Source organism: Bos javanicus, chromosome 13 (genome assembly GCF_032452875.1).
Source record: "Bos javanicus breed banteng chromosome 13, ARS-OSU_banteng_1.0, whole genome shotgun sequence".
Classification (NCBI taxonomy): domain Eukaryota; kingdom Metazoa; phylum Chordata; class Mammalia; order Artiodactyla; family Bovidae; genus Bos; species Bos javanicus.
In genome coordinates this window covers 60,148,327-60,219,915 of record NC_083880.1, presented here as the reverse complement: position 1 = coordinate 60,219,915, position 71,589 = coordinate 60,148,327, and the positions used below count along the sequence as shown (strand labels likewise).

Sequence of the window (71,589 nt, the reverse complement as noted above, 5' to 3'; positions counted from 1 at the left end):
TAGCCTCATGAATCATGCAAGGCCAGCTCTTCTCCACTCTATTCATAGAGGCAGTCACGAAGTCCCATCCGAGGTCAAGGAGCAGGGCAACAGACTACCTCTTAATGGAGAGTGGCCAGGTTTTGGAAGAGCATGTGGGATGGGAGATGTGGCCTTTTTTGGAAAAATATAATCTGCCACAGAAGGGCAGGACGAGAAAATGCCATTTAAGTGTTTAGTGCAGAAGTGCTTAATCGTTGGTAGCTGTTATTACTGCCCCTGCTTTTATGGGAAAGATCCAGCATCTCTTTGCACCAAAGTGTCCTCCAGACCTTCTGATGGCTAAAGGTATAGGAGGAAGTGAGATTATTTCCATTGGGAGTGCCAGAGAAATTGGCCCAGAAATACTCTGGGATTTGTCCAAAGTCACCCACCGTATCAGCACCCAGGCCAGTGCCCACCAGACAAGCTTCACATGGCTGCCTCTGCTGTTAGCAACAATTGCCTCTCCCCAGAGTCTCCATCTGGGCCTTGGTTTCCCCTCTGAACGACGGCAGTGTGCGGGCTCTGCCACCCCAGAGGGGACCAGGATGGAGTACATGCACCGCGTGGCTGTGCCGCTCAGGCTGGGCCACCATCCATATCCGTCCTTTCTCAGGCCTGGGGAGCCCCACTGCCTCTGAGCCCACGCCTGGCACTCACTGCAGGACTTGAAGAGTGAGGCTGCCAGGTCGGAGGGCAGATCTATTTTGGAACCTGGCATCCCCGGGAGGCCCAGGGGAGCCTGTGACCCAGAGAACCAACAGGCCCCTCTGTATTTTGTTTGTTTTTATTAAACAAGCACAGCATGTCCCTCGCAGAAGAATCAGAAGATACATACTAGCCAGAAGGGAAAAAAATACATGGTGCCTGAGCTCTCCCAAGCCAGGGGCAAAAACCATAGCGAACATTTTGGAGTATCTTTCCCTCAACCATTCTACAAATAGATGCATATATTTTGGGGTGGTTTTGTAGGAAAAAAAAACGAAACCATAAACAAACCTCCCCCAAACCTCAAAGCAACATTTTCTAAGTCATTTTTAATTTCATTTTACTTACACTGGATTTATTTTTTTGACACAGGAACTTAAAAAAATGCACAAGGTAATATAATACCACCCCCTATACCCATCACTCCAAATGGGCATCTGTCAACATTTTGCAAGTTTTCCCAGATTTTTTAAAGACATGAAATACTATTACAGGTTAAGTCGGCCTCCCCGACATCTTCCTCCAGTCTTGTTTTCTCTCCTCCAGGCCCACAGGTCCATATGCACGTATCCGTAAATAGTGATACAATTTTTGTGTTTTCAAAACTCAAACGTATGCTATTAAACTGTAAGCAGTGTCCTGCGGGCACACTGTGTTTTCCAGATCTACACAAATATCACATATAGATCCTGTGACTGGAGTCCTCGTCTTTCCATGGCTGTGCAGCTGTGCAGCATGTAATCACACTACTTTCCATTTATTCAGCCTCCGTGGATGGACATGGGGTGAATGCAATTCTTCAGTAGTTCCTAACCAGGCTTCTGTGGCTCTTACACACTAGCCCTTGTGCCATGAGCAAGTGCTTATGTAGGGTATTAATGGAGGGGTGCTCCTTCTGGGACATGGGGGACATGTGTGGCCAGTCTGGGTAGATTTCCAGTCTGTGCTTCCAAGTGGAGTGGCTGCACAAGTTTCCATTCTCTACACTCCTGCCATCCCTTGGTACTGTCACACTTTACTTCTGTAGCAATCTGATGGCTATGAAATGGTATATGTAATTTCATAGCCCGCACTTCCTATGTATTTAATGCTCTAGGCGTGCTGCAGTCCACGGGGTTGCAGAGAGTCAGAGACGACTGAGTGACTGAACTGAACTGAAGTATTATGAAGTACTTTCTACAGCAGAAGAAAGTTCTCAAAGCACATGTTTAATGGTGACATGAGCCTCCACTTGTACAGCCAAGGTTTTCTTAATTCATTCCCTATTGTTGGATACTGGGTTTTGTTTTGGGGCAGACTGCAATACTGACCACAGATCTCCACCCCTGTAAGCATGGTTCTTTGCAATGTGTCTTTCCAGCTCCTCCCTTTAAGAGATGGAGCCTATGTCTCCACCCCTTGAAGCTGGCCTTGGCCATGTGACTTGCTTTGGCCAGAGCAACACTTTCAAACGTGAGGCTTGAAAGAGGTTGTGCCCTGGGGCCGTCTCTCTTGCTCACCTGGAACCCTGGAACCGTGGTGTGAGCAAGCCCCAGCTAGCCTACTGGATGATGAGAGACATGTGGTCAGGTCATCCTATCACCCCAGCTGACATTAAACTGAGCTCCAGATGACTGAGGACATTTCTGACCACCCAGACCTAGCTAAAGACATTCTAGACCACACAGTCCAGACCAGAAAAATTGTCCAGGTGACTCACAGAACGATGACGATAGTAGATATTTGTTTTGTTAAGCCACTAAATTTGGGAGAGTCAGACACGACTGAAGCAATTTAGCACACATTAGCACAAGAGCTGATGTGGCTCCAGTCAGCTCTTCCTTTTGTTCAGCTCATTGAGGCTGTGTATCATAGGCAAGTTGCTGAGTCTCAGTACCTCCTCAGTAGAACGGGGGATAATACCTATCCCCCAAGTCACTATGAGGATAAATAAGATGGCACATGTGTCACCCAGCGAGGCATTGGTACCCGGCAGGTCCTCTTTCAGGTTCCGGTAGCCTTAGACTTGCATATTTTCTCATGTCCCCTTGGTTCTCCCTGCTTCCGCTCTTTATCCAAAGCTTCTGCATTCTTCCAGGTTTTCTGGAGGATATCACCATTTAAATGTAAAAGCAAACGTGAGAATTTAAGTATTTAATGTTCACTTAAGTTAACCTCCCATCCCTACCACTACATCTCCGGGTCTCGCCTCCCCTCAAGACACTCCTCTTGAAGTTAGGCATGGCCATGTGACTTGCTTTGACCACTGGACACTTTAAAGAATCTTCGTGTGATTCTCTGCTTCCTTTCCTTACCGCAGAGAACCTGAAACCCTGTGTTGAGACAGCAGTAGCATCGAATGGTCAAAATTTTTGGTTCCAGTGAGGTTCCCATGAACTCACCTGATGATTCCCACTGGGGACAAGAAGGATGAGAAAGAAGAAAGAAACCATTGTTGTATTGTGCTGTTTGTTAGGTCAGCATAACAAATGCTATTTTGGTCTGACCTGAGTCCCTCGAAATATATATTGAAGTCTTAACCCTCCCAAATGTGAGCTTATTTGGAAAAAGGGATCATTGAGGATGTAATTAGTTATGATAAGATCATAGTGGAGTAGAACGGGTCCTTAATCCAATATGCCTGGTGTCCTCTTAAGAAGATGATGTGAAGATACTGTTACCAAATGGAATTCAGGTCCGCTCACTCCCCAGGCAGCAAAGTCAGTCTACTGACACTAGGTTCTACTAGGAAAGTATGCTGTTTATTGCAGGGCACAAAGCAAGGAGACTGGGCAGTGCATGCTCAAAAGGCCCGAAATCTCTACTGGCTCTCAGGGAAGGTTTTTAAAGGCAGCATTTGGGGTGAGGGTTGCAGCTCATGTATTTTCTTCTGATTGGTTGGTGGTGAAGTAACAGGGTCATGTTTCAGGAATCTTAACCATCAATCTTCTGGTTCCAACCAGTCTGGGGTCTCCCTGCTTGTGGTCAGTGTATAGTCACCATCTTCCACTTGTTATTGTATATCCCTTGGGGAATATGTAATTGTTATGTATATCCCTTGGGGAGGAACTAGGACCTTGCTTTATCATTGCACCATTGTTCACATTATCATCAGTTTTCTTGTTTGCCTACTTTTCCTTTGTTTCTATGTTCCCTCACTTTCCTAATTAGTAACTGTATGAGTCTGCTCTTTGGAACTCAGGGAAGGCCTAGGAGACTAAAACTTTTTCTCTACAAGTAAGAAACGGGGGACACTGAGGGGCTTTTGTACCTGGGAAGATCCCACAGGGTCCTACTCAGTTCCACTACCAGGGCAGAATACTTGTGGAGTAAGGCAGCTGCAAGCCAAGGAACTCCAAGGATTGGTGGCTATCACTGGAAGCCAGAGGCTGGGAAGGACCCACACATTTCTCTGAGGAAACATGGTCCTGCTGACACCTTGATTTCTAGCTTCCAGAGCTGTGAGAGAATGCATTTCTGTGTTTAAAACCTTGTGGTTTGCTGTACTTTGTTACGGCAGCCCCTGGAAATGAATCCACCAACATACTGCGGCTAATGTAACAGTCAGTGAAGGTTCCCTCTGGTAGTCATCATAGTGTCTGTTCAGTGAGATTTTCTGTGTACCAGGCACAGGGCTCAATGCTTCACATACAGTATTCATTCATTCACTTTTGTATTATTTATATTTTTATTTATTTATCTTTTGCATACTGTGCCCAGCACTTCTCTCTAGGCAGTGGGGAAGCACTGTGAACAAAATGGCCCCTCCTCAAGAGCTGGCTGACTAGACGGGTTGATGCTGAGTAGGGTAACTAAGTGGATGTGTGTGTGGATTTTCTGAGGAAGTGGCATATGTAGAGATGGGAAGGAGACCCCACTGGTCCAGCTTTTGGGATTTAGTGGGCCCTTGCCTGAACTCTTCTTCCACAAGGGGAATAGGAAGCCTTAGCAAGTTCATGGGCTGAAAACCAAGGAGCTATTAAAAGTGAGGTTGCTGGAAAGATCCATGACACATTAATTTACAAAAGCAACCTAAGCCAAGATTTCTAAGGACGCTAAAAGCATGACTCATAAGAGAAAAGTTTGATAAATTGATAAAACTGTGGTATTGGCACAAAAAACAGAGGTATACCTCAAAGACTGATAAACTGAAAGTCATCAAAGTTAATTGTTTTTATGCTTCTAAGACACAATGAAAATAATGAGAAATCAAGTCACGGACTACGACAAAATATGTGCAAAATATATATCTGAGAAATATCCGAGTATAGAAAAAAGTCTCAAAACTTAAGAACAAGAAAACAAACAACCCCTCACAAACATGGCCAAAGTTTTGAACAAATTCTCAATGAAAGAAAAGATACAAATGGTAAATACTCACATGAAAAGGTCTTCAGAAGCATTAGTCATTAAGTGTTAGTCACTCAGTCATGTCCAACTCTCTGTGATCCCATGGATTCTAGCCACGCCCCCCCCCAACCCCCAATGGTAAAGAATCTGCCTGGCTCCTCTGTCCATTGGATTCTCCAGGCAAGAATCCTGGAACGGGTTGCCATTTTCTTCTCCAGGGGCTCTTCCCCACCCAGGGATTGAATCTGAGTCTCCTGCATTGCAGGCAGATTCTTTACCGTCTGAGCCACAGGGAGGAACCCCATTAGTCCTTAAGGTAATGCAAATTAAAGCCACAGTGAGAGACTACCACATATTTCACCTAATGACTCCAGTCAAAGAGACTGAACATGTGGAGCAAATGGTGCTCCCGTTCATTTCTGGTGGGAAGGCAAAATGGTACGGCCACTTTGGAAAACAATTTGGCAGTTTTTTTTTTTTTTTTAAGTTAAACATATACTTACCATAAAATTCAGCAATTCTCCTATTAGGTATTTATCCAAAGGAAATGAAAACATATGCCCACAAATATGTATACATATGTTCCTATAAATAGCATTATCCAAAATTAAAAATTGCCCTCAAGTGAAAATTACCCCCAAATGAAAACAACCAAATGTCCCATTTTGTGACTGGATAAATAAATTGTGGTATGCGCACGCCATGGAGTACTACTTAGCCATGAAAAGGAATGAACCATGTAGAACAACAAAGATGAATCTCAAAAGCATTATCCTAAGTAAAAGAAGACAAAACCACAAAAGAATTCATACTGAGTGATTCTATCCATACAGAACCCTAACAAAGACAGAGCTCATCTATAGTGACAGGAAGCAGGTCAGTGGGTGCCTGGGCTGGGGACTGAAAGGTAGAGATTGACTGGAGAAGAACATAACAAAGGAACATTTGAGGGTTATGGGGGTGCTCTATTCTGGATCAGAGTGGTAGGCACACAGATGTATGAATTTTTAAAATATAATGAACTATAAACATAAATGCACGACTTTTATGGTATGTAAATTATACCTTAATGAAGCTGATTAAAACAGTAACAGGTAGTGTCAGGAAGAAGAAGCATGGCTCTTGGGGATCATTAAGGTGTTGGACTACCAAGGAGAAGGCACTGTGCCTCATCAGCAAATGAGAATCACCACCCACCTCATTGTGCGATCGCCTGTGAGGACAGGAAATGAGGCAGAAAACAATACTGAAAGATCATAGTAAGTGATGGTGATGACTGTTACTCCTAATAAACATAAGGGTGGGCTTCCCTAGTGGATCAGATGGTAAAGAATCTGCCCCCAGTGCAAGAGACCCCGGTTTGATCCCTGGGTCGGGAAGATTCCCTGGAGAAGTAAATGGCTACCCACTCCAGAATCCTTGCCTGGAGAATTCCATGAAGTGGGTTACAGTCTCTGGGGTCACAAAGAGTCAGACATGACTGAGCGACTAACACTTTCACTTTATTTTCAACATAAGGATGAGTGAAGGTATTCCCCACATCTACTAAGAATTCATCCATCCATGCCTCCATTCATTTACACATCCATCTGATACATATCTATCGAGCAATTGCTACACATGCAGAACTGTGCTTGGCCCTGTGGATTCAAGAACAAATGAGAAGAAATGTGATCCTTGTTGGTTCATATTTTAGTGCAAGAAAGTGATGTCAAGCAAAAAATAGAAAATTAATCCATTTGTGACAAATGCTGGAAAGGAGGCGGCTCCAGGGAACCCTGAATCAGTGTAATAGGGTCTCAACCTAGTCAGGGTTAGGAAATGCTGCTTTGGTAAAGAAGTATTTGAGCTGGGTTGGAGGGGTGGTCAGGGGTGGTTGGGCACCTTCCAGCAGAAGGCAGAGTAGGGGCTAAGGCTCAACACAAGAAAGAAAGTGTGAAGAAGGAAGGCCTGCTTCGTATGTGTATCAGGAAGACCTGGGCTTCAAATGGGAGTGGAATGGTCCCTCTGTCACTTCATTTTCCCACAGGGCTGGGATCTGGACAGGCAGGGAGGCTGCCTCCAGTTTTCTGTCCAGTAACTTCCCCATCCATCCCCACCTACTGCAAGAGCAGGGGGAATCAGATTCAAGAAGGTATTCGGGGTGCTGGGGACCTCAGGGAGGCCTGACAGGGTATGGGATGGGTTCAGATCTGGACCAGGAACATAGACTGGTGTGGGAGTGTGAGAGCTGGTGGCATGACCTCCCCTGGGATGCTTCAGGTAGGGAAGAAATGCATCTGCCAGAGAGAAGAGAGTGTGGCACGAAGCCATCATTTTGAGCTCAGCTTTATAGACAAGCCTTCCTTGGGCACCCTATCAAACAAACTCTTTATCCCTTTCCCCACTGGAGTTTCTTCATGGTACTCGAACCATCTGACATCATGTTTTAAGTTTATTTGTCTGTTGTCTGTCTCCTCCATTATAATGTGGGTTCCCAATAGCATGGACTGTGTCTAAGGCATTCACCTCTGTCTCCCCACCATACACCTGGCACACAGTAGGAGCTCAGTAAACATTCGTTGAGTGGATAAGTGAAATATTGCAGTCTCCAGGCATTTCCTGAGTATCATCGATAGCCTCTGGGCTGTGGATATGAAAATAAATCAGACACAGTCCTTGGCCTCAAGGGGCACTTGGAGGAAAAGGAAAAAGTTGGACAAATGCCACTGCAAAACACAGCTAGAAAATTCATCTTCAGTTTCTGCAAACTGAATGATAGGAGGGAGGAAGGCAGTTACTATGGGCTGAGGCCCACCTGTGACAGAACCTCTCGCATACCATGTTTGGCTTAATTCACACAGTAGCCTGTTTCACAGTGTAAGCACTGGGAATCCATACCAGTGAAATGATTTGGCCAAAATCAAACTCAAGGCAGAGCCAGCATTGGAAACTGGGTAGCCTGACTATAAACTCTGAATACTATTTCATCTACCAATGAGGCCTTTCTTGCAGAACAGAAAAAAAGATCTGTATCCAGGTCAAGAAGCAACAGCTAGAACTGGACGTGGAACAAAAGACTGGTTCCAAATCGGGAAAGGAGTATGTCAAAGCTGTATATTGTCACCCTGCTTATTTAACTTATATGCATAGTACATCATGAGAAATGCTGGGCTGGATAAAGCACAAGCTGGAATCAAGATTGGCAGGAGAAATATCGATAACCTCAGATATGCAGATGACTCCACCCTTATGGCAGAAAGTGAAGAGGAACTAAAGAGCCTCTTGATGAAAGTGAAAGACGAGAGTGAAAAAGTTGGCTTAAAACTCAACATTCAGAAAGCTAAGATCATGGCATCCAGTCCCATCACTTCATGGCGAATAGATGGGGAAACCATGGAAACAGTGACAGACTTTATTTTTGGGGGGCTCCAAAATCACTGCAGATGGTGACTGCAGCCATGAAATTAAAAGCCACTTGCTCCTTTGGAAGAAAAGTTATGACCAACCTAGACAGCATATTAAAAAGCAGAGACATTACTTTGCCAACAAAGATCTGTCTACTCAAAGCTATGGTTTTTCCAGTAGTCATGTATGGATGTGAGAGTTGGACTATAAAGAAAGCTGAGCGCCAGAGAATTGATGCTTTTGAACTGTGGTGTTGGAGAAGACTCTTGAAAGTCCCTTGGATTGCAAGGAAATCCAGCCAGTCCATCCTAAAGGAAATCAGTCCTGAATATTCATTGGAAAGACTGATGTTGAAGCTGAAACTCCAGTACTTTGGCCACCTGATGCAAAGAACTGACTCAAAAGATTGAAGGTGGGAGTGAAGGGGACAACAGAGGATGAGATGGTTGGATGGCATCACCGACTCTCTGGACATGAGTTTGAGTAAGCTTTGGGAGTTGGTGATGGACAGGGAAGCCTGGAGTGCTACAGTCCATGGAGTCGCAAAGAGTTGGACATGACTGAGTGACTGAACTGAACTGAACTGAAAAAGGCAGGCAAAGGATCGGGAAGATCCTCTGGAGAAGGAAATGGCAACCCAGTCCAATACTCTTGCCTGGAAAATTCCATGGACGGAGGAGCCTGGTAGGCTACAGTCCCTGGGGTAACAGAGTAAGACACGACTGAGCGACTTCACTCACTAGGTGGCGCTAGCAGTAAATAACCCGCCGGCCAATGACTTAAAAGACTCCAGTTCGGTCCCTGGGTTGGGAAGATCCCCTGGAGAAGGGTATGGTAACCCACTCCAGTACTCTTGCCTGGAGAATCCCGTGAACAGAGGAGATTGGCGGGCTACAGCCCTTAGGGTGGCAAAGAGTCGTATATGACTGAAGCGATGGAGCATGCACACACATACTGTTTTATATGAAAACAATTATATAGAAAATAAAGACTATTTGATTATATATTTTTATTTTTTAAATTTTAATAAAATTTAAAAATTAAATGAAATATAATAATATGTCATTGTTATTAATTTTTGCTTATGTAATGAGTATATTCACAAGGGGCAGTCTTCAGGCATGGTTGGATCTAGAATCTTGAACAGCATTACCAAAATTGACTCATCCATTCTCAGATGACCTCTCACATCATAATAGCAAGAAGGCAGGCTGTCTGCAATGCCAGCCCTCCCATTCCTTCCTCACGTCCCCGAAAAACCAAGCTTTGAGGGAAAGAATATCTAAAGACAGTCCTTGGATGTGGCTAATCAAGTGCCCATTCCTATCAGTTTCCTTCCACCATAAGAGCTGTGTAGCCAAATAGCCACCGATTCAGCCTCTTCTACAGCTGTGAGTGCACACGGCATAGTGCTGGTCAGTGAGACATAAGTCAAAGCCAGCTGGCAGGAAGAGAGTTCTTGCTACTTTGATAACAAGGGCAGCAGTGGCTGGAGCCGCCTTTCTTCACTTTGTCTTGTGTTGAACATATAAAAAATTAATAAACAGAAGCCTCAATTAAATAAGAGGCAAGAAACCAGAACAGGGAGGCCTCCCGGTCTGCGATGACAGCCGAGCAACAGGAAGAAGAAAGGCTTCCCTCCTGGCAAGGACCCACCCAATGAAAAGCCATTGGCTCGTTGTTTACTATAGCCCTCTAACTTCCAACTTTCATTTCTTCTCTCTGAAAGCATTCCCCTTTCCTTACCAAGCAGGGTCTTGCACATGGCTCAACCATGGTTACCAAACCCAAATCACAATCCTCTGTGGATCCTGAATAAACCCATCTTGCAGGAGAAATATCTGGCTGTCTATTTACTTCAGGTCAACAAACACAAGCATGATGCTTGGACCATGGACCATCTTGCAACCTTGAGGGAAACACCAAAAAAATCATCATGGTATTAGCCCTGACATTGCTAATCTGCTGAATTCTTACCTGCAGACTTCTTCCTAAGAGAGAAAAATAAGCCTCTGCTGTTTAAGCCACTGCATTATTCCCAGTTACTTAGAGCGGAAAGCATTCTTGACTGTTGTACCTCTCTGTCCAATCCTTGTGACATCTCTGGGAAGGCATCACACTGGCTCCGACGGGGTCCTGTCCCACTGCTGGACTGACTGTGGAGGCCCGCAGGGAAAGAATATGCCAGCTGACTGCCCTGGCGGCTGCCTTCACCACACAGGCTGATAGTGGGCAGGAATGGTTCCTCTGTGGGCAAGCGGAGGGCTGTCAGCAGAGGAGGGAGATGGTGGCTGCCCTCCCTACACCCCAAGATCCATGGAGACGATAGACACCTGCTAATGGCCCAAGTTTCCCTCCATCGTTTCCTGGAACATGGAGGGAGATATCAGCTCATTTATCCTCCAGACATTTCATTGGGGAGGTGGAGGGAGGATAATTCAGGGGAACTGTCCAGATAGGGGGTCTCCCTGGGAGTAAAGCACAAGCCTTAAGGACTGCATCAAACACCACGTTCACAGTGTCCTGTCTGCTCTCAGGACCAGGCTGTGACCATCCTGAACCCATCCTATTATATCCTCTGACTTTCAGACAGCCCTGAAAGTCCGGCTCTCATAGCCCCTGCTCTGCCTCTAACTGTGTGACCTGGGGCTGGTCTCTGCCTGTCTCTGGGCCTCCCTTCTCTCTTCTGTTTGAAGAGGGGGCTAGTCTGGCTCTACTCTTTCCTGGCTGTCTGTTCTTGGGTGAGTTATTTAACCCCCGGTGCCTCAGTCTCCTCATCTGTGCACTGGGGATGGCCAAGTCCCTGGGGTTATGGTGAGGATTAAATGTACGGTGACTGGCACTCAGTAACTGCTAGGAGTTAGTGTCATCTGACCATTCTATTGCTATTGTTATTGTTGCTGTAACCATTAATGTGGGCTCTTTCTGAGGCCCCTTCCAGCTTTCAGACTGACCCAGCTGTTGCCTGTGCCTCCTCCTCTCAGCCAGTGTCAAGGAACAGCGCTCACCTACCTCACGGATGCCCTGCGTGGAGTTGGGGTGGGGAAAGGGGCTTGACCTCCTCTCATGAAATGGACCCAGCCCCTTCCTTCCTGCTCCAGCCTTGCCCAGCTCCCTTCTGCTGGGACCCAAGATTGCTTCCAACTTGAGGAGCAGTCAGGAACACAAATCAGCCCTGAAGCCTAAAATTTTTGAGAGCCTGGAGGGAGCAAGGATGAGTAGGGAGGAAGTGAAGCCCAGTTCTGCCTCCAGGAGGACTGGTCTCGGCCCAGTGGACCAGGTGCTTCACATTCTTTGGGCTTCTCTGCCCACCCTTCCATCCCCTTTCCTGAGCGAATGCTCCTTCTCTACCCTAAGTCCTGCCTCAGTCCCACTGGAGAGCAGAAACTTGGGCTGGTCTCTTGATGCCCTGCTTGATTAAAATGCAGAAGGCACTTCTGTCCAAAAAATAAGGCTAGGGTCTAATGGCTCCCAGCCTTCTTGGCTAAGCAGCCACTGGCTTCTGGCTGCCCTCACCCAGCACTGGAAGGGGCTGATAGACAAGGGAGCAGAGGCCAGAGTGGGTCATGAGCTGGGCTTCGGACTCCTGGCCCAGTGCTCAGGCTGGGCGGGAGGTCTGTGAGCAGAGAGTTCTGAGTAGAGGGCTGTGAGCTGAGGAGTCCTGAGTGGAAGGTGAGGTGGGCAGCCCATGGGTCACCCCCCAAGCCTCAGTTTCTCCATCTGCAGAATGGGGATGATAATGTAAGATTTCTTGCTTAGAACCTTGCCTAGCCCTTGCAAGCAATGATAAATCCTCCCTAAGACTTCAGTTCTCAGACTCCCGCTGTCCCCTCCTCTTGACCGTCTTGTCACCTCCATCCATCCAGCTCTCAGTCAGGTACTTGGAGCCACAGTGCAGGAAGGGGCTGCCAAGGGCTCAGAACACCTCCGCCCATTTCAACTGAGCTCCATATGTGTTAGGGTCAGTGCTGCCTGCTGCTCTCTCTCTGAGAGATGATGATTCAGTGAAGGACATTCTGGAAGGGTATAAGAGTTAAAACCACGTCCCTCTGTCCACTTGCACACCCTTCCGCCCCCTTCACCATCCCCTCTGTGCACACAGACCAGCCCCCTCCACCCACCCACGGCCCTGCAGCCCCTTTGACCGCCACACAGAGGAGTGGGCATGGTGTCCTCGCAGTGCAGGGCCCCTGCGTCAGGCTTTTCCATCCTCACATAGTTCACCACAGTCTGGCTGGGCCTCGGTCCGTGGGGCCAGTGTCCCAGGCAGACCCCTGAGCTGCAGTCCAACACCTTCCATTTGTGACAGGGTGTAGGGTCAGCCCACATTTGTGCTTCTTCATCCACATGGGCACCAGTTTCTCAAAGGCTGATCCCTGGACCCGAGGCTGACATGCTCCTTACGTGCCAGGGTACCATCAAGGCCCGGCTCCCCAGCAGGCTGCTCTAGACTAGCATACTCCCTCCCCCAGTGGGTGCCTGTGGCTCCCACCCCTCCACCCTGGCAGGCCCCAGCCTCCCTGCCTCTCTGGTTTGCTTGCTGGCTTCAAGGTGACTGGAGTTCCAGCATCCTCTCCCTGCTGTGTGTTGATGCTCGTCTCTCAGTCAGCCATCACAGCTTGAGACCAGTGTTCATCACCATCTCAGGGGACACTGTCACAGGCACCCACAGGAATCAGAGGTCAGTGGGGAAGAGGTTTGGGTCTGCAGAAGTGGTGTGGGGAGCACTTTGGAGTAGAGGTTCTGGAGCCCAGAGGCCTGGGGTTCGAATCCTGGCTGACCCTTGCTGGCTGAGTGCCTTTGGAAAAATTATTCAACATCTCTGAGCTTCAGCTGGGTCATCAGAAAAGCCAAGTTAGTAGGAGCATCCAGCTCTGATGGTTGTTGTGAGGAGTTAGTACATACTTGGTGCTTACAACAACGCTGGGCATGTTAGCTGTTGACCTTTGAGCACCTAGAGTACAGGAATGAAATGTGGAGGGGTATCAGAGACAGGAACAGTGTGGAGAGCTCGAGAGTCCCGTGGACTGCAAGGAGATCCAACCAGTCAACCCTAAAGGAAATCAACACTGAATATTCATTGGGAGGACTGATGCTGAAGCTGAAGCTCCAATACTTTGGCCACTTGATAAAAAGAACCGACTCACTGGAAAAGACCCTGATGCTGGGGAAGATTGAGGGCAGGAGGAGAAGGGGGTGACAGGGGATGATATGGCTGGATGGCATCCCTGACTCAATAGACATGAGCTTGAGCAAACTCTGGGAGATGGTGAAGGACAGGGAAGCATGGTGTGCTGCATTCAGTGGGGTTGCAAAGAGTCGGACACCACTGAGCCACTGAACAACAGCTGTGTGTTGAATGCTGGTGTACTGGGATCTGTGTATGAACTGGCTTGTTTAATCCTTACAATGACAGGAACCCAAAGCTCTGAGAAGTAAAGGAATGTGCAGTCTGGAACTGGAAAGCCACCGCCTGCTGTTCCCTTTGTGCAGGTCCTAGTGAGGAGGGTGGCTGGTGTGAGGGTGGCCTGGCCCAGCTGGGAAATGGGATTCTAGGGCTGGAGCCCAGTTCAGAGCACAAGCCTTGATGAAGAACAGATGCACAGAGTCCGGGCCCTGCCCACCCTCCTCTGCAGCCCTGGATGGGGGTGGCGATGGCTTCCAGATGGGCTCGGCTCTTAGCGGTACCTTACTTGACTTTGTCTGGGTCCCTGCGGGGCCAGACTGCAGACCTCCTCCCTGGCTCTCAGCCCCGCTGGTCCTGGTAGATACCCAAGAGCGTACCTTGGTTTGGGCAAGGTGGCCTCAGGAATGTTGGTCCTGCCTAGAGCCTAGTTTCCCCCTCTGAGAAGCAGACATTGTCCCGCAATGAGCATTCTCCTTCTCTCTGGCCTGGCAGGGCCGTCGTGCGCCGGGAAGCTTGAGGAGCAGCATGAGAGTGTTTCCCAAGCGTGGGGGCCTGTGCACCAGGGGCAGAATCTTCCAGGCTACCCGCCACTGGAAAAGTAGGGACTTTGTGTTTGGCTTTCATTTTCTGAATGTATAATTCATATCCATAGTACAAGATCTTGAAGGTAAAAAAAGAAAGGGACATAGTGAAAAGTGAATTTCTTTCCCACCCCGTCCTCCAAACACCCAGACCCTCCTTCCTGAGGCAACCCTGTCACCAATTTCTTGTGAATCTGCCCAGAGATGTTTATGCACTTGTAAGGAAATACACAGGAATTTTTTTACCCAGTGATGGCAGACTCCACACACTATTCTGCACCATCCTTTTGTTGTCTAAAACTCCCTTTACACATCTTTCTATATGTTCCACGAAGAGTATCTCCTTCCTTTTGATGCCTGACCAAGGTGATAGTCAAAATATACTCGGTACAGACATTGACAAAGTAGAATGGATCCCAACAGTGCACAATCCCTGTGCAGAGCTGGCTGATGCCAGCTCTGTGTCTGCATAGTTTTGTCACTGCATGGATGTGTCAACATGTACTCAACCAGTCTTCAAGTGATGGGCACTTAAGTGGTTTCCAATATTTTCCGTTTTCAATCTAGGTTGCAACTGCACTGAGTATCTAATTTATACATTTGTGGGAAGGTATGAGTAGGATATTTTTCTAGAAGTGAAATTGCATTCTTCATCAATGTGTAAAATAAAATTATTTTAACCTACAAAGCATACACAAGAATTAACCTCACACCATATACAAGAATTAACTTGAAATGGGTCATAGATCTAAATGTCAAAGGTGAAAGTGAAGTCGCTCAGTCGTGTCCGACTCTGAGCGACCCCATGGACTACAGCCCACCAGGCCCTCCGTCCATTGGATTTTCCAGGCAAGAGTACTGGAGTGGGGTGCCATTGTCTTCTCCGTTAACAGCAGCTAGGCATATTATATTTACTTGGAGCTGGTATACTTGGTGACAGCCTTAGTGCCCTCAGGCACGGCGTGCTTGGCCAGCTCCCCAGGTAGCAGCAAGCGCATGGCGGTCTGGATCTCCTAAAATATCCAGATAAAAAGTAGGAGAAAATCTTTGTCAACTGGGGTTAGACAAACATTTTTTCAACAAGACACTAAAAGCATGAGTCAGAAAAGAAAAAAAAAATTATGTTTGACTTAATCTAAATTAGAAACTTCTTTTTTTCTAATGACACTGTTAATAAAGTGAAAATACAATCCACAGATTGGGAGAAAATATTTGCAAAAACTATATCTGATAAAAAAAAAACTTGTTATCTGGAATATATTGGACTGGCCAAAAAGTTTGTTTGGATTTTTCCTCAACATCATATGGAAAAACCCAAAAGAACTTTTTGGCCAACTCAATAAAAAAAAGAGCTTGCAAAATTCAGTAATGAGAAAACAAATAATCCAATAAAAATGGGCAAAAGATTTAGAAAGATACTTCACCAAAATGTAGATATTGATGGCAAATAAGCACATGAAAAGACACTCAATATTATCAATCATCAGTGAAACGCAAATGAAAGCCACAATGAGATACTGTGCTGTGTTGTTCTTAGTCACTCAATCATGTGTGACACTTTGTGACCCCATGGACTGTAGCCCACCAGGCTCCTCTGTCCATGGGGATTCTACAGGCAAGAATACAGGAGTGGGTTGCCATGCCCTTCTCCAGGGGATCCTCCCAACCCAGGGATCAAATCCAGGTCTTCCACATCGAGAACAGATTTTTTACAGTCTGAACCACCAGGGAAGCCCAAGAATACTGGAGTGGGTAGCCTATCTCTTCCCCAGGGGATCAATTCACCCAGGAATTGAACCCAGGTCTCCTGCACTGCAGCCGGATTCTTTACCGGCTGAGTTACCAGCTATTCTTAAAGAGATGGGAATAATAGACCACCTGACCTGCCTTATGAGAAATCTGTATGCAGGTTAGGAAGCAAATTAGAACTGGACATGGAACAACAGACTCGTTCCAAATAGAGAAAGGAGTACATCAAGGCTGTATATTGTCACCCTGCTTATTTAACTTATATGCAGAGTATATCATGAGAAACACTGGGCTGGATGAAGCGCAAGCTGGAATCAAGATTGCTGGCAGAAATATCAATAATCTCAGATATGCAGACGACATCACTCTTATGGCAGAAAGCAAAGAACGAAAGAACCTCTTGATGAAGGTGAAAGAGGAGAGTGGAAAAAGTTGGCTTAAAGCTTAACATTCAGAAAACCAAGATCATGGCATCTGGTCCCATCACTTCACAGCAAATAGATGGAGAAACAGTGGAAACAGTGACAGACTTTATTTTTGGGGGGCTTCCAAATCACTGCAGATGGTGACTGCAGCCATGAAATTAAAAGACACTTGCTCCTTGGAAGAAAAGTTATGACCAACCTAGACAGCATATTAAAAAGCAGAGACATTACTTTGCCAGCAAACATCTGTCTAGTCAAGGCTATGGTTTTTCCAGTAGTCATGTATAGATGTGAGAGTTGGACTATAAAGAAAGCTGAGCGCAGAAGAATTGATGCTTTTGAACTGTGGTGTTGGAGAAGACTCTTGGAAGTCCCTTGGACTGCAAGGAGGTTCAACCAGTCCATCCTAAAGGAAATCAATCCTGAATGTTCATTGGAAGGACTGATGCTGAAGCTGAAACACCAGTACTCTGGCCACCTGATGCAAAGAACTGACTCATTGGAAAAGACTGTGATGCTGGGAAAGATTGAAGGCAGGAGGAGAAGGGGGCGACAGAGGATGAGATGGTTGGATGGCATTACCGACTCTATGGACATGAGTTTGAATAAACTCTGGGAGTTGGTGATGGACAGGGAGGCCTGGCATGCTGCAGTCCATGGGGTAGCAAAAAGTCAGACACGACTGAGTGACTGAACTGAACTGAACTGAACCAGGGAAGTGAGATACCACTACACACCTATTAGCATGGCTGAAATTAAAAGTAACGCTGATGCAAGTGCTGATGAGGGTACAGAGCCACTGTAACTTGGGAAAACAATCTGGCAGTTTCTTATAAAATTAAACCTACAGTTACTATATGACCCAGCAATACTACTCCTTGATGTCTACCCAAGAGAAATTAAAATTGCGAAAAAACCAGACACAAACAGTTATAGCGGATTTTCTCATAATCACTCCAAACTGGAAACAACGTGGTCCTGCAACAGTGGTGGATGGATACAAGATGGAATACTACTCGGCAAAACAAAGGAATGGATCCTAGCAAAAATACAGATGAATCTCAAAGGCAAGATGTGAGGTGATAGAAATCAGACTCAAAAAGTTACATACTGTGTGATTTCACTTCCACCACCTTCTGGAAAAGGCAAACCAAATGGACAGAGAGCAGTCTGATTAGTGTTTGCCAGGGGCAGGTAGGGGAGGAGGGGTGGGTGGAGGAGATCAATTTAAAGGGGCAGGAAAGAACTTTCTAGGGTGATGAAGCTGTTCCAGATCATGTCTGTGGTGCTGACTGCGTGACTAGCTGTTTTATTTCCTGGAGTAAATTGTATTTCAACAAAACAGTAATAAATTCAATATTGAATATTTTAGAATGGGAAAATATTTAAGGAAACCATACGTTTATTTGTAAACTTAACTACTTCCAAATGCCCCACAGAGATAGAGATTGTGGCAGTGTGTTTGCCCTCCTAGAGTGAGTGAGGGCAGGGCTTTGAAGGGTAGCAGGGCTTCCCTGGTGGCTCAGACAGTAAAGAATCCGTCTGCAGTGTGAGAGGTCTGGGTTCAATCCCTGGGTTGGGAAGATCCCCTGGAGAAGGGCAACCCACTCACTCCAGTATTCTTGCCTGGAGAATCCCAATGGACAGAGGAGTCTGGTGAGCTACAGTCCATGGGGTCGCAAAGAGTCAGACATGACGGAATGACTAAGTACAGCACAGGGGGTAGGGAATGGGGGTGCTTCAGTGACCAGACCAGCCTGTGTTCTGGGGCTTTAGGGCCATGACTGGATGCGGATCTTCTGGGGCCTGTGGATGGCACAGGCAGTGCCTGCTGCTTGTCAGGTCACCCCAGACCTCACTCTTGCCCAGAGTTACTTTCATTCACTCATCCCTTCAGCAGTGCCCGGGTCCCACCCTTGTACCAGACTGGAAACGGGCTCTGGGGATTCAGAGCTGAGTCAGACCCAGGCCTGATCCTTTTGGGGCTCTCAGTTTTGGGGTGAGACAGACACATAGAGTCAGGACCTCACAGGGAAGTTAGTTGGTGCAGAGCAAACGGGAGAAGTACTTGTCCTGCCTGGGGGGCTATCGGGGAAGACTTCCAGGAGGAGGCAGGGTCAGAGCTGAAACCTCCAGGATGATGGAGTTAACCAGGTGAAGAGGAGGGTGAGAGGGCTCCAGGTGGAGAGCACAGCTGTGTGTAGGAGGTGAGGGGTAAGATGGGGTGGAGAGGGGAGTCACATAGTTCATACCTTCTGCAGCCACGGGTCGTTCACTCTCACTTGCAGTCGAGTTCCTCATTTCGGGAAGAGTGCCATGACCCGGCCTCTCAAAGTGGGCAAGATGATTCAAGAGAATGTGTAAGGTGACCGAAGCACAGTTAGGTCTGCACCATGGGGAAGAGGAGGAAGAAGGACATTTCGGGGCTTGAAGGGGAGTAGGGGGACGTCTGGTGGTAGCCTTTTGAAACTGGGTCAGAACCCAGGGGAGGGGGAAGATGTAAAAGGTCAAGAATGGGATAAGCAAGATCCTTTATATCTTGATAAAGGCTGTGAAGAAAAATTTCAAAGATACTAAGCAGAGAATGACTTGTAGGGAGGTGCATGCTATTCAGATAAGATTACAAAGGAAGGACTCACTGAAGAAGTGGCATTTGACCTGAGAGACTCAGAAGAAGAGATGGAGCCAGGCTTGTGAAATCTAGAGGGAGCGCATTCCAGGCAGAGAGGTTAGCAAATGCAAAGACCCTGGGGCCAGAATGAGACTGGTGTGTTTAAGAACAAAGGAAGCCAGCGTGGTTGAAACAGGCAAGGACAAGAGGACAGAAGCCAAGGTCAGAGGGGGCATGGGGGCCGATTAGATTGGGCCTTGTGGTCACCGTGAGCTTGTACCAGCCCTGACATAGTGCAAGGTGCCCTCCGGATCCTTGTTCCTGGTGGCTCCTGGCCCTCTGCTTCCTCCTCTGTTCTTGTCAAGGTCAGTGGGCAGGTTGGCCATCCCTAGATCCCTCCCAGTGCCCCTCCACCCACCCCGGCTCATCCAAGAGTAAGGCCCACCCTCCCTGAACCCCCTTCTCATAGGATCCTCAGTCCTCTTGTTTAATGCTGGGTTAACATTGCCATTGCTCTCTACCACATCCCCTGAGATCATCAAGGAATCAGCAACATTCATTGACTGAGTGGGTGATGAATGCATTGTTGCCATTGTTAGGGAGGTGGCCCAAGGTGAGTATTCCTCCTTCTACTTCCTGGGGGCCTGAGCCTCAATTGTATCACCTGTAAAATGCAAGGGAATGTAGTCAACAAGAGTGTGAACAGATGCATGTAAACCTCAGCAGAAACTGGAGAAATGTGGGTTATACAGTAAGAGGCACAACCCCTCTGCCTACGCCTACTGGACCGGTGGTTCAGATGGTAAAAATCTGCCTGCAGTGTGGGATCCCTGGGTCAGGAAGATCCCTTGGAGAAGGAAATGGCTACCCACTCCAGTATTCTTGCCTGGAGAACTCCATGCACAGCCAGGCTACCATCCACGGAGTTACAAAGAGTCGCACATGACTGAATGGCAAAAACACATACACAGTGGACTGGCGAAAATTAGGAAGCCAGGAGCTACCAAGTATTAGCAAGGATGTGGGAGATGGGAGCTCTTCATCCTGCTGGTGTTTGGACTGACATGGTGCCAATCCAGCCACCCTTCTCCTGTGTGTAAAACCCGGAGAGATTCTTCCGCAGGCCCGGGAGGGGACCCTAAGAGGTAATGGGTCTCTCGCCTGTGCTGAGGTGTGAAGAAGGGACCAGTCAACAATAAGCCACGTTTGATGTCACGGTAAGTGAGCCCCAGGGATGCGGGAGCAACGCAACTGGAGTTAAGAAACACCAGGTGCGTGGGGGGATAAAAGAAGATAGAAATCTGTAGCACGAGGCCATTTCTATAAATAAATGACCACGACACCACAAAACATTCCCACATGGTTCACAAGGATCACGAGTATTCAAGCACACAGATTGGACCCGTAAGAGTGGGTGCCTGGGTGAGAGCGGAAGAGCAAGGAACATTAAGAGGGAAATCAGCAAGAGAGGGGTTTATGGGAACTGAGAACCATTAACTAAACTTTCTTGGCATCCACTCCGTAAAAACAAAATGAAGATAAAATGGGTATGATGGAAGGGTGGCCATAGCAATGTTTTCCTCAATGAGCCAAAGTGGGCAGAGTACTCAGCGCAGACAAGGCACACAGTCAAGCTTCTGAGGTGTGAGTCTTCCAGCCAGTGGCTTGTCTTCCTTCTCTAGCTTCCTAGGCAGTGCTGCCCTCTCGTGGCCAAAACAGTGATAAGATCGCTCAGTCTTGTCCAGGCTTACTGAGAGCCCATGGACTGCAGCATGCCAAGTTTCCCTGTCCTCTATCTCCCAGAGTTTGCTCAAATTCATGTCCATTGAGTCGCTGATACCATCCAACCATCTCATCCTCTGTCGTCCCCTTCTCCCACCTTCAATCTTTCCCAGCATCAGAGTCTTTTCCAATGAGTCAGTTCTTCGCATTAGGTGGCCAAAGTATTGGAGGTTCAGCTTCAACATCAGTCCTTCCAGTGAATATTCAGGGTTGATTTCCTTTAGGAGTGACTGGTTTGATCTCATTGCAATCCAAGGGAGTCTCAAGAGTCTTCTCCAGCATCAAAATTCGAAAGCATACTCAGGCCACTACCAGGGAATCAGACGAAGGGTGTGAAAGAAGGAAGGAGGATGGAGTCATAAGAGGAAGGGGATTTCTGGTTGGGAAAGATATGGATCAAGTGAGGCTTCCTGGAGGAGCATTTATGCTGAAGGATAGACACTATCTGGAGTCTGGGATATTGATGAGCTAATGAAAGAAAATGTGGGTTATTAACATATTATCAAAAACTGATTGCTGTGGACAGTGACTGCAGCCATGAAATTAAAAGTCACTTGTTCCTTGGAAGGAAAGCTTTGACAAACCTAGACAGCATATTAAAAAGCAGAGACATTACTTTGTTGACAAAGATCTGTACTGTCAAAGCTGTTTTACCAGTACTCGTGTAGGAATGTGAGAGCTGGCCCATAAAGAAGGCTGAGTAAGCAAGAATTAATGCTTTCGAGCTGTGGTTCTGCAGAAGACTCTTGAGAGTCCCTTGGACAGCAAAGAGATCAAACCAGTCAATTCTAAAGGAAATCAACCTTGAATATTCATTGGAAGGACTGATGTTGAAGCTGAAACTCCAATCCTTTGGCCAAGAGCTGACTCATTGGAAAAGACCCTGATGCTTTTCCAATGAGAAAAGGGGGTGAGGAGATCTTTCGATGCAACTCAATGGACATGACTTTGAGCAAACTCCGGGAGACAGTGAAGGACAGGGAAGCCTGGCGTGCTGCAGTCCATGGGGTCACAAAGAGTCAGACACCACTTATGGACTGAACAACAGCCATGACTAAGCCATGCTGTGTGCCCGTCTTCACACTCCTGATATTTCATCCTCCAACACCCTGGGAATGAGTGTTAACACTTTTGGCCTCACTGACAGCTGTGAAAAGGAAGACTCAGGGAGCAAGGTGACACACCCAAGGATTCACACCCAGTCTGGGGGACTGGCTGGTATGCTCAATCGTTTTCACTTTGGGGTGGATCAAGGAAACCAGTGATCCCAGGCACAATTTACCCCTGAATCTTGGCATCCGAACAACCCTTTAGCAGAATTTCACATCAGGTTTGCACAAGTAATGGAAATGGAACCCCCAGAGAGAGAGGGAAGCTCGCTGTGGGATGGCCGGCAGGGCCTCACCTCGGAAGCTGCTTCTTGCTCTTTGGCAGGCAACTGGGGTGCCCACACTTGGGGATCAAAGGTGGGGTCTCACTCTCTGCACTCAAGGATGTGTCTCTAAGACACTGTCTGAAAAATGCTTCATTTCAGAATTTATTTCAAAGCCTTTTGAATTTTTATTAAGGATATTATTTAATGACCAGTTTGCAAAATGTCTCCAAAGTATTTCATTTTTACTTTTTGGACTTGGTAATATATTTCTATCTCTTAAAAGTTAAAGGGAACAAGAGAAAAGCAAATCTCTTTTCCATGCCCTTTAACCGCAGCCCAAGCACACCACACTCTGCTGTGCAAGTAGCCTTTCCCAGGTAACAGTGGGTCTTGGGAGCACTCTGGGCCAGCACATCGCCTGCTTCCTCAAGTTTCCTAGTTGCACAGTGTTCATTCCATTGCAAGCTATGCGATTGTAGTGTAAACAGATCTCTTAGATATGTTCAGATGTTTCCAATATTTTGTGATCACACATAGCCTGCAAGGAATAGCCAAGTACCGTGTATGCTTGTCCCTTTGCACATGAACAAGGCTAATTAGAGGATAAATCACTAGAAGTGAATTGCCAGGTCAGGGGACATGCACAATGTAATTCTGATAGATGTGGTCCACTGTAGAGGCTGGACTTTCCTGTCAGCTGTAGAGGCTGGCCTTTTCCTCTCTGTAGAGTTTGGGCTTCCCTGGGGAAGGTAGGAGTGAGCTTCAGAAGCTCACCCACAGCCCGGTGGTTTGAAATTCTGGCTCTTTGCCAATCAGATAGGTGGAAAACAGAAGCTCTGTGTGATTTTATTGTCATTTAATTTGAGTGAGCTTGACCATCTTCGCTAGTGCGTGTGAATTCTTATTCTAGATCAGTGTTTTTGCCATAAGAGAGCAAAGCCTTCGGGTGCCCATGCATGAATGAAAAGGCAGCCTGGTGGAGGGCAACGGTTTGAGCTCCCATTCCACTGCTTACTTTCTGAGACTCAGATTCCTTGTCTGTAAAAAAAAAAAAAAACAGGAATAATAATAAAATCTCCTCCAGAAAGATCTAGCAGAGCACAAATCTAAGTTTTTAATGTTAAGTGCCTGGCACAAGTTCCTGGCTCACACTTAGTGCATAAGAAATGTTTGTTGAGTGAATAAACAAATATGTCATAATAAAAACTTTTATTGAGCTCTAGCTGTGTATATATAAACCCTTGCTCTTATGTTAATCTATTTAAACCTCACAGTGACAATGGGAGGGACACCTATTTCCCCCTTCTACAGATGAGGAAACTGAGGCACAGAGAAAACCAGAGTGTTAGTCACTCAGTTGTGTTGACTCTCTGCGACCCTGTGGACTGTAGCCCACCAGGTTCCTCTGTCCACGGGATTTTCCAGGCATGAATACTGGAGTGAGAAAACCAGAGGGTCTTGCGGAAAGGCTCAGCGATGGAGATGGGATTAGTGGCCTTGCTGTTTGTCCCTCCACCCTAGGAGAGAGGTACCACGGTCAACCCCTGTTTCCATTGTCTGTTGCTACAAAACCTTCCAACCTGAGAGGTGGAAAGCATCATCCATTTTACCGTGCTCATGAGTTATGAGGATCGGAGTCCAGACAGAACAGAGCAGGGCTGGCTTATCTCTGCTGGGGCCTTGGCTGGGAAGACGCTACAGCTGGGGCTAGAAAGGCCAGGGCTGGTGGACCCACTCCGGAGATGGCTTCTTTAGTGGCAGGTCTGGCTGGATGATATTCTGCCTTGTGGGTGGCAGGTTGAATGGAAAAGCACTGCTAAAGGTGAGGCTGGGAGTCATGGAGGGCAGGGTGGGGAGCCAGCAGGTCCCAGGGCTGTCCCCGTGTTCTAGGGTCTAACAGCCTAAGAGCCTTAGGAATTCTGGGCCTGGCACCCCCACGAGCAGCTTCCTCTCCAGGCCTCTCTGCACCTACTGTTTCCTTGAGCTGGGACCCTCCCCGCCCATCACATTCACACCTCCTCATTCGTCAGTTCCCAGCTTGGCTCTCTGGGCCTGGAAGTGGAGCTCCCAGATTTGCTGTCCCTCCTCCTAGATCCTGTTCCCTGTGGAGGGGCCTTATCATACCATTGTATGGACTTGTCCACAGGCTGAAAGATCCAGGGACAAGATCTGGGTCCTTATCACCAACACCCAGCACAGTCCCAGGCACACAGCAGGCACTTTATGCATATTTACCAGGTGGATAAAGAGATGAGATCAATGACTTTTGAATGGCTTTAACTTGAGCCTCAATTTCCTCTTCTATAGACTGTTTTCAGGGATGCTATGAAGGTGGCAGGAGATAAAGGATGTGAAAATATATGCGCATAAGAGGCAGGCAGAAAAATGGGAGTTAATATAATCTATACTGAGGGGAGGAAAGTAAAGAAAATGAGATACTGCCCCTAAAACACTTAGCAGTGTCTGGCACACAGTAGCTCCTCAACACATAGAAGATATTCTTGTTATTAGTCAGCATTATTGTTATTACTTTTGTTTTTTTTGGTTATAAGAAAGCAGATTTCCTGAGCCAGAAGGACCAATAACATGGTTTTCATACACGTGGAAATGGAAATGGAGACTATGAAGCTCCAGGAGTTGGGGGTGGGGTGGGGATGTTGTGAGTCTCAGCAGGAGGATCAGAATTGCCACGGTCATGGAGACTGGCTATGGGATGTTGGGTGAGAGTCCTCTGCTGAGTCCGTTTCCCTTCTGTGCGAGAAAGGGCCTGGGCTCCTGACCTCACGTCCAACCCTCTGGAGCTGCGTGAATGCCACTCATCCCATTGCCACTGGTGGTCTGTTGCAAGCCTGTTTCTGGTTGGGTATCGCCCTCTAGTGACAGAAGGTGGGTAGAACAAGCACGTGGTGCCTGGTCAGGCAGGTATATGAAGTGAGCACAGGCCATGCAGAGAGGCTGCCTGGAGAAAGAGCCTTAGTGGGTCTCGCTGGAGTGGGGGGCCTACAGGGGTCAGGTAGGGGAGCCTAAACTTGGGCTAAGCTGTTGTTCTCTCCTTCTGGGTAGCATCCGGAGGGGCCATCCCCCAGAACCTCCCCATGTATTCTGTCTGACTGCCCTCTCTTGTTGGGTGGCCCCACCAGTTTCTGAGCTTCTCTCTGAGCTTGATCTGTAAGAGGTGGTCACTTGGGAAGGTCCTCTTCAAAGGAAGGGGCTTAAATTCTGGAGAGATTGTGGGTGAGGCTGAGATTGTCAAGGCTGGATATTGTCACCTTGCTTATTTAACTTAGAAGCAGAGTCCATCATGTGAAATGCCGGGCTGGATGAAGCACAAGCTGGAATCAAGATTGCCAGGAGAAATGTCAACAACTTCAGATATGCAGATGAGACCACTCTTATGGCAGAAAGCAAAGAAGAACTAAAGAGCTTCTTGATGAAAGTGAAAGAGGAGAGTGAAAAACTGGCTTAAAACTCAACATTCAGAAAACTAAGATCATGTACTTTATGGCAAATAGATGGGGAAAAAGTGGAAATAGTGACAGACTTTGTATTCTTAGGCTCCAAAATCACTGTGGATGGTGACTGCAGTCACAAAATTAAAAGATGCTTGCTCCTTGGAAGACTAGCAGTGACAAACCTCAACAGCGTATTAAAGAGCAGAGATATCTCTTTGCCAACAAAGATTCGTATAGTCAAAACTGTGGTTTTTCCAGTAGTCATGTACAAATGTGAGAGCCGGACCATAAAGAAGGCTGAATGCCAAAGAACTGAAGCTTTCAAATTGTGGTGCTGGAGAAGACTCTTGAGAGTCCCTTGAACTGCAAGAAGACCAAACCAGTCAATCCTAAAAGAAATCAACCCTGAATATTCACTGGGAGGACTGATGCTGAAGAAGCTCCAATACTTTAGCCACCTGATGTGAAGAGCCAAGTCACTGGAAAAGACCCTGATGCTGGGCAAGATTGAGGGCAGGAGGAGAAGGGGGCGACAGAAGATGAGATGGTTGGATGACATCAGGGCCACAATGGACATGAGTTTGAGCCAACTCTGGGAGATAGTGAGGGACAGGGAAGCCTGGCCTGCTGCAGTCCATGGTGCCGCAAAGAGTTGGAGATGACAGCGACTGAACAACAGCAGGAGCTGGGGTGGAGGGGCAATGAACCACCTGAGATCCAAAGGTTTTGGGAGGGGTTTAGGCCCTGAAGAAACTTCATCTCCTAACTTGAAAATGTTTAGGAAAAAAACCTTGTCTGTAGCCCCCAGTTGTGTGGGGCAGAGAACCAGGTCCTCTGAGGCAAAGAATATAGTCAGGGGATAGCAGGACTGGAACTTTCCATTTCTGTCTTCGTGTCTTGGAATTCAGAACATTCAAAATCCTAGAATTTGATGCTTATCAGAAAACTCCATGTAGAATATCAACTCTGTAGAATCAGATTACGCCTTGAGATCAGAATCAGAAGTGCAGTCAACTCAACTTTAGACCTAGTAATCCGGGACTGGGAGTCAGCGTCCCTCGCCCCCAGTCTGGTCTTGGAATGAATGTTGCTCTCACCTCAGTTCAGTTCAGTCGCTCAGTCATGTCCCACTCTTTGTGACCCCATGGACTGCAGCACGTCAGGCTTCCCTGTCCATCACCAACTCCCGGAGCTAACTCAAACTCATGTGCATTGAGTCGGTGATGCCATCCAACCATCTCATCTTCTGTCATCCCCTTCTCCTCCTGCCTTCAATCTTTCCCAGCATCAGGGTCTTTTCCAATGAGTCAGCTCCTTGCATCAGGTGGCTAAAGTATTGGAGCTTCGGCTTCAGCATCAGTCCTTCCAATGAATATTCAGGACTGATTTCCTTTAGGATTGACTGGTTGAATCTCCTTGCAGTCTAAGGGACTCTCAAGAGTCTTCTCCAACACCACAGTTCAAAAGCATCAATTCTTTGGCACTCAGCTTTCTTTATAGTCCAACTCTCACATTCCTACATAACTACTGGAAAAACCATAGCTTTGACTAGACAGATCTTTGTTGGCAAAGTAATGTCTCTGCTTTTTAATATGCTGTCTAGGTTGGTCATAGCTTTTCTTTCAAGGAGCAAGTGTCTTTTAATTTCATGGCTGCAGCCACCATCTGTAGTGATTTTGGAGCCCAAGAAAATAAAATCTCTCACTGTTTTCATTGTTTCCCATCTATTTGCCATGAAGTGATGGGACCAGATGCCATGATCTTAGTTTTCTGAATGTTGAGTTTTAAGCCAACTTTTTCACTCTCCTCTTTCACTTTCATCAAGAGGCTCTTTAGTTCTTTGCTTTCTGTCACAAGGATGGTGTCATTTGCATATCTGAGGTTATTGATATTTCTCCTGGCAATCTTGATTCCAGCTTGTGCTTCAACCAGCCCGGCATTTCTCATGATGTACTCTGCATATAAGTTAAATAAGCAGGGTGACAGTATACAGCCTTGACGTACTCCTTTTCCTATTTGGAACCCAGTCTGTTGTTCCATGTCCAGTTCTGACTGTTGCTTCTTGACCTGCACACAGATTTCTCAGGTGGCAGGTAAGGTGGTCTGGTATTCCCATCTCTTTAAGAGTTTTCCACCGTTTGTCGTGATCCACACAGTCAAAGGCTTTGGCGTAGTCCATTTGCTCTCACTGTCTGCTCCTACATTTGTTCACATTAGTTAAGTCTGGGACAGGGCCCTGAAATCAGAACTTTTAGGAAGCACCAGAAAATGCTGTTAGGCCACCGAGGTTTTTGTTGTTGCTCTTTGGTCACTTCAGTCATACTTGACTCTTTGCGACCCCATGGACTGTAGCCCACCAGGCTCCTCTGTCCCTAGGATTTTCCAGGCAAGAATACTGGAGTGGGTTGCCATATCCTACCCCAGGGAATCTTCTCCACCCAGGGATGGAAGCTGCATCTCCGGCTTGGCAGGTGGATTCTTTACCACTGGGCCACCTGGGAAGACCCCTCCCCCAGGTTAGGCAATGGATTTAACCCAGTTATGCCTCCTGTTCATCCATCAAAAGGGGGCATTGAGGCCCAGAATGAGGAAATGATTTGGCCTTGACCTCACCGATTGCCGGTGACAAGCTGAGACTTGGACCTGTGCCTCCCAGTGCTAACTGTGGTCCCCCCCCCCCCCCCCGCCAACAGCAGCCCAGGGAGTTTAGACAGTTCTGGGGAGGTGTCCTTCTAGGTGTCCCTGACCCTCCAGACATGTCATACAGGCACAGATGGGTTCCTGGGGCCTCTCCTGTGATCTCGGGGCTGAGAGGTACGTGAGTAGGGGAGCACAGCACCCGTCTGCCTCTGGCTGAGCCCCCTTCTCGTGAGAGGCCTGGAGGGGCTGAGGGCCCATTCCCCACCCAGTCCCTTACACACCCTGGTCCTCTGGTCCCCGGGCATTCCAGAGAAAACTACCCTACATGGTTTAGGTTCAATTACTCCAAATTCTTCAGGATCATGATTTTGCAATACCACTTGATGCCCAAGAAGCATCTGTGAGTTTCTTTTCCCTTTATTTAAAAAAAAAAAAAAGTGGGGTCTTGAAACAACAACAGAGCATTTCAGAGGCACTAACTTTTGCAGAAAAGAAGCTAGTGGTCTGGCCAGGTGAGGGGCTCTTGCTGACCTCAGGGAGACAAAGAGTGAGGCCTTGGGGGACAGGGCCCCCAGAATCTGCTGGAGGCAGTGATAGGGGATTGCCTGTGTCAGGTGGAGGGGAGCCTGAGAATGGGCGCTGTCTCTGGGTGGGGCTGTCCTTCTTCATCACCTTCAGCCTCTCCTCCGGCCTGCTGACACCCCCATTTCCAGGCCACCCTGGGACCCTGGGGTCTCATGCGCTCCTTGTTCTTGGCTGCTGGCAATGCCAATGCAGGAAGCACCACTTTCCAGGGAGTTAGGAGAGCAAAGGAGACGGGAGGCACTTGATGGTGGAGTGACAGGCAGTGAGGAGGTGCCTTGTCTTGCTCTTCCTGCTGGTGTATGGCCTTGGCTGGTGGTTGGGGGGCGTGCCACAGGCTGGGGTGTCAGGGGTGAGGTGGGTGAGGAGGGGAATCCTCCCTTACTCCTGACCTGACAACTTCCTTCCTCACCTCCCCAAGGCTCCCAAGGCTTCCTTGCAGCTGTGGGTGTGCTGAGCAGGTGAGCAAGTGGAAGGCACAGCCCATGGGATCCCTGGGTGACCTTGGACAAGTCCCTTCTCAGCCTCAGTCTCACCAGAGGTACAACAAGCAGGAGGAGCTGGAGGGAATGGAGTGGCCTGGAGAATCTCGAAGTTCCTTTCGGCCTGCATGGCCTCTTCTGGGATGAGCTGGGACGCAGGACATAGGTGACCAGCGGCTCGGGAAACAGGGGCCAGGGCACCTTGAGAGGGAGGGTGCTGAGGGAGCACTGATGCGTGCAGCAGGCAGCTTCCAGAAGGGTGGACTCGGCACAAGGCTGGCTGTCCGGCCAGAGGCCCCGTCACGGCTCTTCCATGGCCAGCTGGGGTATCCAGAAGCCTGCGGAGCCTCTTCCAGGGGCTTCCCAGGGAAGCTGGGGGCTGTGGAGATGCCTCTAGGGATGGGCTAGAGCTGGAGGCACCCACAGCTCAGGGTTCCAGAGTCTCCTCTGGAGTGGAAGTAGGGCTCTCAGGACTCAACCAGCCTGCCTGGCTGTGGCCTGGGCCCCACTCTTAGAAACACCTTCTCTGCAATGGGGCTGAGGAGGATCAGGGAAAGACCTAGAAAAAGAAGTGTGCTTTCTTTAAGGAGGAATAGAGAGTGAGAAGTTGGGGGGGGTGGGGTGCACAGGAGTTGGTCTCTGTCTTAGTATGTGCATGGTGGTGGTGGGGACACAGTGGAGAAAAATAGGAGGAAAGGAAAAGATAAAAGGAAAGCAAGAAAAAGGAGAAAGGAAGGGTAGGAAGGAGGGGAAAACCGAGGTGGCAGAAATGTAGGAAATGCAGGAGAAAAGAGAGAGGAGATGTGAGTGAGAAAAAGAGAACAGGGAAGGGAGAGGAGGGGGAACAGCTAGAGAGTGAAGGGGTGAGAGAGAACTCCTGAATTGGCCAAGGCCCTGGCTGCAGGTTGGGTGCCTAGGTGGGCGCTGGCCGGGGCCTCCCATCCCCCCTGCCGTCCAGCTTCCGGTCCTTGCGCGGGCGCCGCTCTCTCTGGCCCTTCTTCCGATTGGGGTTTCTCTCTGCAACAAGAGCACAGAGTGTTGCTGCTGAGGCCATCCTGACAGATGAGGGGTACCCTCACTCCCCGCAGCAGGCTCGGAATGACACAGCGGTGCTGACCTGACAACCACTCCTTTTGAGAGTTGGGACGGCAGTATCACGTACCCTAAACCGGACACTCCCAATTCCTTAGGGGCTGAAGAGGGCACTGACTTGTGGGGCACCACCCATGCTGGGCATCTGCCTCATTTAGGGCTCGAGGTCCATGTGGGGCCCCCTTTGTCGAGCCCCCCATGTGGGGCTTGGAGGGCCGTTGGGGTTGGGGGCGGGACAGGACCCGCCCACGTGCACTCACTGCGAGGTTTACTGGGCTCTTTGCTGGAGACGCAACACCTTTCACCGGAGTCTCAGCACCAACCTCCCCACTTACCTCCCAGCCCAGCTCTGCCCTCAAACAACAGTGACAGCAGCACTTGGTTGATGCTCCCGCTGTTGCCAGCTGTGGCTCCAGGTGCCCTGTGTATCTCATCTCCAGGATATCCGGGAGGCAAGGGCAGCCCGGATGCCCCATATGACGCCGTCACCGGGGTCTGTACCCACTGGCTCTCCCACCGTGGGGAGTGGATGCAAATCCCAGACCTGCCGGGGAATCCTGACCCCGCTGTGCCCCCCACCCCCCACGGAGCTGGCGTGAGTGTCTAACACAAACACACAATCAAGTCCCATTTCTCAGGTAAGGCCACTGAGGCCCAGGAGGGCCCTCGCTTACTCAGAGGCACAGCCTGGGCTGGAGTTCTGGGCATTACTTTTGAGTGACTCTCGGCTCACCTGGAGCAAAAGACCATGTCATCTCTGTGGCCTGTCCCCCAACCCCCGCCCTTGCTCACACCATCCTGGTCACTGGCAGGTTCATGCCACCGCCACACCTTTGCTCTGGCTGTGCCTTCTGCCTGGAATGCTCTTCCTGTTGTGAGCGATTATCAACAAGCAAGAAGATGGAGGCATGGGTGGGAGCAAAAAAGTGAAAGTTGCTCAGTGGTGTCCGACTCTTTGCTACGCCATGGACTATGCAGTCCATGGAATTCTCCAGGCTAGAATACTGGAGTGGGTAGCTTTTCCCTTCTCCAGGGGATCTTTCTAACCCAGGGACTGAACCCAGGTCTCCTGCATTGCAAGTGGTTTCTTTACCAGCTGAGCCACCAGGGAAGCCCAAGAATACTATCTCTTCTCCAGCGGATCTTCCCGACCCAGGAATCGAACTGGGGTCTCCAGCACTGCAGGCTGATTCTTTACCAACTGAGCTATCAGGGAATCTGGTGGGACCAAGGACAGCCCTAAATTTCTGATTAAAAAGTGTCTGCACATCCAGGCCATCTTCTTGCATCACTAGCCCCACACTCTTCTACAGGAGCTGCTGGTTGCTTCCCCAGGTCTGGGGTCTCTTCGTTTCTGTGGTCCCATCTCAAACTCATCCCCTGTCCCCAGCTGCCCACCATGCGTGGGACAGTCCCCCCGGAAGAAGGCACATCCCATCCAGTTCCCTAACGGCTGCCCTAGCTTCACATAGCGAGGAATCAGCTCGCTCAGAGCCGAACTCTTGTCTCGTGTGTGAATGAATGCCAAGTGCTGTGGGACACTTGTCCCCTTGCTGACTAGTCTAGGGCCACCAGTGTGCTGTCAATCAGGAGGTGAGACAGCTCTGTTGGACTTTACAGAGAACTGGTCGCCATTTGGGAAACTGAGTCTCTGATGGCAACATGGTGGTGCCTGAGGCCCTGACTGTGGACGGCTACCGCCTTCACTGTGATGTTACTTCAGTCAGTACTCTCTGGTGTATTGGACCCAAGCACAGCCATAATGAAACTTGTTTCTCCTTATAGTTAGGCACCAGACGTGGGTGCATGCTAAGTCCCTTCAGCCGTGTCCGACTCTTTGTGACCCTATGGATCATAGCCCACCAGGCTCCTCTGTCTGTGGGATTCTTCAGGCAAGAATACTGAAGTGGGTTGCCATGCCCTCCTCCATGGGATCTTCCCAACCCAGGGATCAAACTCTCATCTCTTACATCTCCTGCACTGGCAGGCACGTTCTTTACCATTAGTGCCACCTGGGAAGCCCAGCTAGGTACTATACTGATTTTTCTTTTTTAATGACAAGTGCAAATAGGTCACATTATCCATGACTTTGTTTCAGAGTGTCAAGCGGTTGTCCCAAGTCCTTTATTATAGGAGGTATCAGTCTGAAGGGGTCTCAAACCCCTGCCGGAAAGGACAAGCTTGATCTTCGTAAGGGATCTGAGGCTAACCCTTGCAGGTGGACACTGGGGAGGGCAATGCTCAACACACAGGAAGCTGTGACTAGTGGGGCCTTCGGGCAGCCTTGTGCTGTGCTGTGCTGAGTCACTCAGTTGCCTCTGACTCTTTGTGACCCCATGGACTGTAGCTCACCAGGCTCCTCTGTCCATGGGGATTCTCCAAGCAAGAATACTGGAATGGCTGCCATGCTCTCCTTCAGGTGGTCTTTCCAACCCAGGGATTGAAACTAGGTCTCCTGCATTGCAGGCAGATTCTTTACCATCTGAGCCATTAGCGAAGCCCTCAGGCAGCCCTGCAGGGACGCTTTGTGGGGGCTGGGCCTTCAGTCACTATGCCCCGCCTGTTGCCCACCGTGCCAACCCTGGTGCTCACCTCCTGGGCAGGGCCTCCGGATGGGGCATTTCCTTGACTCAGACAGCACCTGGCAGGTGGCCGCTTCCTCTCGCCCGGCCCGGCCGGCCTCCCTCACGCGGGTCTCCAGGCCCCAGGCCGAGCCGCAGGTCTTCCCGTTGTGTGTACAAGGGCTCCAGCTGCCCCAGGGGCTCAGCTCACACTCCTCTGGGGGTGGGAGAGGGAGACAGACAGATGGATGGGGTCAGTTGGCAGTGAGTGTCCCTCAGATCAAGTGCAGGGTCTGAGGGGTTCAGCTCCCTGAAGACACCATCTCCATGTGTTAGAGTCCCAGGCTACCATTAAGGAGCCAAAGGGGAACGTTTAAACAGCTACTTATGAGATCCTGGGATAAGAGCGCTACTAATGCAAACACAGGCCACGGCGGACAGGAAGCCTGAGTGACCGACTGTGTGGCTTTAAAGGGGAAGGCTTCCCTGAGGAGGTGACATAGGAGCCAGAAGAAGAGCAGACTTATCAGGTGGCAGCGGAAAGAAGTACATCCCAGATAGGTGTGCACAGCCCTGGAGGCCTGGCCATCCTGTGTGGGGCACGAGGATGCTATAGTGAGGGACAGAGGGGAGGTTCAGGATGGGAGGGACAGGAGACAGGCTGCAAGGTTGGCTGGGAGGCCCTCAGGGCCAAGACCTGGTTTCTGAACCTGATCGTGTGCTTCTGATAAGCTTTAGGAGGTGGGAGTTATGCTGTGCTGTTGTCATGGACAACAGCAAAATGAGGTCATGGAGAGAAAAGGTAGGGAGTAATTTTTTTTAAATATATAATATATAGTATTCTTTCACATTTGATTCTTTTAAGAGTCCTGGAAAGGTAGGCAGAGAATAGGGCAGCTCTTAATACCTCCACTTTGCAGATTAGGACATGGAGGCCCAGAACAGGTAAGGGGTAAGCTGAAGCTCCAGTCCTTTGGCCATCTTATGCAAAGAGCCAACTCATCGGAAAAGACCTGGATGCTGGGAAAGATGGAGGGCAGGAGAAGAAGGGGGCAACAGAAGATGAGATGGTTGGATGGCATCACTGACTCAATGGACAGTTTGAGCAAACTCCAGGAGATGGTGAAGGACAGGGAAGCCTGGAGTGCTGCAGTCCATGGGGTCAGAAAAGAGTCGGACACGACTGAGCGACTGAACAACTAGGGAAAAGAGGCGCTCGCACAGCAGAACAGCAAGTGTTTACGATCCAGCAGGGCCCAGTGACCAGGTCTCCAGACCCTGGAACTACAGTCCTTCACAGACACATTCATCTGGGAAGCACAGACTGAGTACCTGCCATGTGCCCCCTGCTGTGCGGGGTGCCCAGATGAGGCAGGGAAGGCACAGCCCCGGGTCTGCCTCCCAGAGCTCACCGTCTACAGCAGTGGGGCTGGAAGGGCAGAGTGCTTGTACAGACCTGGGGAAGCCCTGGCAGCAGTAGGAGACCAGGGGGCCCCATCCTGAGCCACCTGGCGGGCTTCCTAGAGGAGAAGACTCCTGATCTGAGTCTTGAAGTGGCATGGGGAGGTCAGCCAGATTCAGGGAGGGGCAGGAAGGACAAGTGCTCCAATTGAAAGAAATGAAAGTGAAAGTGTTAAGTCGCTCAGTCATGCCTCTTTGTTGACCCCATGACTGTAGCCTGCCAGGCTCCTCTGTCCATGGGATTCTCCAGGCAAGGATACTGGAGTGGGTTGCCATTCCCTGCTCCAGGGCATCTTCTTGACCCAGGGATTGAACCCAGGTCTCCTGCATTGCAGGCAGATTCTTTACCATATGAGCCACCAGAAAAGCCCATAGTTGAAAGAAATACCCAAGCGAAATCCCCAGATGACTCTGCCCTCCATGGGGAAGCTGGAGCACAGACTCAAGTGGGGGAGGAAAAACCTGATAGGTTGGAGAGGTGGCAGATGGGGACCACATTGCCCACAGCCTGGAGAACAATGGGAGCCACTGAGGGGCCTTGAGCAGAAGAGAACCTGATCGGATTGTCATTCTCAGATCATCGCTCTGGCTTCTGGAAAGAGAGACAGTGTGGGCTGCAGACAGTGAGACTGGAGGCAGGCATATGGGCAAGAGGCTGTGGCCAAGATCCTAGCAATGGGCAGAGAATGAGGAGAGAAAGGGATGTTTGGGTGTAGGGTGGGGAAAAGGGAAAGGAAGGCTGGGGCAAGTTTGGGAGCTTTATTCTGCTTCATTTCCCCCAAAGTTTTTTTTTTTTTCTTTAAACCACCTAACATCTGTATTTATTCTTGTGCATCTTCCGTCTCCCCTGTAAAATGTCATGTCTACAAGGGCAGAAACTTTGTCTGTTTTGTTCACTAATATGTCCTCAGCAACTTAGAAAGTGCCTGGAGCATAGATGATGCTCTAGCAAATATTTCCTGAATGGATGAACGAGATTGGATTGGATGTAGGATGATAGGCAAGAGTCCACAGTGATGCCCATGCTTCCAGGATGGCCAGCCTGTGGCTGGTGGAGCAGATCACTGATGGAGGAAGCCCAGAGGAAGCACCAGGCTGGGGATGGGCAGGGAGGGAAGAAGGCACCCACAGGGCAGGTGAGGATGTGAGTCTGCTGCCCATGAGAAAATGAAGCTGAGGAGAGCGAGTTAGGAGCCATCAGTGTTTGGAATGACCATGAACATGAGCCCAGAGAGACTGTGTGGGCAGAGATATGTGATTCAGGTGAGAACGCTGGAGAACAGCCTCATAAAAGGACAGATCACAGAAGCGGTGCTCACACAGGAATCTGAAAGGAGTAGGGGGAAAACAGCAGTCATGACAACTAATATGACAGGTAATAATAATGACATATATTGAGCACTTACTGTGCCAGCTACTGCATTAAGTACTTTAAAGTGTATTAATTTACCCCTTACAACAACCCTCTCCCATGAAGTAGATTTTATGTTCTATTGTAATTTTCTTAACATTTGGAGAAGCTGAAGGATAGAGAGCTTAACTGACTTGCTCGAGTTCACTAACGGATGATTTTTAGAGATAGCATTTGAACCCAGGTCTTATTCCAAAATCAATACTCTTCTTCTGTACTCTGCAGCTGCCCTTGGCAATAATAATGATGTAGATGTTGGTAGTAATGGTAATCATCACAATAGTGCCTATGATGGGTCTAGTGTATTGAAGGGTTCCTATGTGTCCCTGACATGGCGTTGGGTTTCCCATCATCACGTGACATTCTGCTACGGGTTCTTCCAGGTCTCCTAACACCCCTCACCAGCCCCTGCTCCAGGGAAGGAGGGGACAGGGCAGGGAGAGGATGCCCCCACTCACCCTGGCACTCCCGTGTGCTCTGCTGGGCCGCAGTGCCTGGCGGGCAGGTGGGCAGACACTTTCCCTTGTACAGGTAAAACCGCCTCTTGCACTGGATGCAGAAGTCCTGGCTGAAGCAGCTTTCACACGTGGCTCCGCATTCTGTAATACAGCCAGGACCAGCCCTGGTGAAGGGAGCTGCCTGGGGAGGGGACCCTCTGGGGCTGCCCAGGACTGGGGAGGGCCTCTGAGTCTGCATTCTGTAATACAGCCAGGGCCAGCCCTGGTGAGGGGAGCTGCCTGGGGAGGGGACCCTCTGGGGCTGCCCAGGACTGGGGAGGGCCTCTGAGTGACCCAAGCTCTGTAGTACTGGGGTCCGGATTCAGTGTGTCTCTGGAGAAGGGAATGGCAACCCACTCTAGTTTTCTTGCCTGGAAAATTTTATGGACAGAGGAACCTGGCGGGCTACAATCCATGGGGTCACAAAGAGTCAGACACAATTGAGTGACTAACATCTCATTTGATGTTGTCCACAAATGGGGCTGCATATCAGAACTCCTTTCTCATTTGAACTGAGGCTCAGTGGGGGCAGGTGTCATGTCCAAGGTAGGAAACATGATTATATTGATTCTCTTTATCATTTGAGCTGAGGCTCAGAGAGAGCTAATACCTTGCCTGAAGTCACACAGTGAATCTGGGCTGGGAGTGAGGATTCCCTACTTCATTTCCACCAAAGCTCAAAGATGGTCATGATTTGCCCAGCTCACAGTGAAAACCAAAGTTAGGAGTTAGGACTCCTTTTCCCATTGAGCTAGGCCCAGGGAGAGTCAGTAGCATGCCAAAGGCCACAGAGCAAACTAGCGTAGAGGTGGAAGTTCCCTGTTGTTAGTGTTGAGCTCAGAGAGGGCACTGACTTGCTTAGGGCTTCAGAGCCAGCCTGAAAGCTAGCATATATCTGAGTCTGGGCTCAGGCATACACTGCTTCCCCAGGGGTTGTTGTGTTGAGAGGTGGGATGTGGACCAGGAGTGCGCAGGAGCGCAGTGCTAGCATAAGACAAGGGAGGGGCCACATACTTTTGCACCTGTTGACTTCCTGGCCGCGGACGCCGAAGTAGCCGGGGGGACAGTCGTGCACACACTTGCCGTACTGGCGGATACCTTCCCGACGGATAAACAGGAAGAGCCTCTGCTGGCAGGTTGAGCAGCCGTTCTCCTCTGAGCAGATAACACAGCCTGTGCAGTTGCCCCCCGGACCAGTGCCCACTGCCAGCCAGACCAGGGTGGAGGATGGGGAAAGGGAGAGAGAGATAGTGAAACCACATGTGTCAGCAGCTCAGACTGTCTCATTGGGATAGAACAGTAATTGAGCACGTGGCCATTCAGATGACTACACTTCCGATGCAACTAGATCATGTGACTTTGGTCATGTGACCAAAACCTGGCTAGTAGGTTATAAGGTAAAGCAGTGTGTGTGCAACTTCTAGAAAGCTTAAAGGGCAGGGGGCATGCCCTTTGTCATCCCCTGATCCTTCCTGTTGGGTGGAATGTGAACACGAGGGCTGGAGCACAAGCATCTGTTTTGGATCATGTGTTAAAGATGTTGGGGAAATAAGATTAAAAGTTTGGTCACTCACTGACATATTTAATCTTCACTAATACAGTGTGTATTTTTGAGTGTGTTTGTGGTGCACATGCATGAGGGGGTGGGAGAAGACCCTCGTCTCCTTGCTGCCTTTGTGAACAATACCCCATTCCTCACTGACGCCATTATCAAGGGCTCCCAACATCCTCAAGTACAGCAAGTAAAGGGAAGGAACTTTTTGTTCCAGAATTGGCAACCAAAGCTGGGGAGAAAAAGGTGAGAAATACCCTAGAAAGAAAGGTCCTCCAGGGCTTACAGGGAGTCTTTGCCATCCGACTACCTCTGATCATGCTGACACCAAGACAGGAGGACTCAGGAGAGTTAGGAGCTGTCAACTTGGGGAAGAGGGGGTTGCTGTGGCTTCCCCTCATTTCCCAAACTCCCAAACCAAGTGAGAGGAGATGCAAGGGTACCCCTCACAGAGACTGTTGCCTGCAAAAGGGGGTGACCAGCACCTCACACCCCGGTTGGATGTTGGCTTTTGTGGCTCTGCTCCTTCCAACCCCACTTTGAGCACAGAAAAGAGACCAGGAGAGGGAAGGGAGGCAGCAGAAGAAATTGCACATCCTTTATGGCCAGCATGAGGGGTTCTCAGCGGCAAGTCTCCCCAGGAGTAGTCAGGCTCAAGAAGCCTCACCCAAGAAGGCTGGTTTCTGGCAGGTGCCTGAGCAAGAGGCAGTATGGTAGACCACTGGGGGTAGGTGGGAGCTGGGGAGAGTCAGAAAGTAACCGGGTGTCATTAAGGGACAGGAAAGGGCCAGGCAGCTTCATAGAGGTGGAGATTAGGGAAACATGAAACTGTTGCGTGTTTATACCTCACCAAGTTCAGCTTGTTTAATAAACTAGTTACCTTGGCACTATGTAAGCCCACTGGCCCTGAGATGTGACCCCACCAACAAAGGGCAAAGAGACCCTCTATTGGCTTGAGGTGATCTCTGCCACCTGGCAGAATAGGACTCAGATTAGAAATTATGTTCAATGACAGAGAAACAGAAGGGTATTTCCTGAAAACTGAGTTTGTGGTCGGAGACCGCCTGACATGGGCGTGGGTGGTACTGCCCATTTTGCAAGTGAAGAAACAGAGGCTCAAAGAGGTGAAATGACACACCCAGCATCCCCCAGAATCAGTGGTGCAGGGACACACGTCAGTCAGCACCACACTGCCACTCGGCGCACTTGCTCAGGGCCTCCTCTGTGTCCGGCAGAGCCTGGGGCTGCAGGCGTGAGCAACACGTGGCCCTGCTGTTCTGGGACCTTACAGCCTGGTTGGGAGGGTTGCAGCCCACAAAAGTGACTGTAACAGCAACGCAGATGGTGCAAAGCAAAACCCTTACTAACTGTTGTCTCTCAGAAGAGTTTAGGGATCACGCATCCCAACCCCTGCAGCTTCACTGGGGACCCAGAGGCCAGAGAAGTTGGAGCCTTCCCCAAGGTCAGGCAGCCAAATAGCAAAGAAATTCCAATTAGAGCTACTGCAGTATTTGTAGAGTGAGATTTCAACATGCTGCAGAAAAAACAACCCAACAAGGACTCACCCCTGACCTGGGATGGTTGTCAGTGTGTGTGCATGCATGCATGTGTGTGGACAGGTGATGGATCTCAACTACCATCATTCATCATCAGCTCTTTGAAGAGCTGTTGGCTCTGCCTCTTGCTGCATCCCTGATCCCAGCAGTTGGTAGGGTGCCCTCTAGTGCCTTGCTGTTGTAATGACACCCCTGACTTTTTGAATCTGATGGCCTCACTCCGGCTTTCATCACATCTCTATAACTCATAGGAGATGAGTCCTGAATATTCTTTGGAAGGACTAATGTTGAAGCTGAAACTCCAGTACTTTGGCCACCTCATGCGAAGAGTTGACTCATTGGAAAAGACTCTGATGCTGGGAGGGACTTCAGTTCAGTTGCTCAGTCGTGTCCGACTCTTTGCGACCCCATGAATCTCAGCACGCCAGGCCTCCCTGTCCATCACCAACTCCCGGAGTTCACCCAAACTCACGTCCATTGAGTCGGTGATGCCATCCAGCCATCTCATCCTCTGTCGTCCCCTTCTCCTGCCCCCAATCCCTCCCAGCATCAGAGTATTTTCCAATGAGTCAACTCTTCACATGAGGTGGCCAAAGTACTGGAGTTTCAGCTTCAGCATCAGTCCTTCCAAACAACGCCCAGGACTGATCTCCTTTAGAATGGACTGGTTGGATCTCCTTGCAGTCCAAGGGACTCTCAAGAGTCTTCTCCAACACCGCAGTTCAAAAGCATCAATTCTTTGGCACTCAGCTTTCTTCACAGTCCAACTCTCACATCCATACATGACCACTGGAAAAATCATAGCCTTGACTAGACAGACCTTTGTTGGCAAAGTAATGTCTCTGCTTTTCAATATGCTATCTAGGTTGGTCATAACTTTCCTTCCAGGGAGTAAGTGTCTTTTAATTTCATGGCTGCAGTCACCATCTGCAGTGATTTTGGAGCCCAAAAAAATAGTCTGACACTGTTTCCCCATCTTATTTCCCATGAAGTGATGGGACCAGATGCCATAATCTTCGTTTTCTGAATGTTGAGCTTTAAGTCAACTTTTTCACTCTCCTCTTTCACTTTCATCAAGAGGCTTTTTAGTTCCTCTTCACTTTCTGCCATAAGGGTGGTGTCATCTGCATATCTGAGGTTATTGATATTTCTCCTGGCAGTCTTGATTCCAGCTTGTGCTTCTTCCAGTCCAGCATTTCTCATGATGTACTCTGCATATAAGTTAAATAAGCAGGGTGACAATATACAGCCTTGACGTACTCCTTTTCCTATTTGGAACCAGTCTGTTGTTCCATGTCCAGTTCTAACTGTTGCTTCCTGACCTGTATATAGGTTTCTCAAGAGGCAGATCAGGTGGTCTGGTATTCCCATTTCTTTCAGAATTTTCCACAGTTTCATGTGATCCCACAGTCAAAGGCTTTGGCATAGTCAATAAAGCAGAAATAGATGTTATTCTGGAACTCTCTTGCTTTTTCCATGATCCAGTGGATGTTGGCAATTTGATCTCTGGTTCCTCTGCCTTTTCTAAAACCAGCTTGAACATCTGGAAGCTCATGGTTCATGTACTGCTGAAGCCTGGCTTGGAGAATTTTGAGCATGACTTTACTAGCGTGTGAGATGAGTGCAATTGTGCGGTAGTTGACTATCACTCATTAGAAAGGGCAATGCTGTACCTCCCATTTTCCCATGGTTACAGATGTAGAGACTTGAGTGCTAATTTTATGAATAATAAGTGATGACAACTACAGTTTGTACAATGTTGCTTTAGAAAGATCCAGACTTGATGGCTCCTCAACTTGACTATGCATAAGAATCTCCAGGGAGGCTTGTAAAGCCTCTAGGCCCGGGAATGTACATTTAAACAAGACCAACATAGACATAATTGGCATTTTGTGTGTGTCTTTTCTTGCTCACACTCTTCTTTCCCTGAGAACCAGACCTGGCAGCTATGCTTGTACAGCTTGAGCCTGTTCCCTAGCCAGTGGTGGACAGGCTGTATACCAAGGCCTGACAAGTCATCCAGGCTGGGACCATTAGACCATCTCTCTAGAGAATTTTGACTGTGGGTGGACAGACCATGGTTTAGGATGGCCTCTTGACCTAAGGACATTTGCAGGAGGGCAGGGTGGCCTGTTCCAGTGTACAAGTGTGAGAAGCTTTGGTGGGCACTAACACTCTTGTCTAGCAAAGGCCCATCTCTGACTTTGAGGTTCATGTGGTACCACCTCTGTCCAAATGCAGCTAACATGGGCTTGAGCAATCAGCATCCGGTCCCCTTGACTGCAGTGATTGGTCCAGACACAGGCACGTGTTTCGACGGAAGCTAGTCTTAGGATTGTGTGTGTGTGTGTGTGTGTGTGTGTGTGTGTTTACACTCTATTTGATTTCAGAAGATGTAGACCAGAGTTGGTGGACAACGCATGAGGGGAGAGGGTCCCAAGAATGGAGGCCATGCAAGAGATTGCCTGTGCATCTGATCTACTCCTGGGAGGGTCCATAAAGTTTCTTCTCTTCTAAAACCATTTTGAGTATGGTTTTCTGTCTCTTGCAGACAAAGACTCCTGACTACACAGAAGCACGCACGCACACACACACACACACACACACACACACAGAAATAAATTAGATGCAGAGAGGTGGGGGTGGGGGGAAACTTCATGGGGCCCAGATGGTCAGAGTTTCTGAGCATCTTTTAAGTCCAATTTCTAGTCCCTGAAGTCTTGGCTCACTCCATAGTCCCAAAGAAAGTCACTAGTTAACGTGAGGTAGCTCTCCTCACGTCAAATTACAATCAGAATGCTATAGGTCACCAGGTAAGTGGAGCCCAACGGGTCATGGTAGAGCAGCTCGGCTTTAGCAAGGCTGAGGGCCTGAAGCTCTGTCCGCTCAGCCTGACCACATGGCATACTAAGGGGCCCTGGGGTTCTAGGGCACATGCTTTGAAAACCCCTGGCTCCTTCTGTACCTCAACGGGATGCTGGCCTTCATCGCTGCCCTCTCTCCCCTCTGAGGCACATTTCTCATTGAAGTATCAGTATTTGAGCTCTGATTGCAACCTCCCTGAGTTTTCTTGGGGCATCACAGGGGATGACACCCCATGTGATTTCTCTTAGTAAGTATTTCCCTTCATCAAGACCATCCTCCCGCAGTCAAAGTACCAATGGCCCCGAAAGGATGATCTTGTGTTGCTCCAGCATCCAGAGGGGCTTGGAATGACATTGGAGTCACTTTGTCTTTCCTCAAGCAGCCAGGGGATAAGTTGAGACTTGGATGTCCATCTTATGGAGAATGACAGTGTGCTTTTTATCACATCGGGGTTGGTAGTTTACTAAGGGATGCAGGCTTATAACAACTCTGAGCACGTGCATTAGACCAAGGTTCAGTAATCCATCCATCCATCCAACCATTCATTCAACAGATAGCTAGTGAGCCTCTACTCTCTGTGAAGTCCAGTGCTAGGGACTCAATGGTTACGAAATGTGGCAGTGATCACGGGAAAAGTACTTCAACTCTCTGGGCCTCAGTCATTCTAGCTGTGAAAGGGGGTGGGACTTAACTTGCAGATGTGATGAAAGCAGACGGTATAATGCATGGAAAAGTCTTAGCATAGAGCGGTTCACCCTTGGGATGGTGAAGGGCTCAGGGCAGAGACAGAGGAGGCAGCTTTGGTCTCGGGTGGAGGGCAGTTTATTCTTTCTGTTGGGATCACGGAATGACCTGTGTTCTTTGAAATGAGGGTTCCCAATCTCAGGGTCACCCACGTCCTGAGAATGACCACAAACCCCTTGTTTTGATGGGAGTCAATGGTTCGGTGTTTGCAAGTGATCACTATATTTTTTTCATTTAGGGATCTGAGTGGATTCAGAGTCATTTGCAAGTGATCACTATATTTTTTTCATTTAGGGATCTGAGTGGATTCAGAGTCATCTCTGCATTATCATGCCTCCTGCCCACCTTTCCCTGAGGGGGTCAGAGGCACAGGGTGACATCTAGGATCCTGAAAATTACCTGGTCTCTCAGGCAGGCCCATCTTTTGGCAGCCCACTGTGAGCCTGAAATTGACAAATCCTCAATACCCAAGCCAAGAACTTCAGCTATACACTTAAAAAAACACCAAAAAACTAATTCACTAACAGTTAAAAAATCAGATTTCACATAAGAAGCTGGAAAAGTTATGAATACTTGCCCACACACCAGGCCTGCATTCCCGCAGGGCAATGCTTGGCTGGAATTCCACAGACAGGGCCTATGTTCTCCGGTTTGCCAAGGTCCCCACCACTCCGTTATTATCCCTGACACTGAGGGCAAAGGTCAACCGCCATTATTATCATCCATGTATCTTACAGCTGCTTCATTCATTCACATTAGAAGGCAATGCAGAGTAGGGGTTCCCAAACTTGGGCATGCATCAGATTCACCTGGAGGCCTGGTTAAATCACTGATTGCTGAGCCTTCCCCTCAGTTGCTGATTCAGTAAGTCTGGGTAGGGCTTGAGAATCTACACTGCTAACAGGTTCCAACTTTAAAGTGGAGCAGGGTTAAGAGCCACACTGCTTGCGTTCAAGCAGCTCTGCCCCTTATTCTTGTTCACGTCCCCTTGAACTAGTGCCTTAGCTGCCCTGTGCTTCAATTTTCCCACCTGTAAAATAGGGTTCACACTGACCAACCTGAGAGAACCCTGAGGACCTGAGCAGGCATAACAGTTAACGAGGGTCTCAGTAACATTGCTATCACCACCGGCCATGCCTCAATTGGTGTTTGTGATCTCAGACTTGCTTTGGCAATCAGCGCAGAACTTTTAACTTGATGTTAACATTTTTAAGGTAGAGTTTCTTCACATTTGGGGTGTGCCCAGGGAAGTGTGTGTTGCATGAGAACAGTGTGTGTTGTGGTGGACTACAGGATTTAACACAGCTGTCCTGAAGGACTCGCTGGGGGAGAGGAGGATGGAGAAGAAGAAAAAAAGACCACCATCACCTATCCCAAGGCAGGGCAACCTGAGGAGGGCCAGGCCCTTGAGAAGGATCCAGAACCATGTACGTGGGGGGGAGACCCCCACACGGAGTGCTGGACGGCGCATTCTCCTATCCCCGCCTGGCAGCGGAAGATGCATGTCACCGATGACCAGAGGAAATAAACAACATCTGGGCTCCCATCTGCCTGCTCAGATCGTCACATATGGGAGGCAGTCTTTGCCACTGGAGGCTGGCTCAGAGGACCCCCGGGCACATTCCTGCCTTGGGAGCAGATTTCACCATCCCCAGCAAGGCATGGGCCCTAGCGATGACTCCTGATTGGAGAGACCAGGGCGGGCGGGTGTGGGGACACTGTCTCAGCTTCCAGCATGACAAACGCCCATTTTCTGGCTGTGTGATCTTAGGCAAGTGGCTTCACTATTCTGAACCCGAGTCACCTCTTTTGCAAAATGCGGACAATAGTAGCAACCATCTCCCAGCACTTGTGAGCTCATCCATGCCGAGTACTTAGCACAGCTCATGGCAGACAAATGAGCACTGTTTTAGCACTTGATTGATGGGAGGTGCATGGAAAGCACCCCAAGGGGCTCCCTTGAGAGCTGGGAGTTCAGCTTGGCTCATTCTCCTTCAAATTTCCACAGTCTTGCACACTGCTGCTGCTGCTGCTAAGTTGCATCAGTCGTGTCCAATTCTGTGCGACCCCATAGACAGCAACCCAACAGGCTCCTTTGTCCCTGGGATTCTCCAGGTAAGAATACTGGAGTGGGTTGCCATTTCCTTCTCCAATGCGTGAAAGTGAAGTCGTTCAGTTGTGTCCGACTCTTAGCGACCTCATAGACTGTAGCCCACCAGGCTGCAGGTGCCTGATATTTCTTAAATGAATGAATAAATGATGGCTTAATTAAAGTTCTCAAAAGCTGTTTTCAGGGAAGCTGCAGTCTAGTTGGAGGAACTTGGTTCATATATTGCCAAGAAAGCTGATGATGTCTGCCCAGCAGAACTCAGAGCTAAATGAAGGACCCAGGCAGCCAGGAGCTGGGTTCAGACTGTAGTTCATCAGGGATGGTTTTCTGGAGAGGCAGATGTGGGACAGGACTGGTTTGTGTCAGAAGAAAGGTTTCCTAAGAACGGTGAGTTTATGACAGTACAGGAAATCCCCTACATACGAATCTTCAGGCTGTGAACTTTCAAAGATGCCAGTGGGTCCAGAGAAAGGATGAAGAGAGACAGGGGGAAGAATAAGTAACTGAAGAGCTGAAGAGGCCCACAATGCAGGAGATGGCAAGGGGATGTTCTTTATTTGAGAAGATTGTTCGTTTTTGAGAAACAGGACCTGAATGCAGAAAGGTCCGTGAAGTTTGCAGCAGCCGTTCAGAATGCAATTCAGTGCTACCATGTCATCTATGATGAGAGAAAAAGCTACTATCCAGATGTCACTGGATCAGTTTTTCAAGAGGGGCAAGAGGATTGAATCCAGCAATGAACCAGAACCTGTGCCATCAGCGTCAGGCGTGAGTGAAACTGCAGCTTGCCCCTACCTCCTATGGCTGATGACCCTTCAGCTCCACCATCCCAGCTCCCCTCCCTCTTCTAGTCAGTAATTTTCTTGCCTCTTCACCTGATGCCAGCCCCTGTGTGCCAGATGTAGTACTGTACTACTGTGCTTTTCAAGGAACTGTACTGGAAGATTAAAAATGGGTTTTTTTTGTGTGTGTGTGTTTGTTTTTATGTATTATGTGTGAAAAGGATAATAAAACTGTTATAGTACAGTACTATATAGCGAATTGTTAGTTGGGTACCTCGGCTAACTTTGTTGGAATTACAAACAAATTGGACTTAAGAATGCACTTGAGAACAGAACTTGTTTGTATGTAGGGGACTCACTGTATATAAGTTGGTGGCAGGGAGGGAGCTTGGGCAAGAAGCAGAGAGCAAATCCTTGCTACAGTGTCAATACACGACACCAGGGGTTTAACGGATAGAACCCTCAGAATATAGTATAATAGGCACACATCCAAAATGGAAACTTTTAATACTTTCCTCCCTCTGCCCACCCCAAACTGCCCCTCCTGTCCATATGTGTCAATGGCCACTCCACTTGTGGTCAAACATCTTGGAGTCACCCTGCCTCTTCTCCTTGGGATACCCCATAGACAATCTATCAGAAATCAGTCTAAACCAACGCCAATTACATTCCCTCCCAATCGCCACTTGCCCTGCTCCAGCCGTGCTGGCCTCATCCTTGCTGTCCCTCAAACATGCCAAGACCACTCCCAACTCAGGGCCTTTGCACTCGCTTGCCATTCCCTCTGCCTGGAATGCCCTCCCTACATTCATCCACAGGGCTCACCCCCTTGGGGTCTCTACTGGAATGTTCTTCCCCATGAGACGTCCCTGACCACCTGCCTGAAGTCACACCCATTGCAGATCCCTGTCTCACCCTGCTTTGTTCTTCTTTGGCACTTATCTCCATCTGATATGTGAGGGGTTGCTGTGAGTTTTTGTTATCTCTTTCCCACCACTGAAAGGTGAGCTTCAAGAGGGCAAGGATAAACCACAGTGCTCTGCACAGACTCTTCAGCGCCTTGCTTTGCTCACTTAAAGTATCCTGGCGAATGCTGCACATCACTGCCTTGTCCTTTTTATGGCCGCTACCCCCTCCATGCAGAGACGCTGCATGGTTCATTAGATACAATGATCGTATCCACTTCAGAAAAGAGGAAACTGAGGTCCAGGGCAATGCTGCTGCTTGCTCAAGGTCACTTACTAAGAGGTAAGTGACTTACGAAGAGGTATCTGACTGGATAGTCCGACACAGGCAGTGTGACTGCAGAACCTGAAGGCCTCACCTCAAGGCCACACTGCCTTCCCACCGCCAGTGTATCCCAATGCCTCCTTTAATCCTCCACATAGAGTAACAGGTCCCCTTGCTAAGGCCTTGCTAGGTTTCCTGTGCTGTGCTAAGGCTAGTCTCCTTCAATGTTCATTTGACCTTGATAGAGACAGGAAATTAGCCAGACAGTGGCAGTATAGGTTGTCCCAAGACTGATCCTGCCCTTCTGCATCTCATTCAATCTCCCTTCATCCCGTGCTCATCTCCCCTTATCTCCATGACATGGAGCAGATCAGTACCTATGTGTTCAATCAGGGGGCCAAATGACCGTTTCCCTGTCCTTCAGGTCCCCTCCAGCCTCTCTGAGTAATTCTCTTGCTACCACCTGGACTTGGAAGAGTGGGTAAGTACCCTGCCCCAGCTCCTGCTTGAATCCTTCTTAGACATTAGTTTCCACCGGCTGGGGAGGTGGGGAGATGGAGGCTGGTAGTGGAGCCAGGGCTCACACACACATCTGCTGTTTCCCAGCCAGTGGTGAGCCTTAGAATCAAATCCACATCAGAATCCCTTGGGGCTGTATGCATTTTCCTCTTAGACCCTGTATCTCCAATTAGTCTTTTAAAGATAACTGCTTATTTTACTGCATGTGTGCTCAGTCGCTCAGTCGTGTCCGACTCTTTGTGACCCCCCCCCCGCCCCCCATGGACTGTAGCCCACCAGGTTCCTCTGTCCATGGAGTTCTCCAGGCAGGAATGCTGGAGTGGGTTGCCATTTCTTTCTTCGGGGGATCTTCCTGACCCAGGGATTGAACCCGCACCTCTTATGTCTCCTGCATTGCAGGTGGATTCTTTATTAATGAGCTACCCGGGAAGTGGTTATTTCGTCAGTTACTACCAAATAGCCTATCTCTTTGAAGATATTTATTATGCTTATTGAAAATTAAAAAAAAAAAGAATCACCTGGGGCTGCTTATTGAAAACAGAGGCACTTCCACTCCTCGATGTGTACTGTTGGTTTAACACTTTACGGTGGTTCACCTGGTGTCATATGTGTATGAACTCATGTGATTTTAAAATAACCACTCTGTGAGGTCAGCCAGGGCTTCCTAAACTATTGAGCATACAAAGTGCCCAGGGGTCTTGGGTTCAAGTGTAGATGTTGATGCTAAAGGTCTGAGGTGAGGCCTGAGAGTCTGCTTTTTGACAAAACTCCCCAGGGATGCTGATGGTGCTGGCTTCCAGACCTCATTTTAAGAAGCAAGAAGGCAGGTGCTGTTATCACTTCTTATTTTATGGGAAAGGAAAAGTGAAAGTGTCAGTCGCTCAAGTCATGTCAGACTCTTTGCGGCCCCATGGATTGTAGTCCGCCAAGGCTCTTCAGTCCATGGAATTCTCCAGGCAAGAATACTGGAGTGGGTACCCATTTCCTTCCCCAGGGAAACTTCCTGACCCAGGGATCAAACCCAGGGCTCCCGCAGTGCAGGTAGATTCTTTACCATCTGAGCCACTAGGGAAGCCAAGAAACCTGCCTTTAGATCCCAGTTCCATACTTCATTCCTTGGGCCTGTTACTGGACCTCAGTTTGCTCACTGTAAGCTAGAGGCAATCATCCACTCACTAGAAATCCTGTTCCTTCCACAAATATGTATCAAGGACCTACTATGAGCCAAGAAGTGTTGTAGACATTGGGGATCCATCAGAGGACAATACAGCCCTTCTCCTCATGGAGTCTGCATCCTAAAGGAGAGAGAGAGGTCATCTGAGACAGTGACAGGAAGTGAATGAAAGGAAAGAGTGAGCAGAAGAGAGGAGGGTCCGGCCACAAGACAGGACTCACTGAGACATACAAGGAACGTATTCCTGGCAGAGGAACCAGCAGGTACAAAGGTCCAGGGGCTCAGCATGGAAGAGGGCAGTGAGGCCAGAACACAGAGACTGGTCAAAAAGGTAGGTCAGCCCAGAGCGAGGTGCTGGGCTCAGAAAAGGCTAGTTCTGGGCTTTCCTGGAAGCAAGACGGGAAGACCCTGCAGGGTGCAGGCCAACAAGAGTCTGCATCTCAAGAGGTCCCTTTGGGGCTGGGCAGAATGGATGGGAAGGGGTAGCAGTGGGAGCTGGGAGCCCAAGTTGGAGGCCTGTGGTCATCTGGAGGGCTCTGGACCAGGCTATTGGCTGTGAGCAGCAGATGGACAAGTCTTGCTCAACGGTAATTATGAGAATTAAAAGGTAAGCAGTCTAGTTCATGGTGCAGCAGGTAGCTGCTGTGAGCTGCTGTCAGCTCCCCGTTCTCAGCTCTAAAGAGACCTGATCTGAGAATCCCATGATGGTATCTAGTCTGCAGCCTCCTCCAGAGGTGCCTGAATCCCTTCTGCTCCTTCACATCATTGGCTCTGGTCGTGCTCCCATGACCTGTGGTGGCCTCTTGATGTTCACAGGCCACTGGGACAAAGCCTCACTCACATCTGGCTGTTCAGTTGCTCCCTACATCTGCTGCATACCTACCACCTCCAAGCTGGGCTGAAACCTGAGGCCCCATCTGGATGGCTCCCTGGGTCATTCTCGAAGGTGAGAAAAACAGAACGGGCATCTGCCTGCCCTGGCCCCCAGACCAACTGCCCAGCTCAGGAAGTAGGAGATGAGGGGAGGCAGCGTGGGGCAGGCAGGAGTCCAGGTCATATACATCTGAGTTTGAATCCCAGCTCTGCAACCTTGACCCTGGGGGGTCCCTCTCACTTCTCTGAGCCTCACATCTCAGCTGCAAAATGAAAATGATGCTATCAAAGGGTTGTCTGGAGGATGAAGGGCAGTAATAACCTACAGAGCACCTAGCAGCATGCCCGGTTCATATGCCAAGGACTCACCAAATGGGAGTCAGCTTTATCCTCGTTGCTGCCCTGGGTCCAGCTCGGCAGTTCCTGGCACGGTGAATAAGAGCTCTGGCTTCAGAGCCCCAGCTCGGCTTCCAACCCAGATGGATGGGGGCTGTGGAAACCTGGGCACGTGGCCTCGCCTATCTGGATCCTACTTTCCTCTTCTGTAAAATGGGTCCTATCTCCTGAGGTTATGGGTAATTAATGCACACAAATCACCTGGCACATAGTAGGTGCTCAAAACTGGTATGATGCCAGCAGAGAGGAGCTGAACGGAAGAAGGTGACAGAGGCTTTGCCTAGGAAACCTCTCATGGTCCTGGGGTACTGTCTCCACCACACCAAAACCCAGTCAGTTGGAGGGACCTAGGCTTGCAGGGCTGGGAAATTCCACACCCACTGTTAGCCGGTCTCAGTTTTCTCATCTGCAAAATGGGGATTGTAATCCTTCTTATCCATTTAAAGGCAGGATTAACAGCTAGAACCAAGACAAACAGCCACAGGCAGAGATGCTGATCTCTACGAGCTCCTATAGACCCTCTGAAGGACCAGGTCTGCAGAGGGGCAGAGCCAGGCCCATGCCTGCTGAATATCTACAGCATGCAGGACCCTGTGCCATCAGGTCCTTCTGTTAAATCACTGCAAACCCATCACAGCCTTGCAAAGCTGGGCTATATTTACCCACTTTCAGGGACTGAAAACTGAGGCTTAGAAAGGTAAAGCAGTTGACCCAAGTACTCACAGCAAAGAGTCAAGTGGGATGCAAACCAGAGCCCTAGCTCCTAACTGCTGGGAGCTGTACCTCCCTGATGGCCTGTCGGCCCCTTCCTGCTGCCTCACGCCTGGTGGCTCTCCAAAGATAGAAAAGTGCCCCTGAAAGTCACATGTCCCAGAGCCCAAGGCCCACAGGGAGGGGCCTGGAGCTGTGTGGTGTGGGGTCAGACGGGAGGAGCAGAGAGGAGGTCGCAGGAATGACTCAGTGGTCTTACGCCTGAAACCACCTGCACTGCAGATGGAGCCCTTAGCAGCATCCCCAGACCGTCAATCTTCAAGTCTGCATTACTCACAAATGTCCTGAGTGCCAATTTCTTTCTTTTTCCTTTAACAGGGAGGGGGCTGGAGGGAGGATTATTGATGCAAGAGAATAAGATGGTCCAAGAATTGAAACCATTCAGAGAAAGCAGCCCTGGCAGAATGTCAGCCATTGGTGGAACGCTCCACTCGTGGGGAAAATATCCAGCCAATTCCCCATGACCCGGGACTGGGGTCATGGGGAATATCCAGCTGATACTTCTCCTATTCACTCTGTTGGGCCTGCCACCTTCATCATTCTGGGGCCCTCAAGGACAGAGTCTGGCTGACAGCAAGGGTTTAATAGACGTGTGCGGCTGAAATGCAGTGACCCAGGAACAACCAGGAATGAAGGTGGACAGAGAAGAGTCACCTGCATTTGAGAGTTCCAGGAGTATCCTCAGGGAAGGCCCTAGGGCCGCTGCATCAGGACTGAAAACACTTGTCAAGGAAGAATCGCTCACAGGAAGGGTGATCTGCTCAAAAGACAGAGAATTGGGAACTCACACCCTTCTCATGAGACCTTTTTACGAGGAAATTTTGTAAGATCAAACAGCCCAGACCATAAGATAGAAAAACTCCACTCCTACCAAAAAAACCTTCAAACCTTTTCTTGAACAGTATTATAAGTAACAATGTCTACTCTCCAAAGTATATACAAAGTTAGCAGTTGGGATAACAGATTATAGAAAGATATCTTCCATGTGAAAACCAACAGGAGATTAATATGTAGGTAATACAAGGAAGTCTTATAAACTGATGGCTTCCCAGATGGCGCACTGGTAAAGAATTTGTTTTGCCCATGCAGGAGATGCAGAAGACATGGGTTCGATCCCTAGGTCAGGCAGATTCCCTGGAGTAAGAAATGGCAACTCACTCCACTATTCTTGCCTGGAAAATTCCATGGACAGATGAGCCTGGTGGAGTACAGTCCATGGGGTCACAGAGTCAGACATGACTGACCAACTGAGCACACACATACCTATAAACTGATGAAGAAAATTCAGGAAACCCAATAAAAAAGTGGGCAAATAAAAACACAATAACATTATCTTAAAAGAAATCAACCCAAAAAGTAAAATTAAAAGATTTAAAATAAAACATAATTTAAACTAATAAAAATTTAAACTAAAAAGGCATTTTAAAATATGAGAAAAACAAAATGCTTAGACAAATAAAATGTAAGAATAAAATAAAAATAAATTTGTAAATTTAAATAAATTGCATTAACCCCTTGCAAGAAAATTTGAGGGCAATTTCATTTGATAGTAACAACCATTTAGAATGTATCAGATTCTGCAAAAATGTTCACCATATGAAATTCTTATCATGTTTGTTGATCTGAGTTTGACATTTCTTGGGAAAAAGATTAACATTTGATACAACCCTAATAAAATCATTTTTAGACAAGCTGAACAAATCCACAAAAGACACTTAAAAGGAGTTCATATAAAGTATTTATTTATAAATGCCTAAATTCACTAATCTAAGGAGATATGATAAGCAAATTAGATATCATGCAAATAACACAGTTTATTAGCTTTTTACCCACAAGATCATGGCCAGAACAAAGACAGTAAATTATAAAGTGCTAAGGCACTATATATAAAACAGACAACCAACAAAGATCTAGTGGATAGCACAGGGACCTATACTTAGTACTTTGTAATGGCCTATAAGGGAAAAGAATCTGAAAAAAAAAAAAAACATATATATATATATATATATATAGCTGAATCACTTTGCTATATACCCGAAACTAACACCACATTGTAAATCAACTATACTTCAATAAACTAAATACATTAAAATTAATAAAAATAAGATGTTTAAGTAAAATGAAAATTTTAAAATAAGTGAAGTAAATGTTAAGAGTTAAATTAAACATTGACAATTTGTAACCATTTAAAATGGAGAAGGAAATGGCAACCCACTCCAGTATTCTTGCCTGGAGAATCCCATGGACAGAGGAGCCTGGTGGGCTAATGTTCATGGAGGCACAAAGAGTTGGACACAACTTGAGTGACTAAGCGCAATCATTTAAAAAATAAGGAAAAAATACGATAATACAAAATAAGCATTATCAGCTCGACTGAAGCTGATAATGTGCTATGAATTAAGTCTCTTGGGCTCACATGTCTGCCAGAAGCAGGCAAGAGGGGAGGAGGAAGGAAAAGTATGTCTGAAAGGCAGCATCTGACTGCGTTTTTCCAGCTGCTGTGGGCAGAGGGCAGGATGTCAGGCCTCATCACATCATTTATATGTTTATAATGTGCGAGCAACACACACACACACTTCTATCTTCACTGCTGTTCTCTGAGGTCCCCCTTCATAGAGGAGTGAACAGAGGCTCAGAGAGGGTGAGTCACTGTGCTGTAGACACATAGCACTTAGGGCCTCCCTAGCCTCTGAATCTGGGCTTCCCCAAATAACTTTCTTTTGAAGAGTTAGGTCTGCCAAAGACTTTCAAACCCAGGCAGGGGCTTGTCTGACGTTAGGCTGGAACATCCTGGACAGTAGAGCAAGCTTTCCTATGACGCATGACTGATGTCACCATTTATTAGCACCTACTGTCTCCCAGGTGGGTTACATGCACAATTTTGATCTTCAAGACAATCCTATGATGTAGATGCTACTATTGTCACCATGGTACTGACAGACAACACTGAGATTCAGTAATGAAATATCTTCACACGAACATGGCAGTAGCAGAGCTGGGAGCTGAGCCCAGGCCTGTCTGAGCCCAAATCCCGCACTCCCTGCCCGGCACTAGACACTCTTCTCACCAACTGAGCACTCACCATGTGCCGTGGGTGCCTTTTGTGCCCCATCTTGCAAATTAGCCACCAGAGGTGACCTGCCCAACATCACTCAGCTGGTGAGCAGCAGAGCCCGTGGCCTTCGTGCCAGTCAGTCGACCTCCCACCGCTCATCTGGGACATGCTGGAGACAGCCGTGCCTGCCTGCCAACAGCAGAGCAGGCTGCAGAAGAGCAGTTGTGACATTCCTTTCTGGGTGTCCCCACCCTGCGGATGTGGGCACTGCAGTCAGTCTGCAGGGAAAGTGGAGGCTTCTGGCGAAAGGGAGTGGTTTCCCTACGTGGTCTGTGTCCCCCAGGCTTGTGCATGCCTTTCTTCTGAGCTAGTGAAACAGAACCCCCCCACCCACACAAACCCAGAGAGGCCCCCATCAAGGGCCACAGATCAGGGGCCCTGTGAATCACGTGACATTATAAGAAATCATCCCAGGGCGGGCGGTGGCAGCCTGGCCTGAGGCAGCAGTGCCCAAGATGAGGGAGCTTCCCCCGTGCAGCGGGAACCAGACCATGCACTGTGGGACCCTGGAGGAATCCCCGGGGGGCGCCGAGGGTGTGTGTGTGTCCTGGGTGGTGCTGATGGCTGCACAGAGCTGAGACAAGGAGGCTCTGGCCAGGGAGACCTGGGGTGGGGGGCACATTCCAACCTCTCCCCATCCTGGCTGTGTGACCCTGGCAAGTTGATAGCCCTCTCTATGCTTGGAAGGCCTCTGTAGAACTACAGGATCCAACTACCTTGTGGGCTATTATCTGGATGTACTGGGAGAAGGCCAGGAAGGGTGGCTATGGACCCAACCTTTGGAATCAATCATCTGGGTTTAAATCCTGGCTTTGCCAAACTTACTTGCCAAGCTAGTAGACTGGAACATATGAAATCACTAATATTTGGCTTTTTTCAGCCTATAAAAACGGCAGTTTCACATTCTTTAACTCATGCTCCTTTCTCTCTTAATTCAGTCTCCTCGTCTGTGAAATGTGGATAATAACATCCTTTTCCAGGTTGCTGCAAGGACTAAATAAGGCTGGGAGGCAACTGAGCTTGGTAATTGGAGTCTGGGCTCTGGGACTAGGAAGGATTTGAATTTGGCTGTGTGACCTAGGGAAAGTCACTCAACCCCTCTGTGCCTCAGTTTTCTCATATGTAAAATGGGGACGATAATAGTACCCACATCACAGGTTTCTTAGGAGAATTTAGTCAGTTTATATGCACAGTGCCTGACATTGGTAAATAAAACAGGTAACAGTTGGCATAGAGGAAATAACCATAAAACAAAATCAAAAAGAGACTTTCTAAACCTTTGTTGCAGTGAAAATTAAGTACCTTTAAAGAAACAAATAAATGTTTTTAGGAACATATATGTGTGTGGATATATACATGAGGGGCAGCGGTAAAGAATCCACCTATAATACAGGAGACATAAGAGACATGGGTTCCATCCCTGGGTTAGGAAGATCCCCTGGAGGAGGGCATGGCAACCCACTTCAGTATTCTTGCCTGGAGAATCCCACGGACAGAGGAGCCTGGTGGGCTACAGTCCATGGGATTGCAAAGAGTCAGACATGATTGAAGCGACTGAGTAAGCACACTTAACCCGTTCCTTCTGGGTAATTGAGGTGTGTGTCCCCATGAGAACCCCTTTGACACATAAACGACGTGTGTGTCCCTGGGTATCCACAGAACCTGGGGCTTTTCTACGTCCTAACAGCGTCCACAGTCTGGGCTCTGACAGAAGGACTTGCTTCAAGGGCATGGCGGTTCTGTGTGGGTCCCGGGCCTCCGCCAGGTGCCTCTCATGGAACCACACACCCAGGCTACAGACCCCGTGTGGCACTCAGGTAACCCTGGAGGCCCTTACAAGCTCTTGGACCTTGGCTGGCCTCTGGTTACTAAGAAACCTCTGCAGAGCTGTGCAAGCCCTCTCTGTTGCACCCTCTCATCTAACATTTCTTCTGGGCCTGGGAGAAAGACAAAGCAGACGGAGCATTCCCAAGTGACACGAGCAACTGAGGCTCTAAGAAGCTCTAAACCAGACTGCAGGCTCTGGAGCAAGCTGCCTTCTTCTGCCTATCCAAGGCCACCCTTGCGGCCCTGCCCCCTGTCCTGCATCCTCACCTCCACCCCGGCTGGGTGATCTTGGCTGAGGCACTTCCTCGCCTGGAGCTCCTTTTTTTTTTAAACACAAACATGGGTCTCCAAGGCCTCAACTGGCCTTTTCAGCCCTAGCATTCCATCATTCGATAACCTGTCTCCAGAATTCCAGAGAGAAAATGGAAGTTGAACTGTTTTGCAAACTGTGAAGGCCTATATGAATGAGTGGGTGGGTACTGGCAGCATTAGATGGACCTTCTGGAGCACTCTTTAGTAGGCGGGACCTGCTCCCATGGTTCTGGAATCAGGAACATTGGCTATGTGACTTTGGATAAGTCGGTTTCCCTCTCTGAGACAGCCTGCTTCTTCTGTAAAGGAAGAAGGGTAACCATATCCACCCGGCAGGGCTGGGGGAGGGTCGATGTGAAAGGAACATACAGTGTCCAGCACTCAGCAGCTCCTTGGGGATGTCTGATGCAGGAGGACATTTAGACCCTGATGGATCATTCCATTTCCTGGGGCTAAAGTCCACCTTGAGAAAAGAAAACATCTTGGGAAGGACATGACCATCAGATTCAGGGCCGTTAGAAACAAGCGTAAGGACAAATATGTCGAGGGCAATTGCTACTTTAAAGGCAATTTAGCCTCCTGTTTGGAGCTCCAGAGCCAGACTTTTGGGGTTCACATGCCTATGGTTGTGTGACCCACGGGGCCTTCAACTCCCCATCTGCAATCCCAGGATCCCCTGGAACCCTCCTCTCAGAACTGTCGGGAGGACTGCACTGGGCCAGCTGATACAGTGGCCTCCACACTTTTTGGACAATAGTAAAAATTACATTTTTATGTCAGTACACACACAGTACACAGAGTACACACACCCCTCATCCACACTCACACACACCCACATCCATGTGCACACATCTACATACGGGTACACACATGCACCCACACACTCACATATGTATGTGAGCAAAACCCACTTCTCAAAGTGATAACTCATCTTAACATCTGCAACGCATTCTGGTATTTTCCATGAAGGGGGTTGGCAAACTATGGCCCATGGGCTAACTTAGTGGAAACAGTGTCAGACTTCATTTTTTGGGGCTCCAAAATCACTGCAGATGGTGATTGCAGCCATGAAATTAAAAGATGCTTACTCCCTGGAAGGAAAGTTATGACCAACCTAGATAGCATATTCAAAAGCAGAGACATTACTTTGCCAACAAAGATCCGTCTAGTCAAGGCTATGGTTTTTCCAGTGGTCACGTATTGATGTGAAAGTTGGATTGTGAAGAAAGCTGAGTGCCAAAGAATTGATGCTTTTGAACTGTGGTGTTGGAGAAGACTCTTGAGAGTCCCTTGGACTGCAAGGAGATCCAACCAGTCCATTCTAAAGGAGATTAGTCCTGGGAATTGTTTGGAAGGACTAATGCTGAAGCTGAAACTCCAGTACTTTGGCCACCTCATGTGAAGAGTTGACTCATTGGAAAAGACTCTGATGTTGGGAGGGATTGGGGGCAGGAGGAGAAGGGGACGACAGAGGGTGAGATGGCTGGATGGCATTACCGACTCGATGGACATGAGTTTGGGTGAAGTCCGGGGGTTGGTGATGGACAGGGAGGCCTGGCGTGCTGCGATTCATGGGGTTGTAAAGAGTCGGACACGACTGAGCGACTGAACTGAACTGAACTGAATGGCTTCTTTATGTATGGCTGTGAGCTAAGAATGGTTTAATATTTTTAAAGGTTTGTTTAAAAAAAAAAAACAACAACAGGAAGAGTATGTCCTACAAAGCCTAAAATATTACCTATCTGGCCCTTTGCAAAAAAGTTTGCTGACTTCACCCTATTTCATTCTACTCTATACTGCTCTGTTTTATTCTATTCTACTCCATTTCAGCATTCTAAATGCTAGTTGCATTTACTAAATTTATTTCCCAGATCTGCTGAATGATTCCAAACCTCAGTTTGAAAAGCTCTGAATCAGCGTAAGCTTCAGTTTTTTTCACTAAACGGAAGGATGGAAAGATGGATGAAGAGACAGCGGACTAATAGATGGATGAGAGGAGGCAGGCGAACAAACTGAAGAGGATCCCCTTATCCTGTGACACCTCGGCTGAGCAATGTCCCACCTCTGAGTCTCAGATTCCTCAGCTGAGATGAGGACCACCAACGACCAGCCTCTCTGAGCTATACTGAGAAGCAGCAGGATCCTGTCTGTGCCATTTTTTTTCATGATGGATTCATTTCTGACACCTCTAGGAGATGCTGAGCTCTCTGACAGCAGGGACTGGAGTAGGAAACTGCTCCAGTAGTTCTTGACTACTGGAGTATTCTTTTTTTTTTAATTTAAATTTATTTATTTTAATTTGAGGCTAATTACAATATTGTATTGGTTTTGCCATACATCAACATGAATCCACCACGGCTGTACACGTGTTCCCCATCCTGAACCCCTCTCCCACCTCCCTCCCTGTACCATCCCTCTGGGTCATCCCTGTGCTCCAGCCCCAAGCATCCTGTATCCTGCATCAAATCTGGACTGGCGATTCATTTCTTATATGATATTATACATGTTTCAATGCCATTCTCCCAAACCATCCCACCCTCGCCCTCTCCCACAGAGTCCAAAAGGCTGTTCTATACATCTGTGTCTCCTTTGCTGTCTCGCGAACAGGGTATTCGTTACCATCTTTCTAAATTCCATATATATGTGTTAGTATACTGTATTGGTGTTTTTCTTTCTGGCTTACTTCACTCTGTATAATAGGTTCCAGTTTCATCCACCTCATTAGAACTGATTCAAACGTATTCTTTTTAATGGCTGTGTAATACTCCAATTGTGTATACGTACCACAGGTTTCTTATCCATTCATCTGCTGATGGACATCTAGGTTGCTTCCATGTCCTGGCTATTATAAACACTGCTGTGATGAACATTGGGGTACACGTGTCTCTTTCAATTCTGGTTTCCTCGGTGTGTATGCCCAGCAGTGGGATTACTGGGTCATAAGGCAGTTCTATTTGCAGTTTTTTAAGGAATCTCCACACTGTTCTCCATAATGGCTGTACTAGTTTGCATTCCCACCAACAGTGTAAGAGGGTTCCCTTTTCTCCACATCCTCTCCAGCATTTATTGCTTGTAGACTTTTGGAGTATTCTTGACTGGAAAATCCCATGGACAGAGGAGCCTCGCTGGCTACAGTCCATGGAGTCGCAAAGAGCCAGATACGACTGAGCGACTGAGCACTGGACTGAGCAACTGAGCAGGGACAATGGAGCACAACTCTGCTGTCCTCGCCAACACCTAATTTAGGGCCTGATCGCCAGGAGGGGCTCAGTAAACATTTCTTTGTGACGATGGTGACAGGCAAATGGCATCCGAGGCCCTCCATGACAGGATGCTGGAACTGTCTGCAGTCAGACCTCCACCCGCTCTGCCACACAGCCCCTTTGGCCATTTCCACGGCCAGACCCTCCGCTCTGCCTGCGAGAGTCCCCAGCTCCTATGCTACTGCTGCTTCCGGCTGACAAATTCCCAAGACCTAGCCCTCTGATGGGGCTCCTCTCAGATGCCTCCTCCTTGCCACAAGTCTCTCTCTGAAGATACTGCCCTGGACATGCACGTGTTCCAGATGCAACAGATCAACTACTGTGGGAAGGGATGCCAGTAGCCCCCTCACCAAACAGTGGGCATGGTAGGTGCAGCCATGCTCGACCTCCGCACTGAGCAACTGGGGATGGGGGAGGGATTGGAAGTCTTCATTTTCTTTATTTTCTCTCTGTGTGTGTGTCTTTTAGAACTGAGAAACATCTTGCTGCTGCTGCTGCTGCTGCTGCTAAGTTGCTTCAGTCGTGTCTGACTCTATGCGACCCCATAGATGGCAGCCCACCAGGCTCCTCTGCCCGTGGGATTTTCCAGGCAAGAGTACTGGAGTGGGGTGCCACTGCCTTCTCCGGAGAAACATCTTAAGGATCTCCTAAACCAGCTCCTCTTCAGATGTGGAAAGTGAGGCTCTGAGAAGGGAAGACCAACAGAGCTCAGGAGACATCTTCTCAGAATCATGTCAGACTGATTTGAGCCTGTTTTACTACCAACCCTCCTCCTTGTATTGAGGGTGGAGGTCCGACTGCAGACAGGGCCAGCGTCCATTCATGGAGGGCCTCAGATGCCAAACTCCAATACTTTGGCCGCCTGATACAAAGAACTGACTCATTTGAAAAGACCCTGATGCTGGGAAAGATTGAAGGCGGGAGGAGAAGGGGATGAGATGGTTGGATGGCATCACCGACTCAATGGACATGAGTTTGAGTAAACTCTAGGAGTTGGTAATGGACAGGGAAGCCTGGCATGCTGCAGTCCATGGGGTGGCAAAGAGTCGGACATGACTGAGCGACTGAACTGAACTCCTCCTTGTAGCCCTTGGCAAGTTTCTGATGGGATTCACTTCCTTTTCTATGCACAGACTTCGGAGCCTCCAAAACTCTGGGTCCACCTTCCAACTCAGCTGTTGGGAGTTCCTGGGCAGGTCTCTGTCTCTTTCGGAGCCTCGGACCTCTTGTCTAGGAAATAGGAGTAATGCAGGCAGCACCACAGTCAGACTTCACAACCCACACGCAGAGTTCCTGGCACGTGCTCGCCCTAAGGGTCTCCTTTGGTGGCTGGGCAGGGGTAGGCTTATCTCCACCCAGGGGAGAGGGAGGTGAGATATACTTTGCTCTGTGCCCAGCCATGGCCCTGACCTGGAGACTAGAAACCCAGGTCCTCCTCTATCACGGCCAATGCCCTGGGCACCTGCCTTCCGGGTCTCAGTTTCTCTGTCTTTGGGCAGGGGACAGTGCTGCCTGTCTGGACATAAACACAGGGGTTCTCAGTTTGGAGAATTATTATATTCAGTCCACCTAACAGGCCTCTGGAGTGGGCACTGCCATAGTCACTGTACAGATAATTTTCTTTATTTGTAAAGAAATCTCTATTTCTAGAGGCTCAGAGAGGGGAGAAGGGCAGAGGTGAGATTCAACCCACATGAGACTCCCTCCCCCCAGCCCAGGGAGCATCCGCTCTGCTGTAAAATGGAGGGGGAAGTGGTTGAGTCCTTATTAAGCACCCACTGTATGCCTTCAGACCCTTTTCCCTGTGACTGTGGTGAATTGGCCCAAATGCCAAAGAGGTAGGCACAACCATTCCCATTTCACAGATGTGGAACTGTGAATTGGAGAAGGTATGTGGCCTGCCCCAAATCATACATGCAGGGCAAGAGAGGGCCCTGAATTCCAGAGCTCCTCCCTCTGCCCTTTGCTGCCCCAGGTCCAGAAGGATCTAAAGGTACCATGTGAATGTGGGGGACAACTGCATCCACAAGGCCCCTCCCTGGCAGGCCATAGACACTGAGGAGAGTCGGGGATAGCCTGTCTTCTCCTCATTGCTTAAATGAAGCTCCATATCAAGGCAGGGTTACAGACCAGGACCCCTCACCCTGCCCGACTCTCCTATTGCCGGGACACCCCAGCATGTTCAAGAGAAACGTCCCCATCTGGTTCTGATTCGTTTATACTTAATTAATCAACATGTTGTTTTGTAAGAGTCACTTGAGCTCTGAGAACCATTCTCAAGCCTTTTCTTTTCGTCTTTCTTGTCTTGGAAACAGAAAAATTAGGTTTCATCAAAAAAAAGTGATGTTGGAGCTTGACGAAGCACGGGTCTGTGGGAGCCAGGCCCTGAGGGTGACAGCTCAGCCTCGGCGGCTGCTGGGCCCAGAGAACGTTCCTCTTGACCTTGCAGAGCAGGTCAAACGCTGGAAGGGAGGTGGGAGAGGACCAGGGAAGGGCATCCCTCCACACTAGCTACTCCTCAAGGGCCCCAGGTCCATTTACCTTGACACTCCCAGACTTCCCAACACAGAGCCTGGCGCAGGGTCTGCCCTGTAATGCTTATTGAATGAGCAAGGGAAAGAGAGAGAGGAAGGAAAGAAGAAAGGAAGGAATTAAAGAAGGAAGCGGGGCTGGGAAGGAGGGGAGAAGAAAGGAGAGGAAAGGAGAAAAGAGGCATTGCTAATATCTACGTGCCTTCAGGACACATTCTCTTGCCAAAGTTAGACCAGAATGTCAAAGCTGGGAAGACCCTCGGGGATCTTGTGTGGAAGTTTCCAAGCAGTTGTCTTATGAAAAATGGTCGCTAATCTGTAACTGGTTTGGGAAAGGTCCTATTCTCTGTCCTCTGCCTCTTCACCACGAATGCTCTGATAAGTCCCGCCATCAAGAAATCTGCTGAAGCCAGCAATGCTCAAAGCTGTTTGGCCAAGACTCCTATGACCACCTTGCAGAATAGGTTACAGGAAGCTTTCTGCTACCTCCTACCTCCACCCTAGTGCCAATGGGGAAACCAAGGCTGTGGGTAGGAGGTAGGTTGGGGGAATCCACTCTCCCAAAAGGAGTGGGGGGTGGGGTGGGACTAAGATCCAAGGCTATCTCCATTGCACCTGACAGGTAAACAGAGTCACAAAGCCTCTCGCAGAAGATGCTGCCCTGGACACGCATGTGTTCCAGATGCAACAGATCAACAACCATGGGGAGGGGCGCCAGTAGCCCCCTCACCAAACTGTGGCCGTGTAAGGTGCAGCCGTGCCCGACCTCCTCACTGAGCAACTGGGGATGGAAGAGGGACCGGACGTTTTCTTCTTCTTGATTCTGTGTGGCATGTGTTTGAGAACTTAGAAGCAGCTTAAAGCTCTTCTAAACCAGCTCCTCTTCAGATGGGGAAATTGAGGCTCTGAGAAGGGAAGACCAACAGAGCTCAGGAGACATCTTCTCAGCATCATGTCAGACCAGCTGGGATTCAAGCCTGCTTTGCTACTAACCTGCTGGGCCACCTTGGACAATCAGTTTTTCTCTCTGAATCTCAGTTTCCTCATGCAGAAAATAAGCATCCCCCCACCCTCCCTGGGCTGTTGTGAGTGACCAAAGACATGATGGGCAGGAAAGGAGAATGACTACTGCATTTGGCTACTCACTTAACAGATACGCTAACTCACTGAGTCTTACCCACATCTGCCCTGTGAGTTGGATATGAAGATCATTATTCCTATTTTAAAGAGGAGTTACTGAGGAGAGAGGTGTTTTACACTTTTAATTTTTTTTTTTGTCTTTCTGAGAACTAAGAAAATCTTAGAGAGCTTCTAATAGACCCTCAGATGGGTAAACTGAGGTTCAAAGAGGCAAAGTGACATCCCCAAGGTCACTCAGCTGGTAACTGAGGAAGGCAGGCTGACTCCAGAGCCTATGAGCTTTACCATAAAAGGGCCGTTCACAGACCAGTGTCCCCATGAGGTCGCAGACTCCCCGCAGCTCACCTGAAGCCCACCCACCTCTCCTTTCCCTGGACCCCTCTGTCTAGTCATGCCTGGACCTGGAGTCCTTCAGGCCTCAGTCTCTCTCTCCCACCCAAACCCACGCCTCCATTCTCCAACAACCACTCTCAGCCCCCTGTTTCACTCCAGGAGTGATTTTGTCTATTCAGGGCTTTATACTAAAAGGGACTAGAAGCCCCCAGAGAACAGTCTTGTTCTCTTTCCCATGCAGCCTTGCTCAAACCTAACACCAGAGCTGGAAAGAAAGAAGACACAGGGTCTTACTCACCTGCTGGTCAACTTGGCAAAGTTACTCAGCCTGTCTGAGCCTTGGCACCTGGCTCTATGAATAGGATGATCCCTATGTCATGAGGATGCGGTGGGGACTCCCTCCGTGCGTGGAAAACCCTGGGCACAGAGGCTGGCATTTGGCCATCAACTCTCAGACTGCCAACTGGACGGAGGTCAAAGGGCTGCCGGCTCAGGTGTGGGACTCGCTTACCCTCCTCGGTCTGCAGGGACAACCTCAAACTTACCTCCTGGGACATTCTGACTCCCGCAGAGAGGGAACATGGCATAGAGTCCCAAGGTGAGAGTGCAAGGGGCCCCCGACTTTGTGCCCCTGGTACATTTATAATCTGAACCTTGGTTCATCCTCTTAGTGGCCCTAGGTCAAGACAGAAAAACTGAGGCTCTTGGAGGGTGTAGATGTCTTCCAGGTCATCCCAGAATAAATGTTGTCAAACTCCAGTCTCCCTGAGCTCACGCAGCTCAGGCCCTCACCCAGGGAGAACCTACCAAAAACTACTGCCTTCTGAAAAGTCATGCAGAGATTCAGGGTCTATACTGAAACCGGGGCATTGGGACTCCCAGCTCAGGGCTCTTTACCTCACCTCCTGGCTCAATACTGATGCTTGGGATGATTTCTGAGCCACTAACTCTGTCCCCTAGTCCCTTCCACCCCTAGCCTGTGTCACCTGAGGCTTCTTGTCTCTGCAAAAGTCACTTTCCTTCCTCCCAGCAATACTATTATTACAGGGAGTGGGCATAAGGAGTCAGCCCTGCCAGCTCTTTCCCTCCCTAGAGACCCTTCTTGGTCCAGCTTGCCCCACAGTATCCTGGGGCCTCAGTCTCCCCATCTGTAGAGTGGGGTTGACAGCAGTCTGGAAGAGCTAACAGTCTGGGGAGCCGGGCACCAGGCAGATGCCCCCAGGGCCACCCCTCGACTATCCTGCTGCACTGCCCGGCCATCCAGCCGGCTGCCCCTCATACCTTGCTTCTTCCTTCGGTTCAGGGGGAGCATGTCCACGGCGTGGGCGACAAGCAGCAAGAGGCAGAGTGGCGCCCGCATTTGGGCAGCCTGGTCCAGGCGGGCGTGCGGGCGCCCTGGGAGAACCGACGACCCAGTGGCTACCCTGCGGCGGCGGTGCGGCGGGGCGCGGGGGCTGATTCCGGCGCATCCGCGGGCGCGGGGTCAGTCCCGCCGCCAGGGACCCGCCGTCCGCTCAGGGCCCGGCCTCCAGGTCGAGTGAGGGCGTCGGCAGAGCCCAGACGCGGCGGGCTGGGAGGAGCTGGCGCTTCGGGGGCGGCGCGTTAACCCGCTAGGGACGGGCGCGCGGTGGGGGCGGAGGGGGTCGCCAGGCCAGGGGCCGAGAGGTCGCGGTCTGTCGGGCTGTGAGCGCTCTGGCGTCGTTCCTGCGCTGCCCCGTGGCGGGCACAGGTATGGTCCCCCACGCCACACACACAGGTACAGACGCTCAGACGCCAGGTGACCCTGTCCTGCTCTCAGCCTCTCCCTCCACCCCACTCTCTGCCTCCGATTTTCTTTTTCTTCTTTTCTCCTAAGCCTCAAAGTGACCAGCACCTCATAAATTCGCCAGGGAAGGGGCCCGGGGCCTGGACTGTGTTTCCTCTAACCTTATCTACAGGTTGGGAGCAGCTGGCCCAATTTTAACCCGTTCAGGGTGAAATTCCTCCTTCTTCCCAACAAAGGGTACGTTTCTGCCTCCCGCCGCCCTGCCCACTGAAAACTGTAACAGTAATTAATAATACTGCCTGTCACTTTTGAGGCCTATGTGCTTGGCGTTGTTCTAAGCACTTTATACAGAATATACTCTTCAAAACAACCCAGTGAGATTCTGATTAACTCCACTTTACCGGCAAGGAAAGGGAAGCTCAGAGAGGCTGAGAGACTTATCTAAGATCACACAGCAGGTCACTGGTCTGTCTGGGTCCAGTGTCTGTACCCTTTTAGCTACTACTTGGGGAACTTACCCTTGACAGTCTGTTGCTGAAACATTGTTCTTCCTTTTACCTGTGTGTGTAATTTGATTAAAAACAAAAAGGTAAACGCCCACATCTCCTTCTCCAGCCCCTATTTTCACCCTTAGTGAGATGCCCAGTGCATTGAGGACATTTGAGGGCGTGCCAGGGGAAGGGAAACAGTGAGGCCGCTCTGCCCTGGCCGGTCTTCTTCCATGCTAAGTCGCTTTGGAGAAGGAAATGGCAACCCACTCCAGTGTTCTTGCCTGGAGAATCCCAGGGACGGGGGAGCCTGGTGGGCTGCCATCTGTGGGGTTGCACAGAGTCGGACACAACTGAAGCGAGGGCGTGTCAGGGGAAGGGAAACACAGAGAGTGAGGCCGCTCTGCCCTGGCGGGTCTTCTTCCATAGGGTTCCACGAACACCAACAAACAACCTCATAGGGATCTGGGTAGAATGTCAGAGCCATCCCTCCCAGTGGTGCTATATTCTACAGATGGGCCACTGAGGCCTAGGGATAGGTGGTGCCTAGCCCAGGAAGCCCAGAAAATCTAGGGCAGAGGTGGGATGGCATCAAGGTGTCCCAGCATGGTCCCCATCCGCCAAGCCTACCAAGTCCTCTCGTTCTCACCTCTTTGATATCCCCTTCCCCTCTACCCCTCCTTTCACCCTTTGATCCCAAAGATCTCAACTCCTTGCAGTATTTCACAGATGTCTCCAAGTCTCTCACACCTCTGAGCCTTTCATGAGTGATCTCTTCATGGAATGTTGGCCTACATTCCATCCCCCTTCCCCGCTGAGTAATTCAGGACCCATCCTGAATATACCCTTCATCCAGGAAGCCTTCCCTGATTCTCGGGCCAGTCCAGGGCCTCCTCTGGGCTTCCACAATCTCTCTGTCACAGCTTGGATCACATGAGGTAGTAACTATAAATGTGTCTGTCCCTTCCTCTGAATTGTTAACTCTTTAAGGCCAGAGATGAGGTCATATCCGGATGCCAGAACCTGGCTCATGCTGGGCACAGAGGAGGTGTGCAACTTGTTTGTAGAGAGAATGAATGAATGAGTTCTCCAGATGCAAGAGTCTCTCAGCTTATACATGGAATTTGGGTATGCAGAGAAATAAGGTGACCCTAGAAGATCAACCGTTAGGAAACTGGAGAGTCAGCCCCTACCCATCCAGGTTGCTCAGTGGTATAGAATCTACCTGCAATGCAGGAGACCAGGGTTCAATCCCTGGGTCTGGAAGATCCCCTGGAGAAGGAAATGGCAACCCACTCCAGTATTCTTGCCTGGAAAATCCCATGGACAGAGAATCCTAGTGGACTATAGTCCATGGGGTTGCTAAGAGTCGGACACGACTGAATTACTGAGAATGTACACACTGCCTGGAAAATTCCTGATATCCTCAGGGCCTGTCTCCACTCTAGGTTACCTCCTCTGAGGGGGCTGTCTCTGACTACTCCAGACCAAATAGGATGCCTGTGCCCTTTGTCTCTTGGTCCTGTTTTAATGCCTGTAGTACCAAGCACTACCAGGCCTGTTCATGTTTGAAATTTGCTTGTTGGTGAGTTCCATGAGGGCAGGAATCTTCTATTTTATCCTTGCACTGGACACATAAACTGCTAAATAAATATCTGTGAAATGAATAAAAGAATGAAAAAAAAATGAATGAGTGAGTGCCCACTCATCCCTTGATTTATTGTGGGACCGCAGGTACCTCCTATTCTCTCTCTTGGCCTTAGTTTCCCCATTCATTCAGTGGCACAGATGAGATTTTGTGTTCTCTTTTGATCCTTTCAGAATTGGTATTTCTAGGGTTCTAAGAGCCAGAATTCAGGTCCCCACCCAACCTAGAGCTGCTCAAAGGGTCTTGGGTTCTCTGTAACTGTAGTGGGGAGGGAGTCTGGGAATCCCAGTCTGCCATCCAGCTGCCCTCTCTGAACATAGGGAGGACATCAGGGTCAGTGGTGCTGATGGCAGAATAGGAGGTGTACACACCAGGAGCCATCAGTTAAGGAACTACTGGATGCTGTCACAAGTAAATGAAGCTAGATATAATGGCTGCACCGCATTATGCTCAGAGTGTGTATTCCTGATTAGCAAGTCCTCCTTTGCAGGATAGCCAGGACCTCAGTTCCTTCCAGCTTGTGCTGTGCTCTCTTTGTTGTCGCTGTTTAATTGCTAAATTGTGTCTGACTTTTTTACGATCCCATGGACTATAACCCATGCCTCCTGCATTACAGGAGGATTCTTTACCACTGAGCCACTGCGTGGCTTAAAGCTCACTGTGGAAGGGGCAGGGCATGGAGGACCACCTACGGGAAGTAAAGAGCGTGTCCTTCCATGTCTCATTGGTCAGAACTCAGTCATGTACCCCATATACCTGCAAAGGTGGCCTGGAAATACAGTCTCGCCTTACCATGTGCTCAGGAGGAAAAGCAAACGTTTGGCGAACCTCTGGCCAGTTTGCCCCATTGGGCCACGCTCACCCCAGTGATGTGGTGGCTCCTGTCTGTGTCACTTCCAGCCCCTGTGAGCTCTTCTTCCTAAGCAGCCAGAGGACCTGGCTCTTCTTCCAGGTGAGCAGCAAGGGCTGCTGGATGGCTCCTGCTTGAGTGACTAACTGTCCTGGTTGGCCAGGGATTGAAGAGATTCCTGGGATGCAATTTTATCTCCTGTACAGTTTCCTGTAACCATCACCACATTTAAATACCTAACAGGACCATCACAGCACTCCCTTACTCATGCTGTTCTTTAGGGCTGCACCCACTCCCTCCCCAACACCCTAATCCTTAACAAACCACTAATCTGCTCTCCGATTCTATAATTATGTTGTTATACTTATGTTATATAATGGAATCGTGCGGTATGTGTCTTTTTGAGACTGGCTTTCTTCACTTAGTATAATTTGCTTGAGATTTATCGAGGTTATTGCATGTGTTAATAGCTGCTTTTTACTGCTGAGCAGTATTCCATGATATGGATGTTTTATATATTTTGCTTAGCCATTCATCCATCTAAAGACACTTGAATAGTTTCCAGTTTTGGGTTAATAAGTATAAAGCTACTATGGACATTTGTGTACAAGTTTCTGCCTATCTTCTTTAGCAAATGTCTATGAATGTCAGACATATTTGCCCATTTTAATTGGATTTTCTTAATTGTTGGATTTTAAGAATTCTTTATACTATATGTTATTTGCTAACATTTTCTTCTAATCCGCAGTTGGTCCTTTCATCCTCTTGCCAGCGTCTTTCATAGAGCCAAGGTTTTACTTTTGATGAGGTTCACATGATCAGTTTTTCCTTTTTTTTCCCCTAAAAGTCTTACAGTAGTGGTTTGATTATTTATTATTTTTGGTTGCGCTGGGTCTTTGTTGCTGTGTGCAGCTTTCTCTAGTTGCAGCAAGCCAGGATTATTCTTCATTGCAGTGGCTTCTCTTGCTGCAGAGCACAGGCACTAGGAGCATGGGCTTCGGTAGTTGCAGCTCACGGGTTAAGCTGCTCTGAGGCCTGTGCGATCTTCCCAGACCAGAAATCAAACCCGTGTCCCCTGCATTGGCAGGCGGCTTCTTAAGCACTTTACCACCAGGGAAGTCCCAGGTGTACATTTTATGGATCACGCTTTTGGTGTCAAATCTAAGAACATTTGCTGGTCCCAGGTCTCAAATATTTCCTCTTCTTTTTCTTCTAGATGTCATATTGTTTTACATTTAAGTCCATAGTGCATTTTAAATTAATTTTTGTATAAAGGGTGAGGTTTAAGTCAGGGTTCATTTTTTGCCCATGGATGTCCAATTGATATGCTGAAAAGACTGCATTACCTCCATTGGACTGCTTTTGCTCTTCTGTCAAAAAGTAATTGCGTATATTTATATGAATGTATTTCTAGGTTATCTATTTGATTTCACAAACTATGTGTTGTTTTGTCTGCCAATACCAAGATTATGGTAGCTTCATAAGAAATCTGAAGTTGGGTAGACTGATTCTACCCATTTTATTCTTTCTCAGAGTTGTTTGATCTATTCTAGTTCCTACGCCTTTCAATATAAATGTTATAATAATTTTGTCTATGTCTGCAAAAAATCTTGTTGAATTTGATCAGAATTACATTAAACATGTAGATCTATTTGGGGAAAATTTATATCTTAACTATGTTGAGTCTTCCAATCCATGAATATGTGTCTCTCCATTTTTTAAGATCTTCGATTTTTTTAAAAAAATCAGTGTTTGGGATCATTTTCAATACACACACACACACACACACACACACACACGTGTGTTTTATTAGATTTACACCTAAGTATTTCTTTTCTTTTCTAAAGAAGCAATTGTATTTTTAGTTTTGCTGCCCATTTGTTCATTCCTAACCTATAGAAATGCATCTGGTTTTTAAAAAATTGCAATTTGACTGATTTGCAATATTGTGTTAGTTTCTGAGGTACGCCAAAGTGATTTGGTTTTCTTATATATATATTCTTCATCTTGTTCTTTTTTTATTCTAGGTTATTATATGACGGGCTTCCCAGGTGGCGTTAGTGGTAAAGAACCCACCTGTCAATTCAACAGACCTAAGAGACATGGGTTTGATCTCTGGGTCAGGAAGATGCCCTGCAGAAGGGCGTGGCAACCCACTCCTGTATTCTGGCCTGGAGAACCTCATGGATAGAGGGGCCTGGCAGGCTATAGTCTGTAGGGTCGCAAAGAGTCAAACACAACTGAAGCGACTTAGCACACATGCACACACACATAAGATAGTGAATATAGTTCCCTGTGCTGTATAGTAGGACACTGTTACTTATTTTATTTTTAAGACTTATTTTTTTTTGCTGTGCCATAATGCTTTTGGGATCTTAGTTCCCCGACCAGGGATTGAACCCAGGCATGTGGTAGTGAAAACAGAGTCCTAACCACTGGATGGCCAGGGAATTCCCTTATTTTATATATTGTAGTTTATATCTGCTAATCCCAAACTCCTAATTTATCCCACACACTCCCTCCTTTCACCTTTGGTAACCAAAGTTTGTTTTCTATGTCTGTGAGTCTCTTTCTGTTCTGTAAATAAGTTCATTTTGTATTATATTTTAGATTTCACAGTAAGTGGTATCATATGATATTTGTCTTTTTCTATTTGACTTACTTCACTTAGTATGATCGTAGTTCCATTTATGTTGCTGAAAATAGCATTATTTCATTCTTTTTTGTGATTGAGTAGTATTCCATTGTGTATATATACATGAATGTTGAATCAGCCTTTCCACCCTGGAATAAACTCTGCTTAGCCACGGTGTATGATGTGTGTGTGTGTGTGTGTGTGTGTGTGTGTATGCGTGTGCACACGTGCACACTCAGTTACTCAGTCACAACTGATCTTTGCACCCCTGTGGACTGTGGCCTGTCAGGCTCCTCTCTCCATGGGATCCTCCAGGCAAGAATACTGGAGTGGGTTGCCATTTCCTCCTCCAGGGGATCTTCCCAACCCAGGGATCCAACTTGTGTCTCCTAGCATCTCCTGCATTTGCAGGCAGATTCTTTAGCACTGAGCCACCTGGGAAACCCATATGATTCTTTTTATATATTGCTCAAATCTACTTGACAATGTTTTATTAAGGATCATTGCTTCTGTATTCATGAAGGCTGTTGGCCCCTGTGCATTTTTGTCTGACTTTG

General features: G+C 48.6%; 1 protein-coding gene across 1 annotated transcript; it reads right to left on the bottom strand.

The window, feature by feature from the left end:
- Positions 1–28,866: 28,866 nt before the first annotated feature.
- RSPO4 (R-spondin 4) lies at positions 28,867–65,137 on the bottom strand. The gene is made up of 5 exons (XM_061437132.1): positions 64,928–65,137; positions 37,568–37,756; positions 36,515–36,655; positions 33,216–33,401; positions 28,867–30,548 (listed from the first exon to the last, which is right to left on the bottom strand). Exons 1-5 carry the CDS (start codon positions 65,004–65,006, stop codon positions 30,445–30,447), a joined length of 699 nt encoding a protein of 232 aa, XP_061293116.1. The 5' UTR covers positions 65,007–65,137; the 3' UTR covers positions 28,867–30,444.
- Between the last annotated feature and the right edge of the window lie 6,452 nt (positions 65,138–71,589).

Excerpts from the sequence above, each read along its gene's own strand:
- RSPO4 (XM_061437132.1), bottom strand. The coding sequence starts at position 65,006 with ATGCGGGCGCCACTCTGCCTCTTGCTGCTTGTCGCCCACGCCGTGGAC. Across the intron at positions 37,757-64,927 it reads GAACCGAAGGAAGAAGCAAG|TGGGCACTGGTCCGGGGGGC; the intron begins GTATGAGGGGCA and ends TCTGGCTGGCAG. Across the intron at positions 36,656-37,567 it reads GGAAGTCAACAGGTGCAAAA|AATGCGGAGCCACGTGTGAA; the intron begins GTATGTGGCCCC and ends GCTGTATTACAG.